At 56.9% G+C, this 67,745-nt stretch overlaps 4 protein-coding genes across 7 annotated transcripts; 3 read left to right on the plus strand and 1 right to left on the minus strand.

Moving 5' to 3' along the window:
• Positions 1–980: 980 nt before the first annotated feature.
• Positions 981–14,611, plus strand: D2HGDH (D-2-hydroxyglutarate dehydrogenase). Of its 3 annotated transcripts, none has more exons than XM_055122900.1 (10): positions 981–1,012; positions 1,727–2,048; positions 2,405–2,462; positions 3,514–3,653; positions 4,050–4,243; positions 4,930–5,098; positions 6,283–6,426; positions 8,137–8,316; positions 8,692–8,928; positions 14,014–14,611. In XM_055122900.1, the coding sequence occupies exons 2-10, from the start codon at positions 1,736–1,738 to the stop codon at positions 14,271–14,273; spliced, it is 1,695 nt and encodes a 564-aa protein (XP_054978875.1). In that variant the 5' UTR covers positions 981–1,012; positions 1,727–1,735; the 3' UTR covers positions 14,274–14,611. The 3 variants fall into 3 exon arrangements, with proteins under 3 accessions (XP_054978875.1, XP_054978874.1, XP_004620729.2); XM_055122899.1 differs by lacking the exon at positions 981–1,012 and adding an exon at positions 1,019–1,495; XM_004620672.2 differs by lacking the exon at positions 981–1,012 and adding an exon at positions 1,019–1,495 and having other exon boundaries at positions 8,137–8,279; positions 8,763–8,928.
• Positions 14,612–19,481: 4,870 nt separating this feature from the next.
• GAL3ST2 (galactose-3-O-sulfotransferase 2) lies at positions 19,482–29,105 on the plus strand. The gene is made up of 4 exons (XM_004620620.1): positions 19,482–19,510; positions 26,433–26,516; positions 27,238–27,502; positions 28,287–29,105. The coding sequence occupies exons 1-4, from the start codon at positions 19,482–19,484 to the stop codon at positions 29,103–29,105; spliced, it is 1,197 nt and encodes a 398-aa protein (XP_004620677.1).
• Positions 29,106–46,747: 17,642 nt separating this feature from the next.
• Positions 46,748–52,403, plus strand: NEU4 (neuraminidase 4). Of its 2 annotated transcripts, XM_004620619.3 has the most exons (5): positions 46,748–46,868; positions 48,169–48,197; positions 48,896–49,099; positions 49,377–49,632; positions 49,894–52,403. In XM_004620619.3, exons 3-5 carry the CDS (start codon positions 48,899–48,901, stop codon positions 50,778–50,780), a joined length of 1,344 nt encoding a protein of 447 aa, XP_004620676.1. In that variant the 5' UTR covers positions 46,748–46,868; positions 48,169–48,197; positions 48,896–48,898; the 3' UTR covers positions 50,781–52,403. The 2 variants fall into 2 exon arrangements, with proteins under 2 accessions (XP_004620676.1, XP_054977782.1); XM_055121807.1 differs by lacking the exon at positions 48,896–49,099 and having other exon boundaries at positions 49,894–52,402.
• A 4,318-nt stretch (positions 52,404–56,721) lies between these two features.
• On the minus strand, positions 56,722–59,749 carry PDCD1 (programmed cell death 1). The gene is made up of 5 exons (XM_055121191.1): positions 59,686–59,749; positions 58,830–59,165; positions 58,264–58,419; positions 57,082–57,116; positions 56,722–56,958 (listed from the first exon to the last, which is right to left on the minus strand). The coding sequence occupies exons 1-5, from the start codon at positions 59,747–59,749 to the stop codon at positions 56,722–56,724; spliced, it is 828 nt and encodes a 275-aa protein (XP_054977166.1).
• Positions 59,750–67,745: the final 7,996 nt, after the last annotated feature.

Genomic DNA, 67,745 nt, shown 5'->3' on the forward strand with positions numbered 1-67,745 from the left:
TGGGGAGCCCGGTCCCAGCACTCTGGGCAGGGGAGGCTCCTCGGTGTGTGCTCGCACTGTGGGGTGCGGTTGGGAGGTGTTGGGGTCACAGACCTGCGTCTGCCAGTGTGGGGAAGGTGGAGGAAACCTGGGGCCCTCCGGCACAGCAGGACCTGTGTGACAAGTGACACCCTCCCCACCTCTGGTTGGGGGCCCAGGAGACCAGCTTTGCTTTGGGTGAGGTGGGCTGTCACTTGTGCAAGGCGTCCTGCTCCAAGAGTAGCCGTCAGCAGGGGTCTGTGTCAGTTGGCCCCTCACCCTGTCTCTCTGTGTCTCTGTATCTCTGTGTCTCTGTCTCTGCCTTTGTCTCTGTGTGCCTTTATCCCAGTGTGCTTTCGTCCCCGAGTGCAGCCCTAGTTTCTGAGCACTGTGGAACTGGAGCTGGTCAGCTGCGGGACTGCACTGGGGCGAGGGGTCGGGACTCACCCTGGAGTTGAGTTTAGGGGGTCTGCCAGTAGCAGCTGCAGGAGCTGTGGGCACCCAGGAGGGACAGCACGTGCCTGGCCTGGGAGGAAGCCCTGTCCCCGGGCCCCTCGGGCCCTCTGCTGCAGAGCCTCCCGCCCCGGAGCGGGTTCCAGGGGCGGGTTCCAGGGCTGTCCCGACGGCTGGGTGCAGGGCCGGGTCCGCGGGCTCCTGCAGGAACTCCCGGCACCTGGACGCCGCCCTCCAGGCCCCCAGGAGAGGGCCCCGGAGAAACTGCCCAAGGCCAGCCTCGGCCTGGGGAGGCGGACCCCTCGGAGGAGGCCGGGCGGGGCCCGCGCCCAGGGTCTCTGGGGGTCAGGAGCCGGCGGGCTGACCATGCGGGGGGTGTGGGGGGCTGTGCGGGGCGCTGGGGAACCCGGGTCCGAGCCCGCGGAGCACAGGCCCGCGGCTGGCCCGGCGGGGCGGGCCGGGGGAGTGGCCAGGGGCCGCGCGCGCGCGCGCTCGACCCTCGGCCCGCCCACTGGGCGGCGCGTGTCCAGCGGCGGCGGACGTGAGTGCGGCGGGGAGGGGGCGCTTCCCCCGGCTGTGCGCGGCCTTGCCCCTGGCCTTGCCCGGAGCCTGGCTCTGCCCTGGGCAGGGCCCGCTCGGCCTCGCGGGAGTGGCCGCCCCGGGCGGGTCAGGACAGCTCCCGCAGCCCTGCCCGGCGCCTTGTCGCTGACCAGCGCTCCCTGGGGCCAGCGCAGGGGCAGCGCGGGGGCGGGGGCCCACCCCTGCTGCGAGGGGACCCTGGGGACCAGGGCCTCGTCCCGCGCCCAGCCGGGCGCCCTCGTTCTCCCCGGGCGGGCGGCGCCTCGGCGGAGGACAGTGCTCGGCGGAGGAGGACAGTGCTCGGCGGAGGACAATGCTCGTGCTCGGCCGCGCCTGGCGGGCCCGGGCCGGGTGGCGTGTCCGGGCGAACCCAGGCCGGTCACCTGCAGAGCCCCTCCCTGCCGCACTCTCTGGCCCCGGGACCAAGTGTCCCGTGGGGAAAAGGGTGAGAGGACAGAGTCCATACGAGAAGGAATCAGGCCTCTGCGCTGGACGCAGGCAGCCCCCGGCCGGGTCTCGGACCCTCCAGGGCTGGGTCCCGGTCACGTCCAGGAGCCCTGCTGCCCGCTCTCTCCTCGGCCGGACGGGGCCAGGCGGGACGGCCTGTTCCCAGGGGTCGCATGGCTTTCTTGACGGCCATGCCAGGGGTCTCTGAAGCCGCTCGCTTGCTTTACAGGCCAGAGCGATGGTGCCCCACCTGGCGCGCGGGTGGACGGGGCAGTTCCTCCGGCAGTGGGCTGGAGTGCCCAGAGCTCTCCTGATGGGCAGCCCTGGGCGGGCCGAGCGCCCCCGGGCCCTGGTGCGCAGAGCCAGCTCCTCGCCGCCGCCTGCCCCCGAGGTGGCCCTGACCCAGGACCGCTACCCGGTCCAGCGGCTGCCCTTCTCCACCCTGACTGCCGATGACCTGGCCACCTTCAACCACATTGTCCCGGGCCGTGTGGTCACGGACCCCGGGCAGCTGGAGGCTTCGAATGTGGACTGGCTGAGATCGGTCCGAGGTGAGTGGGCGCTGGCCACTGTGCCCACGGAGAGCAGCGCGCGGAGCTGGCCGGGCCGTGCCGGTGCGCAGTGCTCAGGGGAGGACTCTGCAGAGGGACGGCAGGGGAGCCCACTGGAGCCAGGCAGGCCCCGTGTGGCTCGGCAGCCAGAAGGGACCCTCTGCTGCCTGGGACCCTGGCCCGTGAGCTGCCATGCAGGCCGGGTGAGACCCCCGCACAGTCCCGCGAACATTCCCGGGGCAGACGGGTGTTCCCTTCCCGGCCACCTCCCGGCCAGCGCCCCTGGGCCCCCGTGGGGAGTCCCTCGCACCTGCAGCCCCGTGGCCTGGCCTGGCCTCACGCTCGCTTTCCTGCAGGCTGCAGCCGGGTACTGCTGAAGCCCCGTTCCACAGAGGAGGTCTCCCGCATCCTCAGGTAGCCCGCCCCCGCGCCCACCCCACAGACACCCTCGGGTGGCCCGCCCCCGCCCCCGCCCCACAGACACCCTCGGGTGGCCCGCCCCCGCCCCCGCGCCCACCCCACAGACACCCTCGGGTGGCCCGCCCCCGCCCCCGGGCCCACCCCACAGACACCCTCGGGTGGCCCGCCCCCGCGCCCACCCCACAGACACCCTCGGGTGGCCCGCCCCCGCCCCCGGGCCCACCCCACAGACACCCTCGGGTGGCCCGCCCCCACCCCCGCCCCCACCCCACAGACACCCTCGGGTGGCCCACCGCCGCCCCCGCACCCACCCCACAGACACCCTCGGGTGGCCCGCCCCCGCCCCCGCGCCCACCCCACAGACACCCTCGGGTGGCCCGCCCCCGCCCCTGCGCCCACCCCACAGACGGGCCGCAGGCAGGGATCTCGGGTGCCAGCCCTTGCGTGGGGAAGGCTGAAGAGCCCCCAGGCCTTGGGAGGAGCAGTGGCCGAGCGGCAGCTATGGGAGAGACATGACAGTGACCAGCCTCCCCTCTGAGGTCGCCCCTGAGCCTCCACTGCTGTGGCCACGTGCTCTCAGCGTGTTCCCCCCCCCCCCCCCACCCCGGCGCTGGTGCTCATGGATCCTTCCTGCCGTCCTGTGGCTTGGAAGGCACAGTCCAGCGCCTCTCCTGGGGGCCTCGGGCCTTGCATGCCATTGTCGTGCTCAGAGACCTTACGTGCAGGTCCCTGGGCCCTCGTTTAGTCCGTGGGGACCACACTTGCCCGACCCCTTGCTCGTGGCGTTAGGTCCTTGGCAGTTGGGCTGTGGTTGGGGTGAGGTGCCCTGCAGCCAGGAAGGGGGGCAGCACTGTGGGAGGGAACGGGGTTTCCATCACGTGCAGCCATGCCTCGGAGTTGTCACCGTGTGCATTTCGCCCCTTGCGACCCCTTTGCGGGGAGGCTGGGCAGGAAGAGCGAGGTGGGAGCTGGGCTGGGGCTGCAGCCAGCCTGCCCTGCCGATGGGGTGTGGACAGTCCCCTCAGCTGTCCTGCCTTGGTCCCAGGCACTGCCACGGGAGGAACCTGGCTGTGAACCCACAGGGGGGCAACACGGGCATGGTTGGCGGCAGCGTCCCCGTGTTCGACGAGATCATCCTGTCCACCGCCCTCATGAACCAGGTCATCAGCTTCCACGATGTGTCCGGTGAGCCTGCACCCTGGGCTGGGCTGGCCTTGGCACACGGTGGGCGCCCATGTCAAAGAAGGCGCAAAGGTCTCCTGCGCAGGAGGCCAGTGGGTCACTGGGCCTGTCCTGGGCTCGGGGTCTGGGCAGCTCCCGGCCTCCTCTGTCTTCACTCTCAGAATGCCTCTCGCTGTGCCCAGGGCAGAGTCACTGAGTCCAGACGTCTTGCACAGGCGTTTTCTGCTCCCTCCCATAATAACTGCCAGCACATGTGCACAGGTCTGTGCTCACACACACATGTGCACGCCCACGTGTATCTGTTTGGATTCTGCCTCCTTGGGTGGGCTGTGGGCCCTCTCCAGGGGCTTCGCACCCAGCACCCACTGCCTGGTGCCCGTCCCTGTGCCCTCCCGGCAGGGATCCTGGTGTGCCAGGCGGGGTGCGTCCTGGAGGAGCTGAGCAGCTACGTGGAGGAGCGTGGCTTCATCATGCCCCTGGACCTGGGAGCCAAGGGCAGCTGCCACATTGGTGGCAACGTGGCGACCAACGCTGGGGGCCTGCGGTTCCTGCGATACGGCTCTCTGCGGGGGACAGTGCTCGGCCTGGAAGTGGTGAGCACGTCCAGGGTCCTGGGGCTCGCCCAAGCTTGCCTGGGCCAGTGCGAGCTGGCGAGAGGGAGAGCCATGCACGCCGCAGCCCCGCCCTCCCTGCACTCACCCACCCGAGAGGCTGGGGCGTGCCACCACGTGGGAGGGGCAGAGGCGCAGGCCTCCCCTCCCGGTCTCTGCCCCCCGTGCACGCAGCACCCTGGGTGCAGCTGTGTCACTGCAGAGGTCCCTGACCTGTTGGTCGGGGACGAGCTGGATCCTGACCCCTAGTGCCTGACCAGCCGGGTCCATGTGTCAGGCTCACGGTTTTCCTGTCCCCAGACCACCTGCTGGTCAGCAGCTGCCCAGCCAGAGCTCCCAGCTGTGTCCTGCAAGGCCTGTTGGCCACCCTCTTGCCTGCCTGGGCCCACAGGAGCTCCCATAGTTGCTCGGGTGGGGCCGAGGGCCATCACTGCCGGCTCGTGGTCCCCAGCACTGTCCCCCACTGTCCCCAGCAGTGACCCCCCAGCCCTCTCCTCCTGCCCAGGGGCCCCCTGCTCCCCTCACCCTGCAGTTCCCCTGGTTTTCCCCTGGTGTCCGGGTGGCCCTGCCCGGCTGGTGCAGGCAGGTGGCAGGTCAGCCCCTGAGGGTGGCGTCCGGGTCCTCCCGTGGCCGGTCATGGTCTCTGACGGGCTCTGGCTTTGCTGCAGGTGCTGGCTGATGGCACGGTCCTGAACTGCCTGAGCTCTCTGCGCAAGGACAACACAGGCTACGACCTGAAGCAGCTCTTCATCGGCTCGGAGGGCACCCTTGGGGTGGTCACTGCCGTTTCTGTCAGCTGCCCGCCCAAGCCCAGGGCTGTGAACGTGGCCTTCCTCGGTGGGTCCTCAGAGTCCGAGCACGGCTGGGGGAGGAGCGTGAGTCCCCGAGCTCCTAGGGAACAGGGTTGTGTGGCGAGAGGGCAGGCGGCGGTCGGCACTCAGTGTCAGACAGGCCGCTCTGCCCGGGGTTGGCCGTGGGGACACGCTGCCTCCGTGCAGCCCTCGAGCCTTCCAGCAGCTCCCGCGCTCCGCCGCCCTCAGAGGCTGGCTCCCTCCCTCTAGCTCACCCTCTTGGTCTCTCTGCCCTGTCCTGGTTCCTCATGCACTCACCCCTCCCGGCTGCCTGTCTGTGGAGTCCCAGCCCTGGGACAACGTCCTCCAGCTTTAGTGGTGGCTGTGGGCATCTCCCCTCCCCCACCTGTAACTACCTCCCCTCCCTAGTCTTTGACCTTCTCCCCTCCCTGTCCCGACCTTCTCCCCTCCCCCCCTTGTGCCATCTCCCTGTCCTTCCCTCTTTTTTCCCTTCCCTTCCCATCATTCTACCCTTCCTCCCCCCTACCCCCTTCCTTCCCCCCTCCCTCTCCTTTTACCCCCTCCATCTCTGTTTCCTCCTCTCTCTCCCTCCCTCCCTCTCTTTCTCTCCCCGCCCCCAGCCATCTGGTCTGCCTTTCACTGGGTCCCCAGTCTCCCCTGGAGCACGGAGACAGGTCTGCATCTCTGGCCGTGGCTTGGATGCCCCGTCTGTCCTGTGCTCACTGAGCTATCTCCTTAGTCTTTAGGGTGCTTAGCACTGTGTGGGGTGAATCCTTCTTCTGTCTCTGGCATTGCTAACGCTATGGCTTCCATCGCTTCCAGAAGCTTCATCTCCTCCTCGAGGACGCCCACCCTTGCCCTTGGGGGTGCACGCAGACCAGCAGCCCCCAGTCGCTCTTGTTCACTCTGCCCTCCCTGAGCCCTGGGCTGCTCTCTCACGCCTCCGCCTAGGAGAGCAGCAGCTGCAGCCTGGCCGACAACCCCTGCCCTGGGGTCTCCGAGCCTTCTGCCCCAGCCCGGTCAGGGGTCCTGCTCCTCCAGGAGGTGTAAACCCGGGGGTTGGATGCCCACCAGCTCTGAGGCTCGAGAGTGCCCGTCCGTGGACACCCCCCGCGCTCTGTGTTCAGGCAACACACTTGTCCCCGCGAGGCCCTGGGGAGCCGGTGCTGCCCTGCCCTCACCAGGCCTGTCTCGGGGGGTGCCCTGCAGGGTGCCCAGGCTTTGCGGAGGTTCTGCAGACTTTCAGCACCTGTAAGGCCATGCTGGGCGAGATCCTGTCAGCCTTCGAGTTCATGGATGCGGAGTGCATGCAGCTGGTCGTCCGCCACCTGCACCTCGCCTGCCCGCTGCGAGGTACCTGCTCCCCGCCCCAGGCCCTGCCCCAGCGAGGCTCTGCCGCGGGTTCGTTCTCTCAGGAGCTGAGGGCGTGTTCTCCGTGGGCCAGAAGCCCACGAGGGGTCCTGCTTCTGTGTCTGCCGCGTGTTGGGGCGACTGGCACTGTGAGTGCAGGGCCATGCAGTTAGCCCGGGAGAACGGCATCTCTTTCCAGGTTGCCTTCAGATGCTGCCACCGAGCGTGGGGCCTGACTGGCCTGACTGGAGCCTGACTGGCCTGACTGGGGCCTGACTGGGGCCTGACTGGCCTGACTGGGGCCTGACTGGCCTGACTGGGGCCTGACTGGGGCCTGACTGGGGCCTGACTGGCCTGACTGGGGCCTGACTGGGGCCTGACTGGGGCCTGACTGGGGCCTGACTGGCCTGACTGGGGCCTGACTGGGGCCTGACTGGGGCCTGACTGGGGCCTGACTGGCCTGACTGGGGCCTGACTGGGGCATGACTGGGGCCTGACTGGGGCCTGACTGGCCTGACTGGGGCCTGACTGGCCTGACTGGGGCCTGACTGGGGCCTGACTGGGGCCTGACTGGCCTGACTGGGGCCTGACTGGGGCCTGACTGGCCTGACTGGCCTGACTGGGGCCTGACTGGGGCCTGACTGGGGCCTGACTGGCCTGACTGGGGCCTGACTGGGGCATGACTGGGTTGTGACTGGGGCCTGACTAGGGCCTGACTGGGCCTGACTGGCCTGACTGGCCTGACTGGGGCCTGACTGGCCTGACTGGGGCCTGACTGGCCTGACTGGGGCCTGACTGGGGCCTGACTGGCCTGACTGGGGCCTGACAGGGGCCTGACTGGCCTGACTGGGGCCTGACTGGCCTGACTGGGGTGTGACTGGGGCCTGCCCTGAGCTGCAGCCGGCTGGGTGGGGACAGATGTCTCCCTCTCAGTTCTCAGGCTAAGGCCTGAGGTCAGGGGTCTGGGCTGGAGTGTCACTTCCTGGCTGGCTGCTGCGTCCCCAGGGCTGTGAGTTCAGGACAGACCTGTGTCTCCTGCCCCCCGGGACAGCCACTGCTGACAGTCACTGGGGAACTGTCATTTAGCTTCATCTGGGGACGAGTTCTCTGCCCAATCCCAAAGCGGGAGGCATCCTCCGTGGCTAGTGAGTGCATGCAGCTGATCACCGGCCACCTCCCCGTCTGGGGGACGGGACAGTTGCAGGAAGGGTGGGTCGAAGGCGCCTTAGGAGGCTGGGGTCCGAGTGGTGCCGAGGACATAGGTTGGGCACTGGGTCTGGCTTGTGTGCGGTTCTGTTGAGGAGGGGGGGTTGCTTCGGGTTGGGGGCGCTGGGGGAACTTTGGTCTCCGCCTTGTTTTGCTTTCCAAGCACATTCCCGCCCACCCGACAGTGGGAACCCCTGGGCCGGGGCCTCCGAGCCGTGTCTCCACCCTTGTAGGCATGTGCACTCACAACTGGCATCTCTGTGTCCTTGGGGGAAACATTCGTGGGGTTTCGAAGAACAGGGCAGAGTCCAGTGTGTCACTGCCCACAGAAGACAGCCCGCCACGCCAGAGCCAGCTGCGCTGGACGTGCCGCTTCTCTGGGTGCCTCCTGCAGACAGAGACGGGGAGCGCCGTGTCTCGCCCGCGGGCCCCAACCTGGGGCCCTGGGGTCTCAGCCACGGAAGAGCCCTGGAGATGTCCCCCTGACTCGTGGCCTCCTCCTTTCAGAAAGCCCGTTCTACATCCTTGTGGAGACCTCAGGCTCCAGCACAGGCCACGACACGGAGAAGCTGACCAGCTTCTTGGAGCACGCGCTGGGCTCGGGCCTGCTGACGGACGGCACTGTGGCCAGCGAGGAGAGAAAGATCCGGGTGGGTGTCACCGCCATGGTGCTGGGAAGTCAAGAAGGTGCCACTGAGCTAGGAGCTTGTCTGGAATGTTCGGACGGAGGGGGTGGGATCCCCCGAGTGGCGGGGGCCAGGCTGGACTGTGCCCGGAGGCTGGGCCCGGCAGGAGGAGCAGCTGTGGAGGAGAGGGGCCTGGGGAGAGGGTCCGTGGGACCAGGGAGCGGAAGGGAATGTGGGAGCTGGGCCTGTGGGCAGGGTGCAAGGACTGGGGGTGGGGTGGGAGGGATGGTGGGGACCCAGGTTTGCTGGGGACCCCACTGCAGTGTCCCGTGGGGTGGGGCAGGGCTCCTGCTGCTGTCGGCTCTAGGCAGAAGGCAGAGACGAGTCTGCGTCCCCCACCCTGCTCGGCCCAAGGCCCACCCCACTTCCCGTTCAGCCTCCCAGGTTGCCCGGCCCACTCAGGGCTCTGTGGGTGGGCTGCGTCTGACCCTGCCTGCCATCCCACAGACGCTCTGGGCCCTGCGGGAACGCATCACAGAGGCGCTGAGCCGAGACGGCTACGTGTACAAGTACGACCTCTCCCTGCCCGTGGAGCGGCTCTACGACCTGGTCCTGGACCTGCGTGCCCGCCTTGGCTCCTGTGCCCGCCACGTTGTGGGCTACGGCCATCTGGGTGAGCCAGCCACCAGGCCTGTCCTGCTGAACAGACCCCAGAGGGTTAGCCAGGCTTGACCCTGGTTGATTAGTAGGGGTTGGTAGTTGGAATGGCTTAGCCCTGCTGGTTAGAACAAATGAGCACAGCTTTGGGGCCCACCCAGGCATGCCAGCTGTGAAGGAAGTGTGTCGGGAGGCCCCTTGGTACTGTGCGTTTGGTGGTCGTGAGCCGCCTTCCTGCTGGAAGGACCGAAACAGGCACCACGGACTGATGGTCAATGGCCGTTTAATTCAGACCTGAATAGCATACTTAGAGAACATTGGCTTGCCCTGGGTCCATCCAGAGATCCCTCGGTGGGACCCAGGTTTTGAGTTTTAGGTACTATGGCAACTGATGCCCAGGATTAAATATATTTCAGTGTTATTGACTCCCAAATATTAGGAGTTTAAGCAAAGAATATTGTTCTATAATAAAATATAAGAAGGTTATAGAGGAAAGAGAAAAGCAAATAGTTCACTACAAATACAAAATACAGAGTTACCAGAAGGTTTTAGTTTATAAGTAACCAAAGCCTAACTTGGGGAGTCTAGTGGCTAACAGGAGAGGTAAAGCAGAAAAGAAAGGTTAAAGATAAACTCCGGGGGGTTAGGGGTGCTCCTGAGAGCACTGTAAGCTTTTCTGAGGGCAGAAAAAAGGGCCATTCACCGGTGACGCCTAAAACACTTGGAGTTAATGTACAACAGAGTATCACTTACTGATCAGCATGGGTTATTCCTGGGTAACTCGAGTGGATTATCTAGGGTTAGCAGAGTTTTTCATGGTTAACTATTACCGGCTCACCCTGACTAGTTTATTCTGGTCTTAAACTAGCATGTCAGATGATATTGGTTAGCCAGCATGGGTTAACTGGGCTTAACCAGCACCGGTCAGCCTGGCTGACGAGCATGGTTTCACCCAGCTCACGTTGGTGCCTTTGGCAGTGGGCTGTGTCCTCCTGCTGTCCTGGCGCCTCTCTCTGCCTCTGGACAGTGGGTCGGGGGCCTGAGGAAATGGGGTGTGGCTCTGCACCAGGTGGCCAGCCCTGGCTGGTGGCACTCTGACCGCCGAGTTTCCTGTTCTCTGGTTGCACACAGGCTGAGACTTTGAGGGCTTGTGCCAGGTAGCCATGTCTGACAGTTACTGACTGTTGTGAGGTGAAGGCTTGGGGCCAGAGATGCCACAGGGAGAGTCTTGCCTTGGATGTGTGAAGCCCTGGGTCCGTCTTCACAGTATGTGGTCGCCCTGAGCACTGCTGGGAGTGGCCCCTGGGCACCCCAGCCACCGCCAGGTGTGACCCCACAAACCAAAAACAAAGAGACTGGCATTGAAGCCACACACGCAGAGAGAAGGGGGTCGTGGGCAGGCTGGTAGGCATGTCCTCCGCTCTGGCAGGCGGGGAGAGCCCAGGGGCTGGGCACCCCTCTCCACGGCTGCACCCTGGCTGGTGAGGTGGTGTTGGGGACAGGTTGGGAGGACAAGCTTTGGAGCTCACCGTAGCTGTCGCCACAGGGACGTCGTCCCAGTGTTCCCTGCCAGAGACACTCCATGTGCCTTCTGGTCTTGGGGCTGTGCTGAGCCAGAAGAAGGGCAGGAGGAGGTGTCTGATTTGGAGGGGAGATTCCCGCCTGTGCACAGAGCTGCAGGGGAAATCTCTCCGCCAGCGTAAATACTCCTCTTTGCCCAACACCCTCAAATGGCCGTCTGCATGGGCACTGCAGGGCTTGGGGAGGCTTGCGGCGAGGCCTGGGGAAGGCTTATTGGGGCAGGGGCTGAGGGGTTGGTTGGGGCCTTGGAGCGGAATGGAGTTCAGCTGCCTTCCCCAGGCCTGCTGAGAGCCTGTTCCCCTCCTGCAGTCCAGCCTCTTGCTCAGGTTCTCAGGGGTCAGTCAGTGCTATGGTTTCCTCAGCCCAGCACTGGACTCTAGACCCTTCCCACTCCATGTGACCCAAATTCCTACGTTCTCTGCCCCAAACTTTTTGCTGTTTTTTCCCCCTCAGCTTACTTTCATGAATGATCAACTGATCATTCAGCATTTCCCAGTCTCACTGTTCCACCAAGCACCTCTTAGGGATTGGATCTTAGAAGGCAGGCCTTGGGTGTACATGAGGCGGTGCTCCCTTGGGTGTTTCAGCACATGAGGCGGTGCTCCCTTGGGTGTCCCTGTATGTGAGGTGGTGCTCCCGTGGGTGTGTATACAAGGTGGTGCTCCCTTGGGTGTCTCTGTGAGGTGATACTCTCCAGGTATCAGTGTATATGAGGTAGTGCCCCCCCCAAGTGTCTTCATACATGAGATGGTGCTCCCCGGTGTCTCTGTACACAAGGTGGTGCTCCCTTGAGTGTCTCTATATGAGGCAGTGCTCCCCTGAGCCTGTAGCCCTGACCTCGCCTCGGAGATGAATGATGGGTCCTGGGCCAGGACATTGGTTCTTCTGCCTCTTGGGCCCATCCGCTGGTGCTGCTCGGGGCTCCCCCAGGCCTGTTGCTGGGTTCTAGATGGCATCTGTGGCCACTGCCACTTCTCTGACCACATGTTCGGCCACACAGTCCACATTTCCAGACACGGAGCCTGGCCGGCGGGCTCAGTGCTGAGCACTCGGTGCTGTACACCAAGTGGCCCATCCCTCAGATGGGGCAGAGGCAGACCAGGGTGCACTGGGCACTGCCTCAGCCCCACCCACAGAGAAGCGGCCGCTGGACAGTGGCCTGGCCTGGGTCTGCTCCGTTCGCCTGGTCTGGGAGTGGCTCCTGGCTCCTGGCGGTGTCTGTCTTGGTCTGTGCTGGTGCCTGTGCAGCCACCCGTGTGCTGGTGACACGCATCTCCCCCGTGTCTGGCTGGCGGCCTCTCCCGCTTCTCTGCAGGGCTTGTGTCCAGGGAAGGCGAGCCCTCCCACCCCTCCTGGGGCTGGGCTAGCTACAAGTGTCAGCCCCCCGGGAAGGGTGGAGCCCAGAACCACGGACCTGGGCGTGGTGTCCAGATAACGGGAGGCCCGTGGAGGTGCACTTGGGGGAGTGCGCTTACAGCCTGCGTCAGTGACTCCAGCTTCCTGCAGAGAGGACGTGCCTCAGGTCTGTCTGGGCCCGGCCGTCGCCGCAGCCGTCTACCCTGTGCTCCTTACTCAGTCCCCGCACCCAGGGCTCTCCTGGTGGATTTTGCTTGACCAGCACCCCAGGGCCCATCGGGGAGGAGGAAGACGGGGTTCTTGTCTTGCTTGCAGAAAAAATTTCAGGAGTAGACAATCAGTGAAGTAAACAGATTTTATTCAGAGGTTTCTGAGGGAAGGAGGAAGGGATAAGTGGGAGAGAGAATAGTAAGAGTAATATGCTCAAGAGAGAACGCGGGCTTCTCCAAGGGTGGAGAGAGCTCTACACATATCCTAGCACTAGACAGGAAACCATGAAAGTACACATCTCAAGAAGGGAGATTCAGGCGACACATGTGCTTGGCCACGTGGGCATAAGCAGCACATGGGCTCAGGCAGCATATGCGCGCACTTCCTTTGTTCACGGTGTCTTTTATAGGGTCTCTCCAACCTGCCCCCACGTGGGGCTTCTTTCCAGGTAAAAGTCCGTTGCTAAGGAGGTTACCAGGGAGGTTGGGAGTGGTGATGGTCTTCTTTAGGCTGGATCACATTTTAATCAGATTAAGGGAGAGGTTGAGGGAATTCAAGGAGCTTCATGGGGAGGGGTCCAACCTCCTCAGGGTCTGCTGAAGTCTTATCAGGTCTGTTTTCTGTATCCACAGGGTGGGTCAGTCTCAGGATTCTCCTTCCCGGAGACTTTGATAATCTAAGTTTCATTGCCAAGGGCCTTTCCCTATCTACCTGCCTACATCACTAGAACTGGCTTGGGTTCACTCCGTTATTTTCCATCATAGGTCTGGCTATCACCAGATTAATTCCAATGCTTGAAAATGCCAGTTGGTCCGTGTTTTCCATTTTTTTCATCTTATTCACACTTATTTGATACTCATAACTTATTCCTGGACGTGAAGGGGTCACAGGCTATCAGTGGGAAACTGGTTTCACCCACTTTTGTAAGAGCTTCTGGCTTGGGCACTGCCTCTGCTCACACATGTACCACATACACGCCACATGTACCCATATACATGCATGGCACACCTGCACATGCATGCAGACTCATACAATATACACATATGCCCACACCACAACACTCACCACACAGACACACACAAACATACATACAACACACCACAGATGAACATGCATGACACACAGCACACAGGAACACTCACCACACACGTGTGCACACACAACACCCACATGTACACATGCCCCTACAAATGTGAACGTGCCACGCATGCATACACCCCACATGCACATGCACGCAGGGGCACACACACACTGCCTGTGCACTGGCCTATACACAAGTGCATGCATGGATTCACACATGCACACACACAGGATCCCCAACACTCTGTCCCCAGTGTTGGTGACGTACCTCCCTGGCCCGGCTGTGGTCCGGCTGCCACCTCTTGGTGCCAGAGCTCTCCTAGAGGTGCCCCAGCCCTGGTGGAGACCACCTGCTTCTTGATCTGGTGAGGGGGACCTCGGGTCAGGAGACCTGCTTCCTGTTTGCTGTGTCCATGGCAGCAGGTGGCGCTGCTGGGCCTGGACTCCTGTACTGTGGGGGTCCCCCACACAGGCAGCTCTCGTACACTGCAGAGTGGGGTGCCCTGCCCACTCACCCCGGGCCTAGGGGCTCCTGTGTTAGGGCCCGTAGGTGGGGGTGAGGCTGGTGTTCTGGGCAAGTTGTCAGCATGGCGTGGGCGGTACCCTACGGGCAGGTGGCTCTGGTGGTTCCGGGGGCCACCCTGAGGGAAGTGGGCCTGCTTTGTGTCCCCTGGGTGGGCCTGGAGGGGGTGGCTCTGCTGGGACTCCCAGACAACAGCAGCTGCCTCCCTGCCTCACCGCCCGCCTCTCTGTCTGGCTCTGCACCTGCCCCATCTGTGTGGGTGCAGGTGAGAGACCGCTGCACTGGGCCCCAGGCTGGGGACAGGCCAGGGGTGGGCCCTCCCCCTCGGCCTGACGGGGTCCTCTCCCTCAGGGGACGGCAACCTGCACCTCAACGTGACGGCCGAGGCCTTCAGCACAGCGCTGCTGGGAGCTCTGGAGCCCTACGTGTACGAGTGGACAGCTGGCCAGCGGGGCAGCGTCAGCGCTGAGCACGGGCTGGGCTTCAAGAAGAAGGATGTGCTGGGCTACAGCAAGCCGCCGGCTGCGGTGCAGCTGATGCAGCAGCTCAAGGCCCTCCTGGACCCCAAGGGCATCCTGAACCCCTACAAGACGCTGCCCGCCCGGGCCTGATGTTGCCGATCTCCGCCTCTTCCCTGGAGGCAGCGGGGGGGCGGGGGTGGGCACTGGGCTCCTTCGAAGCCTGGAGCTAAACCCCTGTGCCCTCCGGCCTGCTCAGACATGGCCAGGCCATCGTTGCCCCCAGCAGAGAACAGCCTTCGGGCCGTGGGGGTCTCCTTTCCCAGACACCACGCGTGGCCCAGGAGAACGGTCTTGGGTTTGTGTTCTGACCCTGTTCCGGGTGCTGTGGCGAGGCCCTGGGTGGGGCCCCCTTCCTGCCCACCTGTGGGTCCGGGTCTGCCTGGCGTCCGCCCTATGACAACGGCTAGTAAAGATGGAAATCACTCGCAGCACTCCCTGTGTTTGTCAGTACAGAAATGATACATGTGCATTTCGGGACACCTCTGGCGTTGTCAGGACCACAGGCGCTGGAGAGGGAGCCTGGGCACCCACATGTCGAGTGTGCGCTGGTCCTCGGAGGCTCTCCCAACCCTAGGACAGTAATCTCCAAAAGCCTCTCGTGAGGGCCGATGGGCCCCTGGGCACTGTGTGAGCTTACCTGGGTCTGGCCTCAGCAGGGACGGCGGGGGGAACTGTGGTCCCCATTCGTGACCCGTCCCCACCCCCCGCAGATCCCCTGCCCTGTTGGCAGAGGCAGGTCAGGTGTGCCCCCCGCCCTGCAGGTGTGTCAGTGGCGGGTCAGTCTGAGCCCGTGAACACAGGGAGGCCGAGGGATGGCGTGGGCAGCACTGGCCCTCTCAGTGGACACCCTTGCAGACAGGCGGGTGGGGCAGGAAGGGCCTGGGTGTTTGGGGACAGGACGAAGCAGATGAGCTGTGGTGTGGATGCTGGGGGGAGCAGCTGCCCTGTCCTGGGGAATGTTCCCAGTGGGGTCCTGGGGACAGAACCCCTGGCCCAGGTGGTGTTTGGCGCTGAAAGCTGCATCTGTGCAGACAGGTGCACCTTGGTCCCCACACAGCCAGAAAAACCTGTTGGGACTGGCAGGAAAATCCGGCACAAACCCTTTGGAGAGAGGACGCCTGCAACTCCTCACAGAGCCCGGACCCCCAGGGGCCTTTAGGTTCAGAGCATGGTGACCGGGTGTGGCTCCGAGTCCAGATGCTATCTCCTTTCAGGCACCCAGAACCATGTGCTTTGGACCTACTGGGCCTCAGCAGCTCCCCGACCCCCAAGCCCCGACTCCTCAGAGTCCTGCCTCCAGCTGCCCCGCCCCTACTGGCTGGAGAGTCTGAATGAGCCCGAGGGTGGAGGCCACTGTGTTGGATTAGGGAGCTTTGAAACCGCTGAGCTGCCACGTGATGGTTATGTAAGAACCCGTGCAGGTGCCTCAGGGCCTGGCTCCTTGGGGGGCCCACAGCAGGAGGCCCTTCCTGGCCTGGGGCCATGGCTGGGGGGAGCTTGGCCAGCAGGGTGTGGGGGCAGTCCAGGGACGCAGGAGGGTGCAGCACTGACTTCCTGTGTCTGCACTGGGGGCTCCAAGGGAGGGTCTGGGTCACATGACCCTGGGCGCGAAGGCCACACCCTAGCCCTGCCCTCTGGAGTAGGCTTCCCCTCTCCTGCCCTCCCCTGCTCAGCTCCTGGCCCTGCAGCACAGAGGTCGCCCTGCAGGGACGCCAAAGCCACCGGAAGTTTCCAAAATAGCTCCTGATGTAGCTTGCTTTCTTCTATTAAAGAACCGTGATTCACAAAGTTATCGATGGCTGAGTTTAGACATAAAGTGTTCTAGCACCAGTCCTACCTCCTGGTGTGGCTGTGTTTGTTGTTGGGCCACACTTGATGATGCTCAGGGGTTCTCCCGGCTCTGCACTCAGGAGTCACTCCTGGCGGTGCCCAGGGACCCTGTGGGATGCCGGGGGTCAGACCTGGCTGGGCTGCACGCAAGACAAACGCCCTCCCCGCTGTGCTGTAGCTCTGGCCCCAATCCTGGTTCTGCGATGGGTCTTCCCGAATGGGTCAGCTCATGGTAATCTGTCTCGAGGCCTGTCCCCACTGTCCTGTCCCCACTGACCTCTCCCCGCTGTCCTGTCTCCTGTCCTGTCCCCACTGACCTCTCTCGTGTCCTCTCCCCGCTTTCCTGTCCCCACTGTCCTGTCTCCTGTCCTGTCTCCTGTCCTGTCTTGTGTCCTCTCCCCGCTGTCCTGTCCCCACTGACCTGTCTCCTGTCCTGTCTTGTGTCCTCTCCCCGCTGTCCTGTCCCCACTGACCTGTCTCCTGTCCTGTCTCCTGTCCTGTCCCCTGTCCTCTCCCCGCTGTCCTGTCCCCACTGACCTGTCTCCTGTCCTGTCTCCTGTCCTGTCCCCACTGACCCGTCTCCTGTCCTGTCTCGTGTCCTCTCCCCGCTGTCCTGTCTCTTGTCCTGTCTCCTGTCCTCTCCCCGCTGTCCTGTCTGTAGGCCTCTCTGCCAACCCCACATGGGAGCAGGCGCTGGTGCTCCCAGGAAGCGAGCAGCACAGAGGTGCAGAGATGCTTTCTCCTGTGGGTGTGTGCTTGTCCTGCTCTCCGAGCCCCGCAGGCACGACCCTGGAGGCTTGGATTTGGCTTGTTCAGGAAGACTCAGGACCACCCTTCCAGAACCTTCCAGCCCAGTAGCCCTGGGCACTGGGAAGGGGCTCCTGTGGTCGATAGAAGCAGTACGAAATATTCATGGGTCCTTCTCAGAAGGTCGGTTATAAGAAGGGGAAGAAGAGGAGTTTGGGCTCGATGCCTGCAGGCTGGCGCGGGGCAGCATGTGTGGTACCACCCCCCATTCTCCCCCTGAGCCCTCCCCAGGCCTGGCAGGAGGGAGCACTTGGCACACTGCCCAGCACAGCCCAGGGTGTGAGCAGATCCAAGGGGGCAGCGGGGCCCTGCCTGACCCCGTCTCGGGGCAGGAGGTCCTGCTCCACCTCTCTGCCGAGAGCCTGGCGCCATGCCCCGTCCTCTCCCTGGGGCCCGTGTGCCCCTCGGGCTGAGCAGGGGCTACCGAGCAGCTCACAGGCCAACAGGGGGCCCGGGGCTGGGCACCCCGAGTGCCAGTGCCCTGTCCGCTCCCCCACAGTGGCCTGCAGGTGTCCCCCCATACACACTGTCGGCTCTTCAGGCTCCGGGGACCTTTGGTGGGGGACAGTGAGGGGCATGGCCAGTGGCAGAACAAGCCCTCCTGCTTGGGGGGCTGCCATGGGCCACTGAGTCAGGGGCTGAGAGCCAACCACAGGCCTCTGGGGGAGAGGTGGGCCGAGACAGGGCGCGTCCCCTTTAAAGGTGGAGCAGTGCCCCTGCGGCTCCCCGTGGAATGCGAGGGCGGGCGTGCCTGTGGACAGGTGCCCACTGCGGTCCTCCCTGTGCCATGGGCCGCGGGAGGCAGAGGTAAGCAGAGAAGGGACGGGGTGAGGAGGGAGGGTCTGCAGGGCGGCAGAGCCTCTCTGGGCCCATGTACACATCACCCTGGCCTCCCTGGTGCCCAGTCTGAGCACTCGACTGGCCAGGCTCCAGGGGCCCATGGCTCCTCCTGGACTGGCCAGCCAACCCCAGGGACCCAGGGAGATGCTGGCTCAAGGGGTTCAGCGGTGACTGACACCAAAGTTGTCACCCTTGGGGTCACTTCCAGGATGCCGGCTTGGACGGCCCACCCTATCCCGAGCCTTGGAGGCCTAATGCAGGGCAGAGGGGCTCCACGGTCTGAGATGGGCTCTTCACAGCAGGGACCTGGACCTCAGATGGGCTCCGGGAGTGTGTGAGGGGGCTGGGAGGGGCCAGGCCAGGGGACCAAACACAGCTGGGCTGAGCCAGCTGTCAGGTAAAATGCTCGCTTGTGTCAGGTAAAATGCTGCTTGTGGCCCGGCCTGGGGTCCCCGCCCATGTCCTCCCTACCCCTGCCCTCAGTGCCCTGTCCAGTGGGCACCTCCTGCACTGCCCATTGTGCCCTTTTGTCCTCTGCTGTAAGGTTGGTCCATCCTGGGTCTCTTCCACCCCAGCTGCGCCACTGAGTTCATGCCTCACTGACCCTCGTCTTGCCCTGGCCGCCCCCTCTGTGCTCTGGCAGCTACTCCAGCCAGGAGTGGGGGCTGCAGTGTGGCCCCGAGTGAGGCCTGGCCCCGGGACACGCTACCCTGAGCTGCCCATCACCGTGTCAACATGGGTGGTAAATGGACAGTCAGAACTTCCTGGTGCAGAGCTGCCTGCCGGGACCCACGGGTGAGTGGAACAAAGCTGGCCTCCCAGGGATTACCAGCCCCACCCTGGCCCACAGAAGCCGCATCTGGCCCAGGGGTGACCCCAGAAGCAGAGGAATTCCCCGGCTTCAGCAGGCAGCCCTGGGCCAGAGCCAGGACCAGAAGTCTCCGGGGGCTGCAGCACTGGGGCCACTTGGTTGTGGGGGCAGCGGACAGGAGCACCCCCAGATGACTGTGTACATGTCCAGCAGAGCCTGTCCGGCAGAGGCTGGGGCTGACTCAGCCTTGGCAGGCTCCCAGGCCTGAGTGACCAGGGTTGTCTCCTGCCCTGGGCTGAGGACTGTTCCCACTCCCGGTGAGACAGTGTGGACATTGGTCCCCGGCGTGCACCTGGGGCATCGTCCTGCCCTGTGCACTGAGGCGTGTCCTGAACTGTGCCCAGGAACCCTGAACCTGGAGATGCCCGCTGCTCACCCCAAGCCCTGTGCTCCCCAGGCAGGGGTCTGATTTGGGCTCACCCAGGCCCCTCCTCCTGTCTGGCTGACCAGCACAGAAGCCAGATGGAGTCAGACTGCATTCAGCTGTACAGCTCTGAGAGGGATGGGGGGCTGGGGGATGTGGCTGCAGGGCAGGGGGTGAGGGGTGTGGGGCTCAGGGCAGCTGGGGTGCAGACTTGCTCCATGGGAAATGAGCTTTGTTGTGCCAACTCCGTGCCCCCTCCTTCCACTAATCCCTCATGGGAACAGTCATGCCTTTGTCTGACGGCTCAGGGGCATGCCTCGGACCCTGGGGTTCTAGGTGGGGCGGCCCTGGAGGCACCTGAGAGCCTCAGCGTGAGGTACCCAGGTCCTGCCCAGAAGCCTCAGGGGAGGTCTGAACAGGATGTGGAGGCTGAGGATTGGGGCGTGGATTTACACCTGAGCTGCAGGTGAGTTTCTGGCACATCAGGTTCTGCCCAGGGCCACACCCAGCCCAGTGCCTGTGGCCTGGGGCCACCGGAGAGCCAGCAGTGGTCGCGGGTCAGTGTGGCTGCAGATCGCCTGCCAGCATGCTGCCCTTGCTGGGGGGCACACAGAGGTGAGCTGGGTGTGGGTGCCCAGGAGTCCCCTGGCAGCAGTGGCCTCCTGCTCTTCAGCAGGAAGTGCTTAGACGCGGACGTTCCGGGTGCCGGGGCTCCAGGGCAGACCCCTTTGCATCCTGCCCAGGCTCGGGCTGGTCTGGTGCCAGATGCGTGTTGCTGGGGTCTGGCCCTGTGGTTATCCTGCTGGGCTCTCAGGTGCTGCCCAGCTCAGCTGAGTCCACAGTCAGGCGGGCCTGACCAGGCACCGCTGCAGGGACCTGGGGTGGAGGATGGGATCATACCTGCTAGGGACAGTGACACTGGATCCCTGAGGGTGCCCGGGGGGGTTGGTGGCTTCTCGGTCTGGATCTGAGAAGTGGTGGCTGTACACTGCATTTCACCGCCTGGCTCTGTGGAAGCTCTGAGGAGAGGCCAGGCCTGGCCCTGTCAGGTGAGGACACCCAGGGGGGCAGCCAAGGGAGCTCAGGGGTGCTGTCTGAGAGGCAGGAAGCACTGATGTCCTCCTCCCTGGGGACACTGTGGTCCAGACTACGGAGGTGGCATCAGGCTGACCGGGGGTCACTGCCAGGGGCCCTAGGATTGCAGTGTCCGGAACCACTGCAGCTGCCAGCAGGACTGTGTGACAAGAAGATGAGACAGTGTGATGTGGAGACAGGACTGTATGTGACATGGAGATGGGACTGTGTGTGACGTGGAGGCAGGTAGTGTGTGTGTTCACAAAGTGTGGGCACGCACCATGTGTGTTCGGTGATCATGAACCACCTCCCCACCCCTGCCTGCCAACCCTGATGGACGCATAAGGAGGGAACAGGGCCGCCAGGCTGCTGGTTTATTCCAATCTCTGGTCTCACTCTCTGTGCCCCAAGCTAGTCTCCCCCCGTCTCATATTCCCATCTCCCCTCACTGTCGCACAGCCTTAGTTATAGAGAACAGTCACCAAAGGGTTGGGGGCAGCAGTTACACTCAGGTGAGATAGCACAACCAACATATGTAAAGCCCTTCCTTCCGGGAAGCTCTTCTAGGACAATATCTCATCCTGCTAGATCTGCTCAGGGCGGGATCCCTTCTAAGGCATATTACTTTCCCTTTCCTTAGTCAGTATTCATCGAAACAATCAAGCTTACTTCTTTTTTTTTTTTGGTTTCATTTTGTTTGTTGGGTCACACCTGGTCGATGCACAGGGGTTACTTCTGGCTCATGCACTCAGGAGTTACCCTTGGCAATGCTCGGGGGACCATATAGGATGCTGAGTATCAAACCCAGGTCAGCTGAGTGCAAGGCAAACGCCCTACCTGCTGTGCTACTGCTCCAGTCCCTCAAGTTGACTTCTTAATAATATTTTTAGTCATTTTGTATGGACACAGTAAGAGATTTACCAAGCTTAAAGGGTGGCTCTCCTGGGGACATCTCACTATAGATTCCAGACTACAGTCCTCAGGCCAGATTAACCCTCCCTAACCCCAGCAGGGTCCTTGTCTAGTCATTTCTCTTTGGGTCATGACAGAATTCGTCCACAACTGTGCTCTTAACTTAAAAGTTTTATGGTGCGTGGCCTGTCCCATTTCAATGCCAGGTTAGCTCACAGCTTGCCCTGAATCCATTCAGTCCCTTCATTGGGACCTTGCTTTTGGGGTGCTAGGAACTAAAGGCAACTGAGGCTTAAGTCCAGTAAATATGACAGGTTCCAAAGAATAATTATTCAGAGTCAATTAACTCCCGTTATAAAAGTTACTTATTAACTGTCACAAAAGTTACTTATTAGCTGTCTTCTTGTGTCTGTATATAAAAGGCATTGATCTAGAGTAAAACTATGCAGAGACATAAGGGAGAGAGGAAAGCAATATTTCACTTCACATACAAAACCCAGAGTCCTTAGAAGGATCTGACCTCACAAGTCACAGGGTCTGGCTTGGGGATATAGGTGGTTAACAGACAGGGGAGCAGAGCACAGAGGAGAAGCTAAAGGTAAACACAGAGGAATGGGAGTGCCCTGGGCACACTGTGATGGGTGTGACCCAGAAAACCGAAGCTCCCTGTGGCAAGGGAGAGAGGACAGAGGAGAAAGGACGAGTCGATGTTACCCTATAGTAGTGTGCGACTTGGAGATGGAAGTGAGAGTGGAGAGGGGCAGTGTAACGTGGGCCGTGTGATGGTTCGGGGGGACAGTGCGGTGTGTGGTGTGGAGATGGGCAGTGTGTGATGTGGATGAGACAGTGGGGTGTGGAAGTTGGGAGGAGTGTGTGTGGGCAGTTAAGACGGTGATGGGGAAACAGAACAGTGTCCGACAGGGGGACGGACTGTGTGGCCTGGAGAAGGGATGGTGCTTGCTGGGTGCATAGGAGAGACTGGGATCCCCGAGCACTTGCTCTGATGTAAAAAACTAAGGCTCGCCGAGGGGCGCGAGCACTCGCGGGCTCTCCGGGCGGCTCTGTCTCACTGCCTGCGTTCGGTGCCCCGGAACCGCGGTGTGTGCTGTCGGTCAAGGGCAGGCGACGGAAGGAAGAAGGAAGAAGGCCAAACTGGTTGCTTGATCAGTTTATTTCATTCTCTCTCCCTGCTTCTCTCCCGGCTCTCGGTCTCTCTCTGGATCTGTGGATCTGGCCCCCGTGGATCTGGCCCCCAACCCACTCTTACAGCCTAGTTAAATCTCCACAGCATGAGGGGGTTGGGGCATACCCATAGGTGTGGTCACCATCAATAGGGTTGAGGTTCCTTTTCCTTAGGGGATGCTTCTCCTAGGACTTAATTCTCTTTCAGCAGGAGGATCCACCCAAGGGCGGAGTCCCATGAGTTTCTCTTCTCCTCAGCCAGCAAACATATAAGAATTCATAATATTAATTATTTTATATAGACACAATAAGAGATGCATTAAAGCTTATAGAATTGCTCTCCTGGGGCCATCTCAATCTCAGACTACAGTGCTCAGGCCAGATCAGTCTTTCCTATCCCTGGCAGGGTCCTAGTCTCATAATTACTATTGGATCATGACAGCATTTGTCTATGATCAAGCTCTTAACTTATAGTTAAGAATTAGGCACTTTGGCCAGGCCCATCTCGATGCCAGGGTAGCACATAACTCACCGCTTGCCCTGGATCCTTCTTGTCCCACGTCGGGGACCCTGCTTTGGGGTGCTAGGAACTGAGGGCAACTGAGGCTTAAGTGGAGAAAGCAGATGCCCGGGAGGGAATAATATTCAAGGCCAATTAATTCCCAAGTTATAAAAACATAACATTGTCTTCTTGTGTCTATACAAAACACTCTGAGACTGGGCAGGTCGGTTCTGAGAAACTAGCGTCTCTGCTGCCTGACACAGGACTGGGCCTGGGCTGCAAAGGTCCCCAAACCCGCACAGCTCCCGGAGCTGAGACCAGCAGTGCTGAGCAAGCGGGGCTTTGAGAGCCAAGGACACAGGGACCAGAGAAGGAGGCTCACGGGTGCAGAGGGCAGTGTGAGGACTTTGGGCCTCTGCACCCGGGATCCTCCAGAGCAGGGCCTGTCCCTGCAGCCCCACCCCAGCTGACCCGTGGATGTGCCAGGCTTGTCCCACTCACACAGGTGCTCCTGGAAGCCCACCAATGCTGGCACCTCTCCCAGAGTCCCTGGGCTGAGCTGGGATGTCGGGTACACCTCCCCTTCCCCAACAAACTCAAAACTGTGACACGGAAGGAGCTGAGTCCTCCTGTGCAGGAGGAGAGGGGGCAGGCAGGAGATCAGCAGCAGTCAGATGTCCACACCCAGGTCTGCCATCCCTGCCTCTCCTGCCTGGGACAGGGAGATGTCAGTGGCACTCATGGGTGGCTTATGTGAGGCGGGGAGGAGAGACAGTCACTCTTTCCCAATCCACCTCTGCCACCGAGACCCAGCTGGACGGCTAGAACTAGTCCCTAGAAGGAAGCAGTAGTAAAATACCTAAAAACCATAAAATATGGGACAGAAGAAGAATAAAGGTGTCAACTCTATTTTTAAGCTAACCAGTTATTTCTTTATTATCTCTAGTCTTTTAAGCAATTTGAATTTCAGACTCTGTATTATTCAGTTTTAAAATAATATTTAGTTATTTTAAATAAAAATGGTATTTCATATGTATTAGTATAGATGTTTAATGTCACTTGCTAGATGCAACGTTTAGCCAAATCAGGATAAGTTTATATTTATTTTCCTTTGAGAATGAGTCATATCCAAGTTCTTCATTTTGTTCCATAAATTTGTGTTGTATATCAGATATACAAAAAAAAAAAGTCTACAATAAGCCCCTGCTCGGCACAGGCCTGAGCCCGCCAGCCCCACCAGGTGGCCATCAAGCCACACCTGGCGTCCGCTTGACCTTCTCGGCACAGGAGTTAATCCTCACCACCCAGTTTCTCCGGGAGCCACGGACTCAGGTTGGGATGAGGAATTGCTCTTTGCAGGAAAGGAAAGTCAGCCCTGGGCCTTCCCCAGTGTTATCGGGTTCTCGTCTTACCTCGCAGGAAAGAATTTCAGGAGTAGATAAGCATTGAAATAGAACAGATTTTATTTAGAGGTTCTTGAAGGTGTGAAGGACAGGGAGAGAGAGAGAGAAGGAGAGAGAGAGAGAGGGATAGAGAGAGAGGAGAGAGGAGAGAGAGAGGAGAGAGTGGAGAGGTGAGAGAGTGGAGAGGAGAGAGAGTGGAGAGGAGAGAGAGGAGAGTGGAGAGAGAGGAGAGAGAGGGAGAGTGAAGAGGAGAGAGGGAGAGGGAGAGGAGTGAGAGAAGAGAGGAGAGAAGAGAGGAGAGAGAAGAGAGAAGAGAGGAGAGAGGAGAGTGGAGAGGAAAGAGAGGAGAGAGAGGGAGAAGGAGAGGAGAGAGAGGGAGAGGGAGAGGAGAGAGAGAAGAGAGGAGAGAAGAGAGAAGAGAGGAGAGAGAGAGAGGAGAGAAGGGAGAGGAGAGAGGGACAGGGAGAGAAGACAGAGGGCTGAACTCCCATGGTTAATCGGATTAAGGGAGGGGTCTGAGGGTTTCGAGGCTTTTCCTTCAGGCCCCCTTTCCACGTGGAGGGGTCCAGTCTCAGGGTCCACTGCTGAAGGCCTTATCAGGTCTTGTTTTCTGTACCCACAAGGTGGGTCAACCTTAGAACTTTCCTTCCCAGGAATTTCATTGTCCTAGAAGTTTCCTTGCCACGGAGCCTTTCCCTGTCTGCCTGCCTATGTCTGGGGCGGCTGCACAGGGCCAGGGTCAGGTCAGGACTGAGGTTCACTGCTCACACCTCCCAGAGGCCTTGTAGGTGAGAGACCCTCACTGACGTTGCCCTCTAGGAGGTGCTGGATCCCTGAGGCTCTAGGGACTGCCAGGGCCACGGTCCCCACCCTGAGCCTCCACCGGACCAGCGGCTCTGGCCACATGGGGTGGGAGTGGGGGAGGCATCTTGCTCTGTCCAGTGTGTCCGCGGTGCAGCTCGGCTACTGAGGCCTGTTCTTTCACATGGGCGTGTGACCCTCAGTGTGAACTGCCCTGTGGCCAGGCAGAGATCAGGCTGCAAACGCCCGTCCTCTGATGTTTTTGTTAGTCCTGGGCTGGACAGCTGCGCTTTTCCCCGAAACAGCTGCTGGAACTCCCCCCCCACACACTGGAAACCCCACCCATCCCGGCCCCGCAGCCTCCCTATCCTAGCTTGTGTGCCTCTCATCAGGGACCTCCGCTCCACCTCCGCCAGAAGCAGAGCCTGGCGGAGCCCACCCCAGACACCAGAGACCACCTTGGAGCCAGTCCAGGAGGTGGCTGAACATGAAGTATGAGGCCCTTTGGGATTTCTCCCTGTGAGCAGGAGAGGAGGGAGGGGAGCACGGCCTCCTGACCTCACTGAGCCACAGAGCTAGGCCAAGGAAGTAGTTTGCCGTCCAGCGCATGGTGAGATTTGGGTTCCCCCCACAACCATACGCTTACAAAACTATTTTAGAAGCTCAACTGTTTAAACTTTGTTTTCAATTTCTAATTTAAAAAAATAGCTTTACCTGGACAGGAGATATAGTTCAGAGGGTAAGGCCTCTGAATTTGCCTTGCACGTGGCCAACCTGTTCATCCCCCAGCATCTCCTGTGGTCCCCTAAACACTTCCAGGAGTGATCCCTGAGTGCAGAGGCAGGAGTAACACGAAGCATTTTGGGAGTGGTCCCCAAATGAAGAATAAATGAATAAAATTATTACCCCCCCAGCTCTATTGACATGTAATTTACACACCGAACAGATCAGCCTTTAAAGTCACTGGGAGATACCCAGAGGGCCCGAGCTGCTTTGCATACGGGGTCCTAGATTTAACACTGAGCTGGGTATCCCCACCCACTCCTCCAAACCGCAAGGTTCTTCTGGAGAAATCAGCTTCTGGGGCGACATGCCCAGGTGGAGAAGCCCCCAAGCTTGATGCCTGCCCCCACTAGTGCCCCGACGTGGCGTTGGTGGGATGGTGCAAAGGGGAAGCCTCTCCTAGGAGGTCTCTGTTCTAATTGCAGTGGAAGAACCCCAGGCCACAGGACCACCACAGAAGTTAAAGTGGGATGTCCAGTAGACAGTTGGGGGTGGGGCTTGTGAGGAGGTGGGAGGAAGAGGGGGCAGGTGTGGACCGGGGTCAAGCAGAAGGTGGGGTGGGGACAGGCATGGTGAGAAGACTGGGCGAGCACTGGGCTGGATTCCAACAGGGATGGCCCCTCACCACGTGATGTCTTTGTGTGTTCCAGGGGACAGGGGAGTCCGTGCTGTGCTGGAAATGTGGACAGACCTGCACACCCCTCCTCTCCCTCTCCAGGCCTCCGTGCAGTGCCCTGGTCTATACAGGGAGGGCAGGAGCCCCTGTCATCCAGGCCTTTGGGGTGGGCTGAACATCCCGTCCCAGGCCACGTCCTTGACGGGTGAGGGCATCTTCTAGGGTGTCCTCCTGTACCCACCTGCTGACTACTCCTTCCCACAGGTGCTTCTGGGCTGTCCTCCTCCTGGCCCTGACCATCCTGCTACTGGCCTGCTTCCTGCATATGGACGTGGGGCTGCTTGTGCCGTAAGTCCCAGGCAAGGGACCCCAACACACCCTCTCCTGCCCTCCCCTGGGTGGCCCTCCGGGGACAGGGCCTGTTCCCCCCTGCAAGAGGAGATGGGTCCTTTTCTTTCGGAACTCCATGGGGTTCAGGAGCCCTGCCAGACCCAGGGGACATGGGCCCTGTGGAGGCTGGGGTGGGGTTTCTGCAGAGCTGCTCTGGGAGGTCACGACCCCAACTCCCCTGCTGCGGGGCAGTCCAGGGTCCACATATGGTCCAGATCTTGAGCAGGCAGGACCAGACCTTGAGCCACTCTCTGGTTGGATGGCCACAGGTGGACCCTGGGTCCCACCATCCTCTGTGCCTGCCCTGACCTTGGGTCTTGACCCCGTCATCCCAGGTCACCCTCACGGGGAAACAGGACTCCAGACAGAAGCCACAGCTGGGTCGGTGCCCTCCGGGGCTCAGGTTGCTCACACGGGTGCTGAGTGCTGCCAGACTGGCCAGTCCCGAGTGAGAAGAGCCCAGACATGGCCCAGGTCACAGTGCTGGGAGCTGGGAGAGGGACTGAGGGGCAGGTGCCACAGTGGCACTCAGCTAGGGCGAGGGCCGCTGGGTCATGCAGCTGAATGGAGCAGGTTCTGGCATTGCTAGGCCACTCAGAGGGGTCGCTGGTGTAGGCTGGGGTCTCTCTGGGTGTTCCCTGGCGCTCCTGTGCTGACCCTGGCTGTGTTCTGCCCCCAGCCTGCTTGAGGACCAGAACCAGGGCCCACCCATCACCAACATCATGTTCCTTAAGACGCACAAGACAGCCAGCAGCACGGTGCTCAACATCCTCTACCGATTCGCAGAGACACACAACCTGTCTGTGGCCCTTCCTGCTGGCTCGAGCTACCACCTGGGCTACCCTTTTTTCTTCCTAGCGCGCTATGTGGAGGGCGTGACGCCCCACGGGCCCCCGAGCCGCTTCAACATCATGTGCAACCACCTCCGCTTTTACCCGCCCGAGGTGCGAGGACTGTCAGCTGGGAGATTTGGTGCTGGACAGGATGGCGGGCTGCCCACGGGGTGCGTGGGCGGGTAAGGCCACGCAACGGGGCCAAGACCCCCCGGAGGACTGGGGCCACACAGTGCTGCTGCATGGGCAGGTCCCCCAATGGGGTGGGGCTTGCTGCAAGAGAGGAGCTCGGATGGGAGGAGGGGCGGGGCCACCATGGGGCGGGGCTCTGGTGGAGGGGCGGGGTCACCATGGGCGTGGCTCTGTTGAGGGGCGGGCTATTGAAGGGGCGGGACCATACTCCAGGCAGGGATGAGGGGCTGCTTTTCATGGTAGGGTGGGGCAGCTGTGGGCAGCTGGTGAGACCAGGCTGGGGAAAGCATCATGGAGATTCGGGAGACCAGAACAAGGCTGGAGGGTGTGCAGACTGGAAGGAGCCTGGCTGGTGGCTGGTGGGGACGGTGGGGACGACCCTTCGGGCCTCCTCCAGCAGCGTCTGCCATGGGCTTGGGCACCCTCCCCCTGTGGTGCCACGCCACTGTCCCTACCGTGACCCTGTGGCATGGCTGGCCCTCGGCCCGCGCTGCTCTTCACGTAGCACGGTTCCCGTGATCCTGGCCTCTGGCAGGGAGCCGGTGACCGGCCAGGTGCTGTGGTGCGGCAGGTGGAGAGGAGTCGGGGCCCAGCGCAGCGGGCGGGGTCGGTCGAGGGTGCTGGGGCGTGGCGCGGGCGCGGAGGACAGAAGACCACCGGAGTCTGCAGGCTCACCTGCCCCCTTCATCTTGCCTCCAAGCAGGTGCAGAAGGTGATGCACCGCGACACTTTCTACTTCTCCATCCTCAGGAACCCCGTGTCCCAGCTAGAGTCCTCCTTCACCTACTACCACCGCTCCGTGCCGGCCTTTCGCCACGTGGCCAGCCTGGACGCCTTCCTGGAGGCGCCGCACACCTTCTACAACGCCAGCGCGGGGCTGCTCAACGCACACGCGCGCAACAACATGTGGTTCGACCTGGGCTTCGACCCCGACGCCCCCGCGCACGAGGAGGGCTACGTGCGCACGCGCCTGGCCGAGGTGGAGCGGCGCTTCCAGCTGGTGCTCATCTCCGAGCACTTCGACGAGTCCGTGGTGCTGCTGCGGCACCTGCTGCGCTGGCGGCTGGACGACGTGGTGGCCTTCCGCGTGAACGCGCGCAGTCCCGGCTCGGTGGCGCGCCTGTCCCCCGAGAGCCGCGCGCGCGCGCGCCGCTGGTGCGCCCTGGACTGGCGCCTGTACCAGCACTTCAACCGCACGCTCTGGGCGCGCGCGCTCTCCGAGCTCGGCCCGCGCCGCCTGCGCGCCGACGTGGAGCGGCTGCGCGCGCGGCGCCGCCAGCTCGCAGAGCTGTGCCTGCTCGGGGGCGCGGCCCAGAACCACACGTCGGTCGCAGACTGGCACCTGCGCCCCTACCAGTCGGGAGAAGCGCACATCCAGGGCTTCGCCCTCCGACCGGGCTTGGACAATGCCACGCAGCGCCTGTGCCAGAGGATGGCCATGCCCGAGCTCCAGTACATGGCCCATTTGTACAACCTGCAGTTCCCGGAGAAGCCCCCCAAGAGGGTCGACCTTTCCGTTTAGAGGTGCCCCTTCCAGCACCTCTATAGGGATCCTGGGGAAAAGCGGGGACCGGACTCTTCAGAGCAGACCTGCCCTGTGACCCACTGTCTCTCAGGCAGCCTCTGTGGAGAGGCCCCTCACCCCGGACTTCGGTGCTCCTGGGCTGAGAGCCGGGCCGGAACTGGAGCTGGAGGGACGTGAGTTGTCAGCACCAAGCGCCAGCCGTCCCTCTGCCCAGGCGCAGCAGTTGTGTCCTGGCGCGGCCCTTCAGCACAGCCCAGGCCCCCCAGCGGCACCCCGAGTTGGCTGGCAGGCAGAAACCGGGAGCTGCGGCTAGTGGAGGGCCTGTAGAGCAGGTTAGATAAGAGTTTATTAGACCAGTGCGCTAGCCAGAGCACCCTATGGGACTGACCACTAGGGTCCAGGGAAGGAGAAAGAAAACAGTTCAAGTTGAACTCAGAGGGGTTCACCCCGTGCCTGTGCCAGGCACCCGTTTGTGGTTCCAGAGAGGAACTGATGGTGTGACCCTGGATGCTCAGGGGCCCAGCAGATAGAGTGGGGCACTCCCAGCTGGTGAAACAATAAATCACTCTCAGCCTAGAGGCTCAGTTGGCCTGTGGACCCAGAACTGGGGTCTGTTTCCACGTGTCACAGCTCTCATCCCAGAAGACCCCACAGCCGGGCCCACTTCCTCCAGCTCTTAGGAGTGGCCAGTGGGGGTTCCTGTGGGGTGTGAGAATAGTGGTCAAAATCAGGAGGAGCCCAGAGGAAGTCGGACAAAACTATAAGGGAGAAGGAGGAGACCACCTGAATGCAGGGGTTGTGTATGAGGGTGGGAGACAGCCCCTCAGACTTTCAGAGGGCTTGAAACCTCCACTGCCTTGACAGCTGGCCTCTTGTTCTACCTTGGACAAGGCGTGCACCCTGGAGGCCCACCTGGGGGGTTCAGACACACGGCTGGGTGCTGGTGCACAGTCTGGTGTGACTGTGATGAGCCCAGACCTGGGGACGGAGGAGGGAGTCAGGGGGCCCCTTCATGGATTGGGCAGGTGTCCTGGGGGAGGGGAGCCAGATCCTGTTCCCACCCACCTCTCCCTTTCACCACAGACCCCTGGGCTTGTCTCTGGGCACTGCTGTTCCGGGGACTTCTCTGTGTGCCCAGCAGCTGCAGGGCAGAGGTCACAGAAGTGACATGGACACAGCCTTCCTGTGAGCCCTGCCCTATCTTCCCTGCCCTCCTGGGCTGGTGCAGGGTCCTGCAAGTGGCCCTAGGGCCTCCTCAGATCCCTGTGACCCTCATCAGGTTCCAAGGACGGGAACCCCACAGCGCCTGCCCTGTCTCTGCAGATGCCCTGCTGTCCTCCCTTCCCCAGAGTCTGCTGTTCCAGATGAAGTGCTCGCAGCAGAAACTCTGGGCTCTCCCTGACTACTCTGCATACTGCTGGGGGGTGGTGGTGGGGACTGTGTCCCTGTTGTGCCGTGAAACATGTTCTGTGGTGTCAGAGGCTGAGCCCAAGGTTTCAAAGAAGCAGGAAGTGGAAGGAGGCAGGACTCCCACATGAGGGGATGAGTACTGGAGAGCCTCTGGGGTTTGTAGGTTCTCGCCACAATAAAACTGATGGGGCCTCGGGGCTGGAGTGATAGCACAGAGGGTATGGCGTTTGCCTTGCACGCGGCCGACCCGGGTTCAAATCCCAGCATCCCATATGGTCCCCTGAGCACCGCCAGGGGTGATTCCTGAGTGCATGAGCCAGGATTGACCCCTGTGCATTGCTGGGTGTGACCCAAAAAGCAAAAAAAAAAAACCAAAACCAAACAAAAACTGATGGGGCCTTGAAGCTGGAGCCCAGTGGGGAGGGCGTTTGCTTTTCACGCGGCCGACCTGGGTTCTAATCCCAGCATCCCATATGGTCCCCTGAGCACCGCTAGGGGTAATTCCTGAGTGAAGAGCCAGGAGTAACCCCTGTGCATCGCCGGGTGTGACCCAAAAACCAAAAAAACAAAACCAAAAAAAACTGATGGGACCAATACTCTGGCTGGTGATGCTGTTTTCTCTTAGGGAATCACTAAACTACGGTGCCTTGATAAGACTTGAGGAATACGTGGGACATCTCGTTAGTTCACAGTGTGGCTCCAGGTATATTTTGTTAGCCAAAGCCTTGAGAAACTGAAGTCTCTGTGAGTACATCAGAAGACCTTGGGAATTGGTGGCCTCTGCCTGAGAAGGCAGGGGGCCTTCGATTTCAGAGCAGGGTGGATTTTAAGGTATTGGGTGGTTTAACTATGACTTGGGGCATCCCAGCAGTGCTCACACTCAGATGTTCTGTCAGACAGACTGTACCACCAAATATGTACAAGAGTTTGTTAAGGTGGTTTGGCCAATAGAGAAAACTGTCATAGTTGAAATATAATTTAGTCATTGATAATTTAAAATTTTATTTTATTTTTTATTTTATTTATTTTATTTTTTTTTGCTTTTTGGGTCACACCCAGCGATGCTCAGGGGTTACTCCTGGCCTTGCACTCAGGAATTACTCCTGGCGGTGCTTGGGGGACCATATGGGATGCCGGGGATCGAACCCGGGTTGGCCACGTGCAAGGCAAACGCCCTACCTGCTGTGCTATCGCTCCGGCCCTGATAATTTAAAATTTTAATTTTATTTAGGACTTACTTAATGAATCCTTCAGATGATGAGAAACACAAACTTCAGTGCTGACATCATGCTAAGGAAGACTTGTCTCCTAATAGCAGACAAGGGGAAACGTGGAAATTTCTCTATGTTCTCAGAATAGAAATTTGGCTGCTGTCACGAAATGGGCATCAGTTGGAACTGGCCTCTTTCTGCTGAGACAGGGCAAAGAAGGGCCCAGTGCAGCCAGGGGGTCCCAGGGGAAGCCCATTGCAGTCCTTGCTTCCTGGTTGAGTTGTCTGCACTCACAGCTCCTGTTAACTATCAATCATAGTTTAATAGTCTCAAGCCTAGAGGAAACAAATCTGACAAGAAGGTTTAGGAGGCTGGGACCAAAAAGCAATCTTGCATATGTGGGTCCAGAAATCGAAGACCAAGAAGGAACTCAAGTTGGGGATGTGTAAAAGAAAAAGAACGGGGGCGGAAGGAGTGCCTCACCACACCGAGCCAGGCACAGGGCGAATGAAGGAACGGAGGCAAGATGGTTGGTCTCAATCGCAGTTTATTCCAATCTTCTTTCTATACACTCCCGTCTCTCTCCCAGCTTCTCTGGAACTCCCCTCGAACTCCACAGCCCCAGCCCCCTCATACAGCCACCTTAAATCCCCCGCATCCGGCTCCGGATGCAGCGGGCTGGGTCTTATGCATAGGTGTGGTTACAATCAATAGGGGGTAAAGTTCTATCCCTTAGGGGATGCTTTCACTAGGACAGAATCTCTCTCAGCGGGACATCCACCCAAGAGCGGAATATCATGGGTGTGTTTCTCCTCTCTTTGTCCTACTAGCATATAAGTATTCATATTATAAATCATTTTGTATGGACATAGCAAGAGACGCATTAAGCTTATGGAATTGCTCTCGGGGGTCATCTCGATCTCAGACTACAGTGCTCAGGCCAGATTAGTCTTTCCTAGCCCTAGCAGGGCCCTAGTCTCGTCGTTGCTTTTGGATCATGATATGACATGCCCATGACCAAGCTCTTAACATATAGTTAAGCATTAGGCGCTTTGGCCAGGCCCATCTCGATGCCAGGGTAGCACACTACTCACCGCTTGCCCTGGGTCTGTCCCATCCCTCGTCGGGACCCTGCTTTTGGGGGTGTTAGGAAGCAAGGGGAGCTGAGGCTTAAGTCCAGAAAGCAGATGCCCGGGAGTGAATAATATTTGAAGCCAATTAAATCCCATGTTACCAAAGCGTATTAATAAATGTCTTTCTTTGTCCATACAAAAAGGATATTGTTTTAAAGTAAACTATTCAAAAGACATAAGAGAGGAGAAAGACAATATTAACTTATAATACAAGTTCACTGTCCTAGCAAGGTCTGACCTTACAAATTAACAAAGTTTGATTAGAGGAAGAGCAGATAAACTGGTAGAAGTGGCTACAGATAAACAAAGGATTGGGAGTGACTCGGGAGCACTTTGATGGGCGTGACTGATATACCTAAGCTCCTAGTGGCAAGGGGAGCAGGACATACCAATGTGGTCTAGAATTGTTTAGAGATTATTACCAGATAAACCCAAATTCTGTGGCAGGGGAGAAAAAACAAGCCAATGATATCCAACAGGGATGAATTCTGAGGAGCTTGTCTGGGGAATGAGTAAAGGCATCTATCTGGTCAGGCAGCGATTGGCCACAGGCGAGGCAAGAGTGTACAGCATTCAGTCCTGCAAAAGAAAAAAGAATCCTCCTCCCCACAGGCTAACCTGGGTACTAAATCTTTGATAAAAGGAGAAGTTAAAATACCAAGAACTGCAGGTTTTACAATTTAGTCAAAGCTTCTTCAGATGACAGGGTTTCTTGGCGTGACCGGAAAAACAACTCAATCCCGGTAATCTCTGTTCTCCACTTCTAGTTTGTATGGTCCCGAGAAGACCAAATCAATCATCAGTTCAGCTCAACTAAAAAAACTGGAAACATGAGTTCAGAAAGTCACAGAGGGGCTGGAGTGAGAATACAGTGGGTAAGGCATTTATCTTGCACTTGACTGACTCAGGTTTGGTCTTTGGCACTCCATATGGTCCCCTGAGCCTGCCAGGAGTGATCCCTGAGTGCATAGCCAGGAGTAAGCCCTGAGAATCCCTAGATATGGCCCTAAAATGAACAAACAAAAAAACTAAGAAAAAAAAGTCACACACAGAATTCAGAATTCATTTGTTTATGAGCAAAACCTTCCCCTCAAATCAGAAAGAATAAGTTTGATTTCCACAAAAAGGTAGATTCCTGATACACCTTTTCTTTCCACCTTTACTGGTGATTTACTAAATAATCATAGTAAAGGATTCTGTGTCTGTGTGTACATATATATATATACATATATACATGTATATACATATATATACATATATATATATATGTTGCTTTTTGGGTCACACTTGGCAATGCTCAGGAGTTACTCCTGGCTCTGGAATTACTACTGGCGGTGCTCAGGGACACTTTGGGATGCTGGGAATCAAACCTGGGTCGGCTGCGTGCAAGGCAAACTTCCTATCCTCTGTGCTATCACACTCCAGCCCCAAGGATTCTGTATATTTTTGATAAAATTATTTTGCAAAGGCACAGAATTAAACAAAATTTCTTTCATCTTCAACATTTCATTGAGCTTAAATGACCTCTAGGGTTTAGCATTAAAAATGTTACAGCTGGTGGCTTTTCCTGGTGGCATCCAGTCCTGATTTTCAAACTGTAGCCTCAGGCCAGTCTGTCTGAGCTTTTCCTGGCCCCGGGGCACTTCTCTGTTGTCTTTCCTTTTTCCTCCAGGCCAGAGCCTGCTTAGTGGCAGCACTCTGGACAAGCCACACAGAGCTGCACTACTCGCGGGCTCTCCTCGTGTTGAGTTCTTGACCTGGGTACACATAGCTGCTCTCTACGGGTTCTCCAGGTCAAAGCTGGGGTGGCGTGGTGCCTTCCCCAAGTCGTTTACATCCTCAGTGAGGCCCATATTTTGGGGTGTTAGAAACTAAAGCAAATATTAGGGCAATATGACTCAAGTTAATATGACAAATACCCAGGTTTTTTTGGGAGGGGTGGGTGAGGGTGGAACTGCTTCACTTGTATCACTTGTCATCCCATTAATCTTCGATTTGCTTGAGCGGGCACCGGTAATGTCTCCATTTGTCCCTGTCATGTGCAAGTGTAACCCAGTGATATCTTCTTGCTCCAGGAACAGGAAGAGCCTCAAATCGTTCATTCAAGGTTTTGACCAAGAAGTCTGATCATCTCGTTGGTAGGCGGCCATGTGGTCTTTTGACGTTCCGTGGAATCTAGTCGGTAACAGCTCTAGTCCAGCGGTCTCTGAATTTCATTACGTGTCCAGCCATCTGATTTTTGATGCCTTGGCAAAAGAGACTGCGTCCCTGATTCTTGACCGTCGATGGAGGTCGGAACTCCGGATTCCTTTTCTCACTTGAGTGAAACGTGATACTCCTAGCATGACTTTTGATTCCTCTTTGGGTAACCTGAATAGTGTTCTCATCCTGTTTTTGTAGGGCCCAGGTCTCTGAGGCATATGTTAGTGCAGGAAAAACGGTGGAATTGAAAAGATGTACCCGGAGCTGGAGGTTCTTCCTCCTCTTAGCCACTTCTTCAATGCTCTTGAAGGCGTTCCACGCTGCTCTCTTTCTCCTGTGCAGCTCTGGCACGAAGTCGTTCCTCATGTTGAGTTCTTTTTTTTTTTTTTTTTTTTTTTAATTTTTATTAAATCACCATGTGGAAAGTTACAAAGTTCTCAGGTTTATATGTCAGTTATACAATATTCAAACACCCATCCCATCACCAGTGCCCAAATTCCACCACCAGGAACCCCAGTTTACCCCCCGCCCCCACGCCCTACCCCCTACTGTATAACTAATGAATTTCACTTCATTTTTTCTTTACCTTGATTACATTCCATAATTCAACACAAAACTCACTATAGTTGACATAACTCTCTCTCTCTTTTTTTTTTCTCTTTTTCCTTTTCCATTTTTTTTTTTAATTTTTCCCCCTCATCCCCCTTCCTGCGCCTCATAGTATGGTGTACTCCACGCCACGTTGGCCAGCGTGGGGCTTTTGCTTAGCTCATAGTCCAGAGGTGGCTGTTACATTAAGAACCTTCAATATTTCAACAAAAACTTACTGTTATTATTTGGAGTTTCCCCCCCAAGTCTGACCTGTTCCAATGGAACCCTTTCACACTGATGACAATTATAAATGTTAAGTCGCGCGGACGCGGTAGCGTCCGCGCGGTTTTGGATTTCTGTATAAAGTCCTGGGAAAATTCTGCCAGAAATTACATATTTCCTCCGTTAGCCGGCGTGGGGCAAAGGCTTAATTCACAGTCTCCATACATGGGTGCAGGCACTTGCTGGAACCCCAATTCCTAAAGCTGTCTCTGGTTCCCGCTTGTTCCACATCCACCGGCTCTGCAGGGGCATGGGCGCCCGGGCCGAAAACCCGGCCGGCCGGAGCCGAGCACGGGCCCGACTGGCCTCATGTTGAGTTCTTGACCTGGGTACACATAGCTACTGCATTCAGAGACTTTCCTTCCATTGAGAGCAAATGGAACGTCAGGGACTAGTTCATTTTTCGTAAATATCTTTATGTTGAGATTCAGCTGCAGTCCGACCTTTCCACACTCATGGTCGAAGTCGGCCAGCATTTGTGCTGCTTGGCTAGTGTTTGGCTTTATGAGAACTATGTCATTAGCAAAGCGGAGGTGGTGTAGTTGCCGACCATCTATCTTCACTTCCATTCCTTCCCATTCCAGTTGTCGCATGATGTTCTCAAGGGTGGCACTGAAGAGTTTTGGTGAAATGGTATCACCCTGCTGAACCCCTCTCTTTACGTCGATGATCACTTCCTTGTAGAATGGTGAGATTCTGGTGGTGAATCTGTAATACAGCTCTCGGAGGATCTTGATGTACTGAGTTTGAACACCCTGTTTAGCTAGGGCTTCGATGACCGCTTCAGTCTCAACAGAATCGAAGGCCTTCTTTAAATCGATGAATGTTAGAGAGAAAGGCATCTTGAACTCTCTCGAAACTTCAATGAGTTTGGTCACTGTGTGGATATGGTCGATTGTGCTGAATCCTTTTTGGAACCGGCTTGCTCACATGGTTGTCCTTCGTCTAGTGTTCTGCATATTCTATTCAGGATGACTCAAGTGAACAACTTGTAGACGATGGATAACAGGCAGATTGGGCGATAGTTGCCGATGTCGTGGATGTCTCCCTTCTTGTACAACAGAACGGTCCTGCTGGTTTTCTATTGGGATGGAAACTTGCATTCAGACAGGTAGCATGTGAAGAGCTGAGCCAGTGTATTGATGAGTACTGGCGGCAGATTCTTCAGGTGTTCGGGTCTGACCTTGTCTGGACCGGGTGCTGTACGAGTCTTTATCGACGAAATGTCAGATTTCAGAAGGGAGGACATTGGGAATGACATATCCATCCTGCGGAATTTGGTATGTGGGCAGATGGACGTGGCTGTCGAAGAGATCCGAGTAGAACTCGTGAATAAATCCTCTCCATTGCCCTTCTGGTCAATGGGATAGATCCATCAGGACGTCGGAGGGCAGTCATCTTGGTCTTGTAGTTGGCGAAGGACAGGGGAGTGTACTGAATACTTTTCCTGGCTTCTGCTGCATCGGCCAGCACTGCTGCTCTTCTCTCTTTGAGGTCTTCCTTTATCGCTTCTCTGCACAGATTTGCGAACTCGGACGTTAGCTTGTGGTTGCCTGAGGCTTGTGCCAAACCACGTTGGCAAATGAGCTCGAGAGTTTCCGAAGACAGGCATCTGTTTGTGGCTTTCCCACTCTTGGCATTTTTTGTGCAATCATGGATGTGCTGAATCAGTTGATAGTATTCTTTGTCGATGTTGTCTACGACGGCATCTTCCCATGTTGCTGCAATAGTGCCAAAGAGCTCCCAGTTGGTGGTCATTCTGGGAGTTCTCTGCTTAAACTTAAACTTTGCAGACCTTTCTCTCCTCTCTGTGAAGTAGAATTTTGCATGAAGGAGATGGTGGTCTGATCCCGATTGGATTTTTGTTTCTTTTTCCATTTTTTTTGCTTTTTGGGTCACACCTGGCAATGCACAGGGGTTCCTCCTGGCTCTTCACTCAGGAATTACCCCTGGCGGTGCTCAGAGGACCATATGGGATGCTGGGAATCGAACCCGGGTCGGCCGCGTGCAAGGCAAACACCCTGCCCGATGTGCTATCGCTCCAGTTCCCCGATTGGATTTTTGGGACAACAGCGACATCAGTCAGGCAAAACCTTCAATTGAATATAATGTTTTCAATTTCGTTGTGGAATTGTCCACCAGGAGACACCCATGTCCAACATTCAGATTCGGCCTTCTGGAACTGTGAGTTACTGTGGATGGTCTTGGTAGACATGATAAACTCAAGACAGTCTCTCACCCTGTTCGTTTCATTCTAGGCCATGGGACCCAATGTGGAGTCCTTCAGGCGACCTTCTCGGTCCCATCTTGGCACTAAAATCACCAACAATGATCTTGTAGAGGTGTGGTCTTCTTTATAGAACTTCTCCAGCTTCATGTAGAACTTCTCAATTTCTTCTTCATTGCAGTTGGATGTTGGTGCGTAGATGATGAAGATAGAAACTGCAGGCAGTGAGCCACATCTATTCAAGCGTAACTGTCTGATTCGGGATATTAGGCATTTGAATGAATCAATGCTCATGGCCAAATTTGTGTTGACAAGGACACCGACACCACTGACACCTCTGTTGTCGCATGTTCCAAGAAACAGTTCTTCTCCAGTGTTGAAAATGGCATGATGTGATTGATGCCTTCTTGTTTCAGTCAGACCAATGATGTCGTACTTGATCTTCTGCGCTTGCACCATCAGGTCCTCAGTGGATGCTTCTGATGCCAGCGTACGTATGTTGAAAGTACAGTCATTTCAGTCTTTCTTCATTTTGGCAGTCTCGTTTGACCCTGAGATTTTTTCAGCATCTCCTTGCTCATCCTTCTTAACGCTGCTCTACTGGGGGCTCTTTCAGTGTCAGGCAAATGAGGCCCATTGTTGTTACTGTTTTTAGTATATCAAATATGCCACTGTATTTGATATGTATTCAATTTTGGCATATCAAATACGCCATTTAATCACTGTAAATTTCAAAAATTACAAAGTTAAAAAAGAAATTACAAAGTTACTCATGATTGAGTTTCAGTCATACACTGTTCAACACCAGTCTCTTCACCAGTGTCCACTTCCCTCCACCAATGCCCCCAGTCTTCCTCCTGCCCCCAGCCTGCCTCTATGACAGGCTCTTTATACCTACTTTCATCTTTCTGTCTCCTTCAGAGTGACCTCGTTCCTTCACCTGTGTATTCAAAAAATGAATACGAAGCCCTGGTGCTCTCTCTCACCACCTCTGTTTGGTGGTCTCGAACAGCTTCCCCCACCCCAGGGCAGCCGATGGTGATAGGCGATGAAGGAGGAAACAAGGGCCAGGCTGGTTGGTATCAGTTGCAGTTTATTCCAATCTCATCTCCATTTCTCCTCCTGATTCTCCTTTCCCCAGTCCTCCTTCACTCCTCTCCCCAGATCCTGCTCCTCCATTCTTCTCCATCCTCCTTCTCTCCATTCTCCTTAGTTCCTTCTCTATTCTCCTCAATTCTCCTCCTGAATTGCCCTTGCCCACTTTTACAGCCTTAGTTATCTCTCCCTTCAGCATTAGCTGCAAGCTGTTGAGGAGAAAAAGGGCATCCCTGGTATAGTTACACGCAGGAAGAGCTGGAAAGAGTGTCCACGCTGAAGAGCGAGGTGGATGAGATGAAGGGGCGGACACTGGATGACATGTCAGAGATGGTGATGACCCGCTTTTCCCACTGTGAAGCACAGGCCTGGCCTGGGGTTGGTTTTCAGTGGAGTGTTCAGAGTTTCACTTCTGAGCATCATTTAGATTCTTTTTTTTTTCTTTTTGGGTCACACCCAGCAATGCACAGCGGTTACTCCTGGCTCTGCACTCAAGAATTACTCCTGGCGGTGCTGGGGGACCATATGGGATGCTGGGAATCGAACCTGGGTCGGCCCCGTGCAAGGCAAACACCCTACCCGCTGTGCTGTCGCTCCAGCCCATCGTTTAGATTCTTTCATCTGTCTTTCTCAATCTCTTGGGTAATTTTCATCCCTGTAATGTTGTTCAGCCTATCATAGGTTTGTGTTTGTTTGTTTCTTCACATTTAAGGGTTTTATCCAGCCTCTTTCAGTCTTTCCTGAGAGTAAGGACCTTATTGGTAAGGACCTGCCGTCCACGCTCGCTGGCTCACCTCTGCTTACTGAGTCACTTGCCTGCACCCTCTGGGTCTCCTGGAGGTTAATGTTTAGCACAGCAGAAAGTTCTGGATTAAACTTCATTTGTTTGTTTTATGTGTAGGGTAATAACTCATTTATGGTTTTTTCTTTAATTTGTATTTATCTGATGATGAGTAATGCATTTATTCATGTACCTATTAGCCATCTGTATGTCATGTTGGAGTGCTGGAGCAATAGCACAGCAGGTAGGGCATTTACCTTGCACACGGCCAACCTACGTTCGATTCCTCCACCCCTCTCAGAGAGTCTGGAAAGCTATCGAGAGTATCCTTCCCGCATGGCAGAATCTGGCAAGCTACCTGTGGTGTATCCGATTGCCAAAAAAAGTAACAAGTCTCACAATGGAGACGTTACTGGTGCCTGCTCCAGCAAATCGATGAGCAATGGGATGACAGTGATAGTGACAGTTATCCCTCCCATCATGAGGGGTTTGGGGTAGCAATTACACATAGGTGTTGTCATACAATCAATGGACGTAAGGTCCCTCCCTCAGGGGAAGCTTCTCCTAGGACAAACTCTCAATGAGCAAGTAGACCCACCTAAGGGTGAAATACTACCTATGGGTGCGTTTCTCCTTTCCTTAGTCCAACAACCATTTAAACATTCAACTTAAATTTCGCTGTATTACTGTCATCCTGTTGATTGTTGATTTGCTCAAGTGGGCACCAGTAAGGTCTCCATTCGTTCTAGCCCTGAGATTTTAATAGCCTCTCTTTACTCGTTCTTCCCAGTGGTGCCACATTGGAGACTCTTTCAGGGTAAGGGGAATGAGACCCATCATTGATACTGTATTTGGCATATGAATACGCACAGAGAGCTTGTAAGGCTCTGCCATGCAGGCAGGATGCTCTTGGTACCTTGCCAGGTTCTCCAAGAGGAAGAACTAGGCTATAAGAGGTTGTGGCCATGAATGCGGTCACTCTCTCCTGGGAGCATTGTTTTGTAGTTTCTGGATCTTGGCTGTTGATGGGATTACATGGTGCTGAGGGCAGTTTGTGGGTGTGGCTGCCAAGCTACTGGCAAATGGGGGATTTGGATGGAGGAGGCCCAGTCGAGATCTGAGCAGGCTTAGAGATCTCAGCCCTGGGTCTCACACACCTGGGTTCCTCTGCGATTCCTTCATGCGTGAGGCTCGTCCAAATGTGTGGAGAGGGGCCTTGAGCCTGGCTGTGGCTCCTCTGGTTCCAGAGGTCTTTGTCAGGATACTCTCTAGAAACATCCACAAATCAGCGAAATGTATGACCTAAGTCCTTTCTTATGACTGAATACTATTCCACTGTGTATCATAATTTCTTTATCTAGTCATCTGTTTTAGAGCACTTGATATAAAAACTCAGGGTTTTTATAAGATTTTTTTTTACCAGAAGGACCCACTTATAACACTAGTATTTTTAGGGTTAATTAACTTTAATTTCTAGAGTAGTGATCCATCTGTCATTCCAGACAAAATCTTAGAATTACAGTCCGTTCCCAAATTATTTGTTACAAAGGTAAAGTATTGTCTATCTTCCTTTGAGTTAAGTCAAGTAAATATGGTGGATGTCCAGGAGTAAACATTATTTTGGAGTCAATTAACTCCCATGTTACAAAGCATAGCTTGAACTGTCTTCCTGTGACTATACAAATAGGACATTTGTAAACCATACAAGTGACAGAAAGTGATGTCGGTGGGCCCGACGGGTGGCTCATATGAAATGGGGAGGAGAAAGATGGTCACTTTCTTCCAATCAAATCAACCCAGGTCCGATTCCCAGCATCCCATATGGTCCCCCGAGCACTGCCAAGAGTAATTCCTGAGTGCATGATCCAGGAGTAACCTCTGTGCATCGCTGGGTGTGACCCAAAAAGCAAAAAAAAGAAAAAAGAAAAAAAATCTCATATCCACCCTGTGGATACAGAAAACAAAGACCTAATAAGACTTTCAGCAGACCCTGTGGAGATTGGACCCCTCCCCAAGAAGTTTCTCAAACCCTCGTGTGTAATCACAAAAAAGAAAAGATGAAGATTCTCTGGTGGCTGTTGCTGCTGCTGGACACCTGTGTGCGTTCGGTAGCCCTGAACCCACCTCCCCAGGGCCCCCCAACAGAGTCACAGAGAGACAGGGAGACAGGGAGGCTGGGGACCACAGTCAGATGGTGAAAATGGTCCCCTTAATGCAGAGTTTCCAGCATACTTATAGAACATCTGAAGGGGGGTTGAGATAAGCACAGGTGTGGTGGTCATTTACATAGATAAACATTTGGCAGAGGAAATTCTTTTAGGAAGATCAACTCAAGGAGACACTCTGTCTCCCAGAGACAACTGTGTTGCTTTTATGTTTCCCTTTAATTGTATTAAGTTATCAATACTAACAGTTGTTTGGATAAACACAGTAAGAGACAAAGATCCAACACTGAGTTCTCTGGGCTGAGAGCAAACAAGGCTTTAAACACTTGGTTGTCTGGGCTCTGAGTGCAAGCAAGGCTTTTACCGTAAATCCCAGACTAAGTCCTCAGGCCAGTTCATCTAGTCCTTCCCCAGGGGGGTCCTGTCTCTAAAGTTGTAAAAGTTTGCATGAAAACCATGCATTTATGCTTTCTAGAATGTCCCATTTCGCTGCCAGGTAGTTTTGCCACTCGCCCTGGGTCCATCCCAGACCCACGGCGGGACCTCCCCTTTGGGGTGTCAGGAACTACAGAAACTGAAGCCTGAGTCAAGTAGTTATGATCAAGTAATTATGCCCAGGGGCAGATATATTTCAGAGTCAATCAACTCCCAAATATTAGGAGCATAACATTAATGGTCTTTCTGTGTTTAACCAAAGAACATTGCTCTATGGTAACGTATAAAAAGGCTGTAGGGGAAACAGAAAAGCAAGTACAAATATACAGCACTTCAAATACAAAGCAGTATCAATATGAGTTCAGAATTACCAGAAAGTTTTGTTTTACAAACAATCGAGATTAACACGAGGGACTGTGACAACTCGAGGGAAAGATTACAAATAAACTTTAACTAAATTAGGGATGTTAGCAACGGTAATTTAAATTCCTCTAGGAGGAGGAAAGGAGACAATTCACTGAATAAGCCTAAAGCACTTAGGGTTAATATCCAACACAAAGGGGAGGTTGAAGATAGACTTTGGCTAAATTAAGGATGTTAGCTAGGGCATGGTAAGCTTCTCTGGGAGGAGGAAAGGGGCTATTCACTGATAAAACCTAAAGCACTTAGGGTTGATATCCAACACCTTTGTACTCTTCCTTTATCCAATTAACTCTAGTGATTCAGCCCCGAGAAGACTCCAGAACGTTCCGGATCAAGACAACCCGAGAAGAGCCTATAAAAGCCACCTTGAACAAAGGAAGGGCATGCATATGCTGCCCAAGGAGTCCATGCACTACTCGTGTCCATGTGGCTGATCACAGGAGTCTCCCAAATCTCCCCTCTTGAGATGTGTACTCTCATGTCTAATGCTAGGATGTGTGTAGGGGCTCTCTCCGCCCTTGGAGAAGCCCGTGTTCTCTCATGAGTGCGTCACTCTCTTTCTCTCACTCTTTCTCTCACTCACTTACTCTCTCCCCCTCTACAACTTCAAAAACCCTCCAAATAAAATCCATTTTACTTCACTGCTTGTCTACTCCTGAAATTCCTTTCTGCGAGTGAGACAACAGACAAGAACCCAGTTTGCTGGGCCCCGGGTGGCAGAGGCGGATTGGGAGAAAGTGACCATCTTTCTCCTCCCCATTTCATATGAGCCATGAGCCACCCGTGGGGCCCACCGACATCACTTTCTGTCACTTGTATAGTTTACAACTGTCCTTTTTGTATAGACACAGGAAGACAGTTCATGCTATACTTTGTAACATGGGAGTTAACTGACTCCAAAATAATGTTTACTCCTGGGCATCCACCATATTTACTTGACTTAAGCCTCAGTTGCCCTTATTTCCTAACACTCCCAAAAGGAGGGTCCTGATGAAGGGACTGGATGGACCTAGGGCAAGTGGTAAGCTACCCTGACATCAGAAAGGGACAAGCTAAGCGCCATAAGTATAATAAGTTAAGAGCATGGTCGTGGGACAAACTGTCATGACCCAAAAAGAAGTATCTGAATAAAGACCCTGCTGGGGTTAGGAAAGATTAACCTGGCCTGAGGACTGTGGTCTGGAATATAGTGAGATGTCCCCAGGAAGAGCCAACCTTTAAGCTTAATATATCTCTTACTGTGTTCATACAAAATGACTATAAATATTATAAGAAGTAAATTCACTATAATTGTTTAAGTGGGTCACTAGCTGAGGAAAGGATGAAGCGACACACCCTGGCTGAAATCCCGTCCTCGAGTGGATCTCCTAGTAATCTGGAGTGCTGAACCTTCAGATGAGATTTTTCCTTGAGTTAATCCCCTGAACTTCCCCTGAAGGAGGGGCTTCATCTCTGTTTGTCGTTATGACAATGTTCAACCCCACCTGTGTGTCCCCCACCCTTCATGGTTCCTATAGAACTATGCTGTAAGGGATAAGAGGAGACTAGGAGAGGACTTTGGATGATGGAACTATGATGACTGGGACTACGACCAAAACTATGACTATGACTGTGCTGTAAGGAGAGAGATCGGGACTACCCTGGTGGGGAAAGAGAAATAAACTCACTACTGACCAGCCTGGTTCCCAGGTTCTGATCCTCTGTTCCCTGGGTCCTTCATTCATCTGTTGCCTGTGGGCCAGCCCAGGGAATGGTTCTCGGCCACTGAATGCGTCAGTGGCCCCCACGCACCCATACTTTCTTTTGAGACTCACATCCACCAACACTGGTTGTTACTTGCCTTTTTGATATGTGCCATTCTCACTGATATGGGGTGATGTGTCACTATCATCTTGTTTTGGATTTCTCTGTCGATAACTTTTCAAGTGCCTATTGGCCATTCTTCTGTCTTTAGAGAAGTGTTTGTTCATATCTCCATTTTTTGATGGCATTATTGGTCTTTTCATTGTTGATCTCTGTGTGTGCTGAACATATCTTGGATATTAACCTTTATCTAACATAATGTGTGCAAATATATCTTTGCTGACAAGGAGGACTTCTTCTTTTTTTTTTTTTAATTGAATCACCGTGAGAACAGTTGCAAAGCTTTCAGGTTTAAGTTTCAATCATACAACAATCAAACACCCATCCCTTCACCAGTGCACATGTTCCACCACCAAGAACCCCAGTATACCCGCACCCACCCTGCCTGTGTGGCAGATGATTTTCACTTTACTCTCTCTTTACTTTGATTACATTCAATTTTCAACAGAAAACCCACTATTATTATTTGGAATTTTCCCCCAACAATCAAACTTGTTGAAAAGGCATCATTAGATAATTTATTTTCTATTGCTGATAATGAAGAGCATATGATGTCTTGGTTTTGGAATTCTGGTATTTTAGTAATTAAGTCCAGAGGTATTTCTGCCAGAAACTGCTGCATTCTGATATTGGTTTGTGTGCCTCTGGGATCATGGCTGTTAGGAGCAGAGGAGCCGTTCGTGGGCGGCCACTTGGAGTCTCGTTTGGGCGGGGAGCAGGAGCAGGACCGGTTCCACCCCTGCTCTCCCCACTGCGAGATTCCCCGTGCGTCCCATCACTGCAAACTCCTACCCCTCTGTCCAATTAGCTCTGAAAGGTGGCGGTCGCCATGCTGCCACAAAGGAGAAAAGCCAAGGGACAAAACCCTTCCCTTCCTGGGGCGGCACAGGGCCGTAGCTTACTCCAGTCCAGGAGCATTTCTGCCAGCAGACGCTGTGCTCCGAGATTGGTTTGTGTGCCTCTGAGATCATGGCCGCTCAGGGGTGGAGGAGCCGTTCCTGAGTGTTTTTTTTTAATATATCAGGAAAGGTCGTTTTGGAGAAATAATCCTGGTCCTCACATACCGGAGCCATGTTAGTCGAAGCTCAATGTTGCCGGGGTTCCATCTGGAGAAGGCAGGAGACTGCACCTGCTCCATCTGGGGCACCCCGGTGTTATTGGCTCGGTCTGGGGTCCGGAGCATTCTCTGCCACTGAGTGCCCACCGGCCAGGATTCCTCACTGCTCACAATGAGGCCTTCTTATTGCAAAGAACAGTAGGTCTTAAGGTGGCGGCTGATGAAGTTCTTTAAGCTGTATTAAGATCTTGGACTGGCAAATGACAAAGGGAACCCTGGGGATTTCTTTCACTGGTCCTCTCCTGGCCGTGGGCAGTGGGAACCTGGACAGTGTCCGTGTGAGCTGAGATCACTGAACAAGGGGAACCTGTAAGGAGGTGAGCTGAGGTGAAGGGGCTTCTAGTGGGGGGGTGGTTGGTGAGAGGCCAAGTTGGAGGGCAGGTGCTGGCCTCCTTGTCCTAGCTTGAATGTGGACAGTGGGCAGCAGACTCTGTGCAGCCACCCTGGTTCTCAGGAGAGGATATCCTGGAGGTAGCTGCCGGCACGTGCCCTCAGAGGTCAGCTGTAGCCCTTTCCAGTGGCCAGCCTCCTGCAGCCCTCGTTTTGCAGAGCCCTGAGTCCTGAGCCTCTGGGCTGTGGGAGACCAGCAGCAGGACCTTTGTATGGGGCTGGTGGGAGGGCCTGGTGGGAGGGCCTGGTGGGAGGGCCTGGCTTCTGGCCTGCCTGGCCCCCAGCACAGTGCGTCCTTGTCCACACTGCCCACCAGACTGGCAGATGCTCCCGGGGCCAGCCAGCAGCCTGACCGGTGAGTCCCCCTACTCTTCCATCTGTCCCCGCGGCTGGGACCAGCTCCTCCGGTGCTTCTTGCTGTGCTTGGAGGCCGAGGTGAGCATGTACCCCAGAGTTCCGCATAGGTTCTGCGAGGGCCAGGCTTCTCCCCAGATAGGAGTCCTGTGGAGAGCCCCAGGGGAAATAGGGTTAGAGATCACGATGGGCACACACGGGGTGAATGTGGGGCCTCGACCCTATCCCCAGCTACCTCAGGCGGGCTGTCCGCAGTGCTCCCCGGGTTGGTTCTTGGTGCCTGAGTGCAGACAGGACTGGGACTATCTCCTGGAGCGCTAGGGGCAGCGGAGCAGGTGCCCTGTCCCTCCCGTGTGCAGGTCCTTTGTGCTGTGTGCTGCCCCTTGATGCCGTCTGGCAGAGGTGGTGATGGCTCCGGCACAGGCCCTGTGGTGGAAGGGCCAGGAATCTGGTTCTCTTGAAGGCCCCACAATCTCCCCAGGCTTGCCTCTCCCTTTCTGTGATGCGAGGCCCCTAAGGCAGGCTTCCTGGGGAGGGGCTGCAGAAATGCCCAGCTGGCTTGGCGGCTGTCCGCAGGCAGGGGTGGGGGCAGTCCTGGGCTTGAACTGCATGCACTCGAGCCACTGGCAGCCCGGAAGGAGTCTGTCTTTGTCAGGCTGGGCTGGGCTTGGGCCTCAGCTCTGCCCGCCTGCGCCATGGCCTCAGAGCGAGTGCCTCAGAGCCTGGCTGGGCACGTGGTCCTGCACCTGCTACCACTGCACAGAGGCTCTTTGAGCACAGACGGGATGGGGCCCAGCTCCTGGGACACAGCTGCTCTCAGAACCCAGAAGCCTAGCGGTGGGCAGGCCAGGGCCCCGGAGCAAGGGGTGGCTGAGGGGGTGTATGTCTGGGGTCATCAGGCTGGGAGACTGAGTGAAACCCCCTGCACCTTAGCAAGGCCACTGGCGGGGGTGGGGGTGTCACTCCATTAGACATGTCTTTGATGTAGCCCTGACCCTGCTCTGAGTTCCAGTGACCTCCATGTGCCTGGCCCTGAGCTCTGACGTGGGGGCCCTGCCCCCTTGATGCTGGCTGAGCCCCTATTTCCTCTACTCCCTGTGTGTGGACCGGCTCAGGGGGGCCCAGACACGGGTCCCCCTTTTGCTGGAGCCCCTATAGCTTTTCTGCCAAGCAGGACAGTGGGATGGCGGGGCTGTGTCTTCTGGGGGTCTCTGCCCTCTGGCGTGGACCTGGTTCCTTTGGGCAACCTTAGATAGGGATGACCCTGTTAGGTATCTCCAAGTCCTCCAGCTGTACTTGGGGGCACTGAGCAGGGAGTAGCCCTGTCTCCATGAAGGCTGCACCTGCACTCGGGCTTGAGGGTCAAACCCCTTTTTTGCAGGAGATCCTGGGCCCTTGTGGTTTCTGCAGGTAAGCTCCCACGACTCCTCAAAAAGCCCGGAGAGAACCTGAAATTTAAGGTTTAAGGAGGTGGGGCAGCTGGGGCACTGTCCCCAGGAAGTGTCTGTGTGCAAGTGTATGAGTACATGAATGTGTGAGTGTGAGTCCAAGTGTGTGTCTGAATGTGTACAGTGTGTGAATGTGTGTGCAAGTGTCTGGGTGTGCAAGTGTACAAGTGCGAGTGTCTGAGCGTGTGTCTGAATGTATGAATGTATAATATGTCTGAGTGTGCAAGTGTGAGTCTGTTTAAGTGTAGAGTGTGAATGTGTGTCTGAGTGAGTGTGTTTAAGTGTAGAGTGAGCGTGCAAGTGCGTGTGAGTACAAGTGTGAGAACCTGTATGTTTGTGTGCCTGTGTGGGTTCTCTGGTCCTGGGGTCCCTATGTGGGGACAGAAGGCCCCCGCTTACATGACCCGGTGGGCCTGGGCTGTGTAGGGTTAGGGTCCTGCCAGGCTTGCTGCTGGGACACCAGTCAGCTCATCCTGCTCTGTGTGCTGTGCTGAGACAATAAAGGAAGGAAGACATTTGGGGGTGCAGTGGGGAGGAGGGGGAAGGGGCTTGATCTGGGGACACAGGGGAGAGGGCTGGTGGGTGTGGCTAGGCGAGGGTCTGGGCTCAGAGGCGGGAGCAGCCCCTGCCCCTACTCCACGCAGCCCGGTCCTGTTACAGAGCATGGGGACCCCACGCACCCCTGCACGCACAGTGCTGTTCCAGAGTGAGAGGACGGGTCTGACGTACCGCGTCCCTGCACTGCTGCCCGTGCCCCCCGGGCCCGTCCTGCTGGCCTTTGCAGAGCAGCGACTCAGCCCCAACGACTCCCACGCCCACCGCCTGGTGCAGCGCAGGGGCACCTGGGTCGGGGGCTCTGTGCAGGTGAGTGGGGGTCGGGGTTTGTGCAGATGAGGGAGGATTCTTTGTAGGTGAGTGGGGGGGGGGTTCCGTGCACGTGAGTGGGTGGTCTGTGCAGGTGAGTGGGGGTCGGGGTTTGTGCAGATGAGGGAGGATTCCTTGTAGGTGAGTGGGGGGGGGGTTTCTGTGCAGGTGAGTGGGTGGTCTGTGCAGTGAGGGGAGAGACGTCTCCAGGAGAAGGGCTGGGCAGTGGGCTGGCCGTGGCAGCTTGCTCAGCCTGACTCCCGGGCCCTCTTTGCAGTGGGGCCCCCTGCGTGTGTTGGGGACAGCATCTCTGGAAGGTCATCGGTCCATGAATCCCTGCCCTGTACATGATGCCCACACGTCCACCGTCTTCCTCTTCTTCATCGCTGTGTGGGGACAGACTCCTGAGGCCACACAGATCGCCACGGGCCGGAATGCAGCCCGCCTCTGCTGTGTGACCAGTCACGACGGGGGTCACAGCTGGGGCCAAGTGCGTGACCTCACGGAGGAGGCTGTGGGCAGCGCCCAGCAGGGTAGGCAGGGCGCCCTGGGGGGGTCTGGTTGGAGAAGCTGACTTTGTGGAGAGGCCAGAGGCCCCACCTCCCCTCCACCCTGGGCTGCTCCTGCGTCTCACACGGGCAGTGGGCGGCACCCACTTGCTGGGACAGCCACCCCTTCCCTTGCTGGACACTGCCCGGTGCCTCCCTCCCGCGGACGGGAGAGTGGCTGGTACTGCCCGGTGCCCCTGGGCGCGGGGCACAGCAGCCAGGTAAGTGGTGTCCTCCTCCCTGCAGACTGGGCCACGTTTGCCGTGGGCCCAGGCCACGGCGTGCAGCTGGGCTCGGGCCGCCTGCTGGTGCCGGCTTATACCTACCGTGTGGACCGGCGCGAGTGCTTTGGCCGCCTCTGCAGGACAAGCCCACACGCCTTTGCCTTCTACAGCGATGACCACGGCCACTCCTGGAGCTGCGGGGGCCTCGTGCCCAACCTGCGCTCGGGCGAGTGCCAGCTGGCGGCTGTGGGCGGCCTGCTGTACTGTAATGCCCGGAGCCCCCTGGGCAGCCGCGTGCAGGCGCTCAGCACAGATGAGGGCACCTCCTTCCTGCCTGGGGAGCTGGTGCCCAGCCTTGCTGAGACCGCCCGGGGCTGCCAGGGCAGCATCCTAGGCTTCCCCGCCCCTCCCTCCAGCAGGCCCCTTGCTGAGGGGGACCCGTGGGGCCCCAGGGGCCACCCCCCTCCTCCTCTCTATCCTGGAGTGCAACGACCCCCCGAGGGGGGCGCTGGTGACAGCCGTGGCAGTGGAGGGCCCGGTGGGAGGGGGGGGTCTGTGGAGCCCCCTAGGGGGCTGGGTGGGGACACGTGGCTGCTGTACTCCCACCCGGTGGGGCGCAGGGCTCGGCTGCACATGGGTGTGCACCTGAGCCGGGACCCCCTGGACCCGCAGAGTTGGTCGGAGCCCTGGGTGATCCACGAGGGCCCCAGTGGCTACTCAGACCTGGCCTGCGTGGGGCCCTTGCCGCAGGGAGCCCCAGCCTTTGCCTGCGTGTTCGAGAGTGGAGCCAGGCTCTCCTACGAGGAGGTCTCCTTCTGCCTCTTCTCTCTGCAGCAGCTGCTGCGGCACGTGGGGCCCCTGCCACCCCGCCAAGGGGCCAAGCCTGGGGGCCACTGCCAGCCCTCCTGACGGCCCAGGGTGTGCCCTGGGCAGAGCTGGGTGCTTCTCTGCACGGGGCCTGGGCTCCTGGGTCTCCTCAGGGCCCTGTGAGGGCGGGTGGGGGCCGTCTCCGCTGACGCCCCCCTGCTGCTCTTTCCTCGGTGGAGCCCCAGGCAGTGTTGGGCCCTTCTGTGACTCCTCTCTCCAGGGCTGTCCGGTGAGCAGAAGGGGACAGGAGCCGCCTGACCTCTGTGACTACTGCCTGCCCAGTCCTCAGCTAAGCACCTCTTTGCCTCCTCTATAGTCTTGATTTTTGGTGATAAGTGTGAAATACACTCAGCGTGGATAGGTTGTGAAATGTAGGAAAGTACAAGCAGCACATGTGGGGGTTTGATCCCTGCTCCGGCGTGGGCCTGAGCACCACTGGGTCAGCAGTGGCCCCAGTCCCTCTGGGAGTGGTCCCTACAGAGAGTGAACCCTAAAATGCATCTCAGTCAGCAGAGATTGTCCAGCAGGGGAGGCACTTGCCTTGCATGTGGTCAGCCACAGTTTGATCCCCAACAACACTGGATATGACTCCCCTGAAATAAACTGCCAACACACACAGTCCAGTGCCTCTCCCTGGTGGCCCCTCCCAGTGTCCCCATGCTGGTCAGCTCCAGGCAAAAGTCCAAGTGGGGGACCCTTGGGGCTCCTTCTTGTTCCCAGTTGTGATTCAAGCACAAGGCACACCTCTGCGGTGCCTGGGTGAGTCAGAGTCTGACCACATGCGGGGACAGTGTCCATCTCAATGTCTACCCAGTCACACAGGCCGTGTTCTTCAGGGGACTCAGGATGGTCTCAGCCAGGGAGCAGGGCACACCCCTGGTACTCACCTCTTTCTCAGCCCCCCAGATGAGGTCACCTTGTGGGGGCATCTCTACTGGGCTCCAGCCAGGACTGGCGCTAAAAGGGGCTTTGAGCACCAACAGCTCTGCCCCAGAGACTCAGCAACGAGTCCTGGAAGACACCACAGCGCTGGAGATCTCTCCAGGCCCCATACTGAGCCAATATCACCGGGGCACCCCAGAAGGAGCAGGTGCAGTCTTCCCGCCTACTCCAGATGGAATTCCAGTGACCAAGAGCTTCCACAAGCAAGGCCCTCGGTATACAGGTTCTAGGAACTAAATCTCCAGGCCACATGGGGGCAGCTGACCTGGGCTGTCCCTTCCAGTCCCTGCCCACCCAGAGATTGACTGTCACGCCCACAATTTGCTTCCGGGAGCCATCATAGCGCTCCAACAGCCCTGGCCTAGAGACTCCCAATGGAATCCCAAAAAGGATTAGTGCCATCCAGAGATGTCTCTGGAACCCAACCATTTACAATCTAGAAATGAACATTACATTTACAATTATGGCTGTGCAAGTTCTCATGATATTCAAAATGAGCAATGGAAAATAAATTATCTAGCGTCTGCCCCTGGCAGTTCGGCTAGATTGGTGGTGGGAAAATTTGAGCAAGACATGATGCCCAAAATGAGAGAGAGAGTATTGGGGAAATTGTCTGCCACAGAGGCAGGGTGAGGACTGGGATGGGGGTGGGGGAATGCTGGGGACGTCAGTGGTGGAAAATGTGCACTGGTGGAGGGATGGGTGTTCCATCATTGTATGGCTGAATCTCAAACATGAAAGCTTTGTAACTCTATCTCACGATGATACAATAAAATAAAAAAGTAATGTGGAGTTCATGCCCAGTTCAATCAGCTTAATCAATGGCTGAACAAATAGCGGTACTCCTATATTATTTTTTAAAAATTAATAAAAGGGGCTTTGAGATGAGGTGACAATAAGGTGGCACTGGGCTTGTTCCTGAAAGCCCTGAGAGCAGCCGTGTAGACAGTGGGACCCAGAGGGAGTGGCCGTGAGGGCCGGGCTCGGAGGCCACTGTGACCGTTTCATGTGGGGGTCCAGAGGTCAAGGGTCTGAGCAATTGAGGGCAGGGTGGGGTGAGCATGCTGGGTGCAGGTAGAGCTCCAGCCACAGCAGGGCTTACAGAGGTGCGGGGGGGGGGGCAGTAGGAGGGAGGAGTCGTGGAGGGTAGAGGGCCTGGGATGGGGAACTGCCTGTAGGTGAGGTAATGGAAGCTGCACTCAGATGGCCCAGCACCCACACACCCACGCCCACCTGCAAACCGACTAATGTTCCACCCAGAACCCTAGAGAGTCAGAGTAAGCCCCATCCCCGAGAGCGTCCCTGGTGGGAGAAGGGGCCCCACCCAATTCCCACTTGCTCCCAGGAACCCACATTCCTTCCGGAGTCCCCAGAACCCCACTCATCCCTGCTCATCCACCATGCCCCTCACCACCTCGAGGCTCCACCACAGACCTGCCTGGCCACCCCGGGTGGGCGGGGGTCCCCTGGAGCTCCCTCCTTGTGCTGAAGGAACGTTGGGCCAGGGGTGGACAGGCTGCTCCCCTTCTTCTCCGGGTGCCCAGCTGTGCAGAGCAGGTCCAGGGTGCTGGACTGGAGGATGTGCCCACCCTGTGCCGTGAGGATGTGGGGGGGGGTGCAGTGGAGGCCCCCCACTACCGAGCGGGGTGCAGCAAGCAAGCGGAAGCTGGGAGGGGCCGGCTCTTGATCCTAACGCGCTGGGCCAGCTCCCAGCTGGTCTCTGTGGGGTGTCGGGGTGGGTGCTGACTGAACCGTGCAGAACTGAGTCGGTGCAGTAATTCAATGTCGACCCTGGTTTCTGGTGTTTAAGGGTTGCTGCCCACTAGGAGAGGACCCCCCAGGAGTTCTGTGTGCACTGGCCTGTCCCTCCGTGTGGACAGCAGATGGACGGATGGGAGTGCGCCATCTAGGGGCTACCCCGGTGTTCTGCCTGAGTCACGTGCTCAGTGTGCCTGCCCTGGGCCAGTCCCTGGCAGGCCCCAGAGCTGTCCTGCTGAGGCTCCTGCGTCCAAGGACAAACGCTTTGCTAACAGAGAGTCCCCCAGGTCTCTTCTAGGTTGAATCCCCCATCCTGTACCAGGGCCCCCTCCTCAAGGCCTTAACCCAGGCCCAGTCTGAATTTCTTTTGGGGGGGGTTGGGGGCAAACCAAGGGGTGCTAGGGGTTACTCCTGGCTCTGTACACAGGACTTATTCCTGGCATTGCCTGGAGAACCATAGGCGGGCCAGAAATAGAGCCTGGGCAAATGCCTCCCTGCTGTTCATCTCTCTGGCCCCCATGAGTTGTGTCTTTCATCCAGCCCTAACCACCGTCTGGGTTGGATCTAGGCTGCACTCACACCTAGCGCACCAGCATGTATGGGTGCCTGTGTGTGCAAGCAGTGGCCGTCTGCCCCTGCTGTGTGCCTCTGATTGCCCATCCCATTCTGGCCTCTGGGGCAAGGGCAGTGCACTGTCCACTTGCCCATCGTCTGGGATGAGGCTTGAGCATCAGAGTTCGGGTTTGACATACACATGGAGCTTGTATTCTGGAGCGTGTGGCTGAAGAGAGGGGCTCCTGCTCTCCTGTGCCCTCGGTTTGGCCTGCCCTCCTAGCGGCCTATCTGGCTCCTGGGATTTGAGAGTGTGTGAGCACGGTGAGTCACCACCCACAGGTGGTTTCCCTGTGGCCTTTCCCTTCCCTTGTCTCACCCCTCATCTTCCAGGCTCACCTGGGGGCTACATCTCCCCTCAGCACTTCCCCGTAGCAGGTGCTTTGGGGGTGGGGCTAAACTTAGAGATGAGCTCAGTGGCCCCACAGCCACCCCTGCCCCAAGCTCTTGCAGCTGCTGTCTTCCCCATCAACAGATACGAGATGGCTATGCTCCCTCCCTGCTGGCCATCTGAGCATCTACATTTCTGTTTCTGGAGCTAACTCATATCTGCCACCCGAGTTTGGTCTCTGGGTACGTAGGAGGATATTGGGGTTTCTGGGAACAGACTCTTCCCTTCAGTCCCCTCTGGTGTGTGACCTGCCCGACTTCCCAGAGGGATTCTATCCTGATCCAAACCAGGACAGGCGCTCAGAGCAAGCACAGATTGAGCACTCCCAGCCCCAGAAAGCCTGGGTGAGGCCCAGGGGCAGACTGGAGGGACGCCCACTGTCAGACTGTGGCACATCTCTTCTGCATTGCAGCGTTGGGGTCTGTGACCCCACAGATCCTACCCTGCCTCTGGCACCTACCCACTGACACTACCAGGAGCGAATCACAGGTCCCAGCATCTATGGGCACCACCAGAGATGCAGACACCTGTGGGCAACACTGGAGATGCAAACACTCATGGGCACCACTGGAGATGTAGACACCCATGGGCACCACTGGAGATGCAGACACCCGCGGGCACCACTACAGATGTAGACACCTTTGGGCACCACTGCAGATGCAGACACCTGTGGGCACCACTGCAGATGCAGACACCCATGGGCACCACTACAGATGCAGACACCCGTGGGCACCACTGGAGATGCAGATACCTGTGGGCACCACTGCAGATGCAGACACCTGTGGGCACCACTGCAGATGCAGACACCTGTGGGCACCACTACAGATATAGTCACCTGTGGGCACCACTACAGATGTAGTCACCTGTGGGCACCACTGCAGATGCAGTCACCTGTGGGTACCACTGCAGATGCAGACACCTGTGGGCACCACTACAGATCTAGTCACCTGTGGGCACCACTGCAGATGCAGTCACCTGTGGGCACCACTGCAGATGCAGACACCTGTGGGCACCACTGCAGATAGTCACCTGTGGGCACCACTGCAGATATAGTCACCTGTGGGCACCACTGCAGATATAGTCACCTGTGGGCACCACTGCAGATGCAGACACCCGTGGGCACCACTGCAGATGCAGTCACCCGTGGGCACCACTACAGATGTAGTCACCTGTGGGCACCACTGCAGATGCAGTCACCTGTGGGTACCACTGCAGATGCAGACACCTGTGGGCACCACTACAGATATAGTCACCTGTGGGCACCACTGCAGATGCAGTCACCTGTGGGCACCACTGCAGATGCAGACACCTGTGGGCACCACTGCAGATATAGTCACCTGTGGGCACCACTGCAGATGCAGACACCTGTGGGCACCACTGCAGATATAGTCACCTGTGGGCACCACTGCAGATGCAGACACCCGTGGGCACCACTGCAGATGCAGACACCTGTGGGCACCACTGCAGATGCAGTCACCCGTGGGCACCACTACAGATGTAGTCACCTGTGGGTACCACTACAGATATAGTCACCTGTGGGCACCACTGCAGATGCAGACACCTGTGGGCACCACTGCAGATGTAGTCACCTGTGGGCACCACTACAGATGTAGTCACCTGTGGGCAGCTATGGGCACCTCTGGACGCTTGTTGTCTGGGGTGTTCTGGCCCAGTCTGAAGGAGCCCAGTCTGAGGGGTTCTTGTGCAGACATGGCGGTGGAATGTGGGGACAGACAGCCAGGAATGGCTGAGATCAGGAGACAGCCTTCCTCAGTCCAGTCACTATTTAATGAGGGTGGCATGGACTGGAGCCAGATCTGATTATGCAGCAAGGACACAGGCCTGGCTGTGTGAAGGTGACCAAGGTTTGACTGTTGCCCACCCACAAGGCCTTTAGAGCACCAAGAGTTGTCAAGAAGAGGCTTCCCAGAGTGACAAGTGAACAGGAATTTACCACCCCTGGCCCTTCGTTGCCTCAGTTTTCCTGACTGTATGCTGGGCCTGGATGCCCACCAGCTCCCTGGGACCCTCCCCTAAGCCAGGCACAGTCCCTCAGCTCTGGGGAGCGTGTCTGCCGTGGGCCCTCTGGGAGTGCTGTGGTGAGTCTCCAGACAGGGCCCCTGAGTTCTTTTGGGGTGCTCTGGCACCGGGCTCCATCCCCCAGCTCTCGGACGAGGTGCCTGCTGGGGGCTCACCTGAGAGCATGTGGGTGAGCAGTGTGCAGGGCTCACCCTGGTGTTCTTGTCTGGGAAGAAGCCAACATCGAGCTGTTAGGGGGTGTCAGAGGGGCCATGAACAGTGTCCATCCTCAGGTGGTGGTGGCCGGGACTCTTGCAGGCCACCAGCTGAGGCCCTGCGGCCGGGGAAGCCTGGCATTCCCTGTGTGAAGACGATGGTGGCATATTCTGTCAGCTCGGGGTTACTGGGCACAGGGGGCTCTGGAGTCTTTTCTCGCAACTCAAAGTCCAGCTGCCCGTAGTCCACGGTGAACACTGGTGCCACTTGGAGGTCTTCTTTCTTTGGGAGACAAGAGGGAGGTTCACTTGGGGGCCAGCACCCTCCACCCCCAGGGCCCAGCATCCACACCTAGGCATGGCACAGCCTGGATGCGTCTGCGGCGTTAGCCAGGGCGACACTCACCAGGGGTATGTCTTCGCTCCTGCCAGCACAGCGCCCTGCAGAGAAGCACACCTGGAGCTGAGCAGTTCCGGGGTCCCTGGCAGGGACTTGACATGATCTCAGGAAGGGGTCCCTGTCTTCCCTGTGGGGGCCAGGACTGTTACCTGCCCACCTGATGCCACGGCATTGATGGTGACCCCCACTCCCTGCCAGGTGATCAGCTATGGGGACTGCCCAGAGGACCACCAGTGGCAGCATGCCAGGAGACCCCGCTCTGGCCTATTCCTGCTCCAGTGATGGGCTCTGTGTCAGAGGACTGAACAGAACCGTCCCATGTTGAATCTGAATTTGTGGCAGCAAGGGACATGTTTCTGTGTGTCTGAGGTGGTTCAGTGTGTGTGTTCACATGGTATGAGGTAATCAGGGTGTGTGTGTCTGTGTAGCCTGAGGTGGTCAGAGGTCTTATGTGTTTCCATAAGACCTGAGGTGATCAGCTTGTGTATATCCGTGTGGTCTGGGATGATAGGGTATGTGTGTGTCCTGTGGTCTGTGGTGGTCAGAGTGTGTGTCCACACGGCCTGAGGAAGTGAGGGGGTGTGTCCATGTGGTCTGTGGTGGTCAGAGTGTGTGTCCACACAGCCTGAGGAAGTGAGGGGGTGTGTCCACGTGGTCTGTGGTGGTCAGAGTGTCTATGTGTCTCCACATGGCCTGAGGAGGTGAGGGGGTGTGTCCACGTGGTCTGTGGTGGTCAGAGTGTCTATGTGTCTCCACATGGCCTGAGGAAGTGAGGGGGTGTGTCCATGTGGTCTGAGTGGTGAGGGTGTATATGCCCTGTGGTCTGTGGTGGTCCGAGTGTCTGTGTGTTTGCACATAGCCTTGCAGTCATGGTTGGTGGCTGTCACCAGCCCCCTGTGTCTGTGACCACAGAGTCCAGTGTAGGATGCACAGTGTCTTGTGGCTGAGGTGTGGCCTGAGGTTTGGGGCTCCACACAGCACAGGGCAACAAGCCCATCACAGGTCATAGCACAGGTGCTTTCTGTGACCTGAAGCCTTCGCTTTCCTCAGACATGGAGGGTCCATGTGACATGGTCTGAGGGGGCCCTGGGTTAGGGCAGTTCCCAGGCCTACCCTCAGGGTCTCCCTGGTGGGCCACAGGGCGGGGAAGGGGAAGGGGGCTGGAGGGCAGGGGGTTAGCTGTGTTACCTTGAACTGCCTGAGGGAAGGTGGTGGCCAGGAGCCAGGCCAGCAGCAGCAGCAGGATGGCCACCAGGGCACTTGTGATACTGGCCACCAGGCCCGGGGACTTGCTTGTGGACCTGGGCGTGGGGCTGGGGTGCTCTGTAGGCATCAGGACTCTCTCTGGGGGCAAAGAACAGGGCGGGGGACCCAGGGATGGAGACAATGGACCGGCAGTTGGAGCATGTCCTACCTGGCCCTTGTGCTAGACCTTACCTTGTGTCCCTGTCCTAGCCCCTGCCCTGCCCCCTGTCCTAGCCCCTGCCCAGTGCCCCTGCCCTGAGTCCCTGCCCTGTGTCCTGCCCTGTGTCCCTGTCCTGATTCCTGCCCTGTGTCCTGTCCTAACTTCTGCCCTGTGTTCCTGCCCTTGTCCTTGTCCCATGTCCCTGTGCTCTGTCCTGGCTCCTATCCTGGCTCCTGCCCTTGTTCTACCCTGGCCCCTGCCCTTGCCCCTGTCCCATGTCCTATCCTGATCCCTGTCCTGGCCCCCGCCCTGGTCCCTGGCATCTGTCACCTGCTGGCCCAGGACCCACCTGTGACATTGAGCTGCATGTGGCTCTCAAGGATGTGGATTTCAGGGTGCAGGTAGATGGCAGCGCAGCGGTAGAGGCCGCTGTCGTTTTGCTGGGCACTGAGGAGGTGCATGTGGAAGTTGTGGGTGGCAGATAAGTTGGTGGCTGTGACATGCCAGCGTCTGCCATGCTGGCCTTGCTCCTTGGGGTATGCCGCCAACTTCTCGGTCCTGTTTCCAGGGCACAGACGGTACCAGTTGAACTGCGGGAACCCCGATTTGGTGGGGAAGTGGCAGGTGAAGGAGACGTTTGCTCCCTCGGTCACTGAGAGCTGGACTGGGCTGCTGTTGGGGGCATCTGAGAGGCAGAAGGAGCGCAAGTCATGCTGGGAACTGTAGCAGAGCGTAGTGGCCCAGTGGGCTAAGGGGCACTCAGACTCCCTCAGTCTGTCCAGCCTGCTGGCCCTATTGCTGACCCCCAGCTCAGACCCACTATCTGGCTCCTTGATTACAGTGCTGCAGGGTAGTGGGCCCTCCCAGGAAAGTCCCATGTCCAGCCTTTGTCACCTGGGGGTGAGCTCAGAGCAGGACCCCACATGGAGACGCTGGTCTGGGCATCTCCATGTCCTGTGGCCAGCCCTAAAGATCAGCCTTCAGGTGGCTATACAGCCCCCAACTTGGCTATACTACCAAATCCCAGAGAGCAGGTGCCGGCTGGGTCCCTCCTGCCCCCTTCCCCCACCTATAGCCTTACCTGGGGGACCTGTCTATCCCGGGAGGCTTCCACAGTGACTCCCCACCCATGCACAGTGGCCAGAAGGACCTGAACTCGTCCTGCATGATGAGTGGCCAGCACTGGGTGCAGCTGCTGGGCTGACCTGAGGCACAGGTCAGGGTGGGATCCCTGGGGCCCATGTAGGGGCAGGCTGTGATCTTGCACATGCTCTGACCCTGGGGCCGTCACCTCTTCAAAGTCACAGAGCACCAGAACCTCAAGTATCCAAGGGGCTGAACTGGAGTGCATGGCCCAGGGACATCCCTAGGGGCAGCCGAGACCCCCGCTCTTCCCACCTGTCTTAAGATGGCTTTGTGGTCCCTTGCTCTGCAGGTGCTCAGGGCTCTTTCTCTCTGGGGCGGCTGTACGGGGCTTCCCAGCACTGGGGTTGGGGGGCCAGTGCAGAACAGCCTGTGGGCGTCGTGGATCAGCAGGGAGCAGGGTAGGGGACCAGAGAGACAGGGCTTCACCGAATGCACAGAGCACCACCTGAACGTGGGCAAGACCCTTCTAGAACTATGGTTTGCGGCCTGCGAGGCCTCAACCACTTCCAGGACCACTTTTCCTGGTCTTTGTCAGGGGACGCCCAGAGCCCCACACCCCTTCAGGCTCCTCTGCAGCAGACTTCAGACAGCCAGCGGAGCGACCACCGGTCAGGCCCACCCTGAGCACCAGGTGAAGGGGCTACTCCAGGCAGGGGCTGCGTGAGGACAGTGGTAAGGGGTCCTCTGGCTCTCCACAGTGCGGAGAGTGGGCGAGTGAGGACAGACGCTGAAGCCCTGTGGCAGCAGGGCAGGAGCCCCCTCCACTCCCCCACAGAGCAGTGGCCGGAATCCCTCAGTCAAGTCAAGCCCAGGGGCCTTGTGAAGACAGCAGGCAGGAGACAGCGTGCTGCCCCCCCGCCCCGCTCCCGGCCAGGCACTCCCCAGTCGCCTGGGGCTTTTGCCTCAGGATGGGGACAGATGTGAGGCTCTGGTTTTACAGCCCAGGAAACTGAGGCAGAAAGCCAGGTGTCAAGGGCATGGCTTGTAGCAACTGCCACTTTCTGTTGGGTCCAAAGTGTTTCTCATGCGGGAGAGGGTGGAAGTTATGCAGGTGGGGTGGCGGGGACTCTAGCACCTGCCCCCACCCCAGCCCTTCTTTATATGAAGAGGTGATTAGGGCTTGGACCATTTCTGAAAAGTGAGAAAAACACAGATGTCGCGGTAGGTGATCCATTGGAAACCCAACAGGAATAGAGGTGTCACAGAATGGAACCCTGTATGGGAGGGCCAGGCCACCCCAACACAGCCATGTTGCATTAGCTATTACGAATGGGAAAACTGAGGCACACAGAGGCACACACTATTGCACCTGGAACATTTGGTCTCCTCTTCGCTGTTGTGGCCTGAGTCTTGGCCCCTGCCCTTGCTCCTTGTATAGATGCACCCCTCCCTCAGCGTCTGGCACCCTGGGCCTGGCTTCCACATCCGCAAGGCCCTCGTGGCCCTAGCTTCTTGGAGCACTGCCCACTGTCTCCAGTTCTGAGTTCCTGCCTGCCTCCCTATCACGTGGGGTCCCTGGGATGGCCCTCGGGCATCGGACAGAGCTCGAGGAAGGGCTTCTCAGGAGGATGTCATCACACAGGGCGGCCCCGAGTCCCTGGGCTGTGCACTGTGTGCTGGAGAGGGCCACAGGAGGAGCCCCACTTCTTGACCGTCAGACTAACAGGTGCCACAGTGCTCCCCCAAGGCTAGGTACCCTCGGGGTGGGTGTAGAGACCCCAGCCTACGGGGCCCCAGACCTCATGCCCAGAAAGATGAGGATGAGCTGGGAGACTTCACCCCGGGCCCCATGAGGGCTACCGAGGCTCCGGGCTCTGTCGGGACCAGAATTCTGTAGTCTCCCCCCAGGCTGAGCCCTGTGTGCTCCATGCCCAGGCCCAAAGCCTCCCGCCAGGTAAGGTGGCAGTGGTGTAGGGCCTGCCAGTGCTACGCCAGGGTGGTGCTCAACTGCGGTCCTTCCCCGCCACCCAGTGCGGCCTGATCCACGTACCTAGGAGCCATCCTGGCCGCCAGCCCAGCTGCAGCAGGGTCCAGAGCAGAGGCCAGGGCGGCCGCAGGGTTCCCATGCCAAGTGCCGGCCCACGCCGCTGGCCTGCCAATCTCCTCCTCCACCGCGCAGCAGATATGACAAGCAGAAAGGAAAGTCCCTGCTGTCTCGGGGACACGCCCAGCCCTGCCCCCTCTTCCTCCTGTTTCTGTGGGCCCAGGAGTGGGAGGCAGAGGGAGGGGCGGGGGCATGAGGGAAGAGAGGCAGCTGGAGGTATGGCCCAGCTGGCCTGTGTTGGGTGAGATGGCACGGTGGGAGGGGTGAGAGGTCATGCCCTCTCACCCTCAGTGGGCCCCTCCCTGGCTTCACTCAATCCTGTGCCCCCTTGGCCTTTCCTGAGCTCAGGGCTGGTGTCTGGTCCATCCTGCTAGTGCAGGCCATGGACAGGGGGACACCTGCACTGACCCACACCCTTGCTGCTTTCCCAACTCTCCTGTCCCAGCCCTTGGGGCACTGGGCTCTGACTGAGCACCCCCAGGGCATCTGGGCTCTGATCAGCACCCCCAGGGCATCTGGGCTCTGACAAACACCTCAGGGCATCTGGCATCTGACTGAACACCCCAGGGCATCTAGGTTCTGACTGAGCACCCACATGGCATTTAGGCTCTGACTGAGCATCTCCAGGACATCTGACCTCTGACTGAGCACCCCCAGGGCATCTGGGCTCTGGTGAGTACTGCCAGGGCATCTGGGCTCTGGTGAGTACCCCCCAGGGCATCTGGGCTCTGATGAGCACCCCTAGGGCATCTGGGCTCTGACAAACACCTCAGGGCATCTGGGATCTGACTGAACACCCCAGGGCATCTAGGTTCTGACTGAGCACCCACATGGCATTTAGGCTCTGACTGAGCATCTCCAGGACATCTGACCTCTGACTGAGCACCCTCAGGGCATCTGGGCTCTGGTGAACGCCTCCAGGGCATCTGACCTCTGACTGAGCACCCCCAGAGCATCTGGGCTCAGATTAAGCACCCCCAGGGCATTTGGGCTCTGATGAGCACCCTCAGGGCATCTGGGCTCTGACTGAGCACCCACAAGGCATTTGGGCTCTGGTGAGTGCCCCAGGGCATCTGGCTCTGACTGAACACCCCAGGGCATCTGGGCTCTGACTGAGCATCCCCAGGACCCTTCTTTCAGATGGCAGTACTTTAGACCAGGTGACCAGGGTTGGTGCCTTCCTGGATCTTCACACTGTGGGCACCAGAGCCCTGCAAGGGCGGGCTGGGGGGAGGGGGTCCCAGGGTCTGCTGCTTTTAGCAGCTGGTGGAGGCAGTGTGTGGGGAGATGGAAGCACTGATATTAGCCGTTCTGTGTGGTCGCATCCGACAGAAACCACAGCAGCTGCAGGGCCTGTGAGGCCAGTGGAAAATTCGCGTCACAGGAGCTGGGGCCTCAGACGGCATGTGGGTGTCTGGGACAGGACGAGGGGTCCGTGGCGGGAAGTGAGGCAGGCAGGTTAAGGTGGCTGATCTGGGAGCGGGGCCTACTGCTCTCCCCACGCCCACCTGGGTGGCTCTGTAAGCTGTGAGGTGCTGCGGGGGCTATGAAGGAGGGTGAGGGCTGCCCTGGGGGGCTCCGCACTCTCCAGGATCCCCTTCTCTTTGCAGAGAGTGGGTGCAGGAGAAAGTGTCCCTGGACTGACCTGCCCACCTCCTGCTTCTCCCTCTGCTCTGGTAACTCCAGACCTCAGGGCCTTGGGATCTGAAAGAGACAAGTTCCAGAGGGGTTGGGTGGGGCGGGGTACTGAAGCAGATAAGGGCTACAGAGACCAGAGCGGGGAAGGGACAAGGGACCCTCACCCATAGGGGACTCAGAACCAGCCAGACCCCTGGGCAGGGGTCACAGGTCCAAGAGAGCTGAGGATACTGCCCAGTTGCATGATTGTCACACATTGTCCTCAAGCTCCTCACCCACCCAAACCGTCTCCCAAGCAGTCTCCCGAAACCTCTACTCCCGTCCCGCTACTCTGCCTCACACCCACACCCTCACTGAGATCACAGCAGGAAACATGCGTGTGTGTGCAGGTGGGGGTCTCATTGTCTGACCCTCCTTCTGCCGCAGATGGTCCCTGTCCTCATCCTGTGGCTCTGTCCTCCCCCAGTTAGGTTTAGGGGCTCCATACTGTGCTCCTGCCCTCTCTTCTGAGTCATCCAAATCACAGGGCCCTTCCGTGGAGTTGTCAAAGAGGAGAGGACCCCAGTGCAATGGGGTCTCTCTAGGAGCGGTGTATGTGTACGGAGCACTGTGTCACGTGTCTCTTTGCCATGTTCTCTGATGGGGACATGGTTTTGCTTCTTCCCATCTTACATGCTGGTGTTCTTGGAGGGGTCAGTATAACCAGAGTCCCCATTGGTGATCCATGCATGTGCTCATGGTCTGCATCTGTGTGATTTACATGTGTGTACATCTGTGTGATTCATGTGTATGCATGTGTGTGACTCACTGTGCATATGTGCGTCTGTGTGGCTCACATGTGTGTACATCTAGGTGACTCGTGTATGCATGTGACTCATTGTGCATGTGTGCATCAGTGTGACTAATGTATGCTCATCTGTGACTTATGCGTGTGTGCATGTGTGTGCATCTGCATTTTGTGTGTGACCAGGCGTGTGTCTCTGTGTGCTTGTGCTTGTGTTTGTGCCATGTTAGTATGTGATAACTCTGTGTCCTCCACAGGTGAACAGATGGAGCATGCATCAGGCAGGCCTGTGATGGTCCTGGAACCCTTCCTGCCCACCAGGCCACCCACCTCTCCTTGCCATTCTTTGTCAGTTCCAAGGGCACATGAGTGGGGAGATGGGAGAATGGGCACGTGTGCTCTATGTCCTACTGCCACTCACCCACCAGCCCATTTTGAGCTGAGCATGGGACGCTGTTCGCTGAACTCTGGTGCATCTCGGATGAGTCCAGTTCTGGTGGTTGCCACCACAGTGCCACCAACATGGGTGTGTCATCACTTCCACCCAGGTGGGCATCGCCTGTGGGGCAGTTTGGATCTGAAGGTCTGGATCTGGGATGATCCTAGTTTTTAGTCATTGAATCTGGCTTCCTACTGCTTCCTGCTGGAGCCATGCTGGGAGGGAAGCAGATGGCTTCTGGAAGATTCTATGAGGGGAGTGCCAGCTCCTGCCTGAGGTGCCTGCCTGTCTGGTTCTCCATGAGAACTTTCCAAGCTGCCAGTCCCACTGTTTGAGAAGTTTCCAAGGTGCTGCCTGGAGGTTGGAACATAGGAGTGTGTGAGTGTGTGTGTGCGTGCGGGGTGGGGGCCGGGCGAGGCACGATGGAAAGTTTCAGGGAGGTGTTAAAATCAGAAAATTAACATAAAAACTCAAGGGGGAAATTAACACAAAGAGGAATGGGAATTTACTGTTTCTGTTCCCAGAACAAAGGAACTTGCAGCTCCTGTTTTCAGGATAGGGTTCGAGTAATTACTCCCTGACCAAGTTGTGGCTTGGGTAAGGGTGCATGCTTCATTAACTGCTATTCTTTCTTGTTTCTGTAACCTGCTTGCCTGCTTAGTGAAATTCCAGAGTAAGGTTTTGCCCTGTAGAAAGACATCACTTTTTGCTCTAGGGGCTGCCTCTCTCATCCAGGTTGGGCTTGAGAGAGCAGTGGCTAGCCAACTGATAGAGACTCCATGATTTAAGACGAAACTCTGACTCTGTAGAGTATTTTTGGGGTGCCTGGCTACCTACAGAGAGGGGATCCCCACATGCTCCTGAGGGGCAGTGCAGACTATGGGAAGGTTCCACTCTGAAAGCACAGGAAGCAGAGGGATCGTGTCCAAACTGCTCCCCCAGAGGGGCGACCCCTGCTCACTCAGCTCCTGGGTGTAAACTCGCCCCACAGGAGGAAACAGCCTGATTCACAGTGATTTCTGAGGTTGAAACAGGAAATGGTTAATAGTGTTTGCAAATAAAAACTTTCTGTTCTATCCTGCTTTAAAACATTTCCAGGAAGTGGATAAAGGTCAGTTAATTGATCTCCCCAGTTTAAAAAAAAAAAGTGCAGGAACCATCTCCATGCCCAGCACATAGTGGGCTCTAATGACTGGTGAGGAAGGTCATAACTACTTTTACCTACATTTTCTCCACTTCCAGAAGTCCATGCATTTAAAAAGTAAGTGATGGGGGTGGGGGGGCAGGGGTATACTGGGGTTTTTGGTGGTGGAATATGGGCACTGGTGAAGGGATGGGTGTTTGAATATTGTCTAATGGAGACGTAAACCTGAGAACTTTGTAACTTTCCACATGGTGATTCAATAAAAATTTTTAAAAAAAAGTAAGTGAATGTTTTAAATTTCCAAATGTCTTTTTTTTTTTTTGTCACACCTGGCAATGCTCAAGGGGTTACTCCTGGCTCTGCACTCAGGAATTACCCCTGAAAGTGCTCCGGGGACCATATGGGATGCTGGGAATCGAACCCGGGTTGGCCGTGTGCAAGGCAAATGCCCTATCCACTGTCTTTTTATGTACACATATACATATGCACTATGGGTGCAGCATGTATAAGTATGAACAAATTGTCTGATACATGTTAATAAAATCATGTGTGTACAAGTGATACATGTACATGCATAAACACACATGTAAGAACAAGTGTGATGTATGCACACATATACACATTAATAACATAGGTGTGTGAACACTAACTGTTGCCTCCTGTGTGTGAACATTTCCCTGCCATCTCTTGTGTGTGAACACTTTTCTGCCATCTCCTATGTGTGAAGACTTCCTGCTGTGTGGGTGAGTGATGTGTTAGGTGACTGAGAGCCACCTCCCAAGCTCCCCAGCATAGGAACAAAGTCCCCCATCCCTTTGTTCCTATGCTGGGACTCACAGATAGATGGTGAAAATGGCCCGTTTAATGTAGAGCAGTTAGTATACTTACAGAAAGTCTGAGAGGTTTAAGGTATAGGACTGCACGTAGGTGTGAGCGATCATTTAGAGGGAGTGTTTTGGTGGAGGCAATTCTCTTGGGGAGAGTAACTCAAGGAGACACTGTTTCCCAGGGACATCTATATTGCTTTTCTCTTTCCCTTTAGCTGCACATATTAAACAATTAAGCTTACCTCTTATTAATACTTGAAGTTATTTGAATATATGGAGTAAGAGATATAGACTGTAGGATAACATTGGTTTGTCCTTCCTCCCTTGCCACAAGGAGTTTAGGTTTAAGTGCTCTGGAGACACTCCCATTCCTTTGCTTATCTGTAAACTTCTCTGCACCCTCCTTCCCAAGCAGTTAATCACCTTTTCCCTAGTTAGATTTTGTCATCTTGTAAGATCAGATCCTTCTAAGGACTCTGAACTTGTTAGTGTCTTTTGCATAGTTTACCTTAAAGCAATGTCCTTTCTGAATGGACACAGGAAGACAGTTAATATTATGCTTTGTAACTTGGGAGTTAATTGACTCCAAATAATATTTACTCCTGGGCATCTGCTTTCTTAACTCAGTTGCCCTTAGTCCCTAGCACCCCAAAAGCAGGGTCCCAACGAGGGATGGAATGGACCCAGGGCAAGCTGTGAGCTACCCTGGCATCGAAATGGGCCAGGCAAAGTGCCACAATACTCAACTACAAATTGAGGGCATGATCATGGACAATGCTGTCATGATCCAAAGGTAAAACCATCGTTTTTAGGACCCTGCTGGGGTTAGGAAGACTAACCTGGCCTGAGGACTGTGGTCTGGAGTGTATAGTGAGATGTCCTCAGGAAGAACCAAACTTTATATCTCTTACTGTGCTCATACAGAATGACATTACTAGAAATGTTAGAAGTAGATTTACTATAACTATTTAAGCAGATTACTAGCTCACACCCGGACACACCCTTGTTTGGACTCCCACCCTTGAGCAGATATCCTTAGATGAGATTTCTTCAGATGAGATTTTGTTAATCTCCTCAGAAATGGTCTTACCCTTCTTTGCTGATTTTTGTTTTTGTTTTTGTTTTTGGGTCACACCCGGCGATGCACAGGAGTCACTCCTGGCTCTTCACTCAGGAATCACCCCTGGCGGTGCTCAGGGGACCATATGGGATGCTGGGATTCGAACCCGGGTCGGCCGCGTGC

The sequence above is a fragment of the Sorex araneus genome, chromosome X (assembly GCF_027595985.1).
Source record: "Sorex araneus isolate mSorAra2 chromosome X, mSorAra2.pri, whole genome shotgun sequence".
Taxonomy (NCBI): Eukaryota; Metazoa; Chordata; class Mammalia; order Eulipotyphla; family Soricidae; genus Sorex; species Sorex araneus.

What these genes read in the sequence shown, in the direction of transcription:
- NEU4 (XM_004620619.3), top strand. Translation starts at nt 48,899, where the DNA reads ATGGGGACCCCACGCACCCCTGCACGCACAGTGCTGTTCCAGAGTGAG. An exon ending in GGGTCGGGGGCTCTGTGCAG is followed by an intron (nt 49,100 to 49,376) that starts GTGAGTGGGGGT and finishes CCCTCTTTGCAG; the next exon opens with TGGGGCCCCCTGCGTGTGTT. An exon ending in TGTGGGCAGCGCCCAGCAGG is followed by an intron (nt 49,633 to 49,893) that starts GTAGGCAGGGCG and finishes TCCTCCCTGCAG; the next exon opens with ACTGGGCCACGTTTGCCGTG.
- GAL3ST2 (XM_004620620.1), top strand. Translation starts at nt 19,482, where the DNA reads ATGCTGCCCTTGCTGGGGGGCACACAGAG. An exon ending in TTGCTGGGGGGCACACAGAG is followed by an intron (nt 19,511 to 26,432) that starts GTGAGCTGGGTG and finishes TCCTTCCCACAG; the next exon opens with GTGCTTCTGGGCTGTCCTCC. An exon ending in TCCGCTTTTACCCGCCCGAG is followed by an intron (nt 27,503 to 28,286) that starts GTGCGAGGACTG and finishes GCCTCCAAGCAG; the next exon opens with GTGCAGAAGGTGATGCACCG.
- D2HGDH (XM_055122899.1), top strand. Translation starts at nt 1,364, where the DNA reads ATGCTCGTGCTCGGCCGCGCCTGGCGGGCCCGGGCCGGGTGGCGTGTC. An exon ending in CAGCTTCCACGATGTGTCCG is followed by an intron (nt 3,654 to 4,049) that starts GTGAGCCTGCAC and finishes CCCTCCCGGCAG; the next exon opens with GGATCCTGGTGTGCCAGGCG. An exon ending in TGTGAACGTGGCCTTCCTCG is followed by an intron (nt 5,099 to 6,282) that starts GTGGGTCCTCAG and finishes GGTGCCCTGCAG; the next exon opens with GGTGCCCAGGCTTTGCGGAG.
- PDCD1 (XM_055121191.1), bottom strand. Translation starts at nt 59,749, where the DNA reads ATGTGCAAGATCACAGCCTGCCCCTACATGGGCCCCAGGGATCCCACC. An exon ending in CTTCCCTCAGGCAGTTCAAG is followed by an intron (nt 57,117 to 58,263) that starts GTAACACAGCTA and finishes GCTTCTCTGCAG; the next exon opens with GGCGCTGTGCTGGCAGGAGC. An exon ending in GGAGCGAAGACATACCCCTG is followed by an intron (nt 56,959 to 57,081) that starts GTGAGTGTCGCC and finishes TGTCTCCCAAAG; the next exon opens with AAAGAAGACCTCCAAGTGGC.